The sequence below is a fragment of the Hypanus sabinus genome, chromosome X1 (assembly GCF_030144855.1).
Source record: "Hypanus sabinus isolate sHypSab1 chromosome X1, sHypSab1.hap1, whole genome shotgun sequence".
Classification (NCBI taxonomy): Eukaryota; Metazoa; Chordata; class Chondrichthyes; order Myliobatiformes; family Dasyatidae; genus Hypanus; species Hypanus sabinus.
In genome coordinates this window covers 24,024,731-24,096,819 of record NC_082738.1, presented here as the reverse complement: position 1 = coordinate 24,096,819, position 72,089 = coordinate 24,024,731, and the positions used below count along the sequence as shown (strand labels likewise).

Genomic DNA, 72,089 nt, shown 5'->3' with positions numbered 1-72,089 from the left:
GAAGGAAGAGAAGTGGGTGCAGTTACTGTTACAAGAGAGAAGGTGCTCAAAAATCTGAAAGACCTAAAGGTACATAAGTCACCCGGACCAGATGAACTTGTCATGTTTCTGGTTGGCTGTTCCCCTTTAACGCTCCTTTCTCCCTGATTATGCCCTAATTTCGGTCATTAGGTTTCCAATTGCTGCTAGTTTACTCAATTACAGTATACCTGGTTTTCATCAGAGACTGTGAAATAAGTACGATGGTGTCACTATCACAGGTTGCCAGTTTGTTGGTCTATTCTTGTGTGATACTTCGTTCCCTTGTCTGATTAAAACCATTTGTTCTAAGTTCAACTCCAGTTTCAAGATATTCCATGAAAACCCTGTCTCCATGTCAAGACTCCATATCAGAGCTCTGTGTCAAGATTCCTCCTGTTTGCTGTTCAAGGTTCACATCTATGCCAGCATCCCCAACTCAATCTCCATGCCCGTGTCCTGTGCTTGGGTTCTTCTCAGTCGCTCTGTGCAACAGAACTGCACCCTTGGGTTCTGAAAGAGGTAGCGTTAGAGATTGTACAGGCATTAGTAATGATCTTTCAAAAATCATTAGTCTCTGGCATGGTGCCTGAGGATTGGAAAATTGCAAATGTCACTCCACACTTTAAGAAAGGAGGAAGGCAGCAGAAAGGAAATTATAGACCAGCTAGCCTGACCTCAGCAGCTGTGAAGATGTTAGAGTCAATTGTTAAGGATGAGGTGATGGAGTACTTGGTGACACAGGACAAGATAGTACAAAGTCAACATGGTTTCCTTCAGGGAAAATCCTGCCTGACGAACCTGTTGGAATTCTTTGAGGAAATTACAAGTAGGATAGATAAAGGGGATGTAGTGGATATTGTATATTTGGACTTTCAGAAGACCTTTGACAAGGTGCCACACATGAGGCTGCTTACCAAGTTAAGAATCCATGGTATTACACTGCCTGATGGCCCATTTAACCAGAATCTACTGGATATATAAAAAATTAAATTAGATAAGTAGCACAAGAGGAGAGCAAACAAGAAGAAAAGTAGTGAGAAAGTGTGCATAGCTTCATTGTCCATTCAACAAAAAGCTATTCCTAAAATGTTGAGTGTGTATCTTTGGGCTTCTGTACCTCCTGCCTGATAGTAGCAATGAGAAGAGGGCATGTCCTGGGTGATGGGGTCCTTAATGATGGATGATTCCTTTTTGAGGAATCACCTTTTGAAGGTGGCCTCCATGCTGGGGAGGCTTGTGCCCATGATGGAGATGGCTGAATAGCAACTTACTGAAGCTTTTTCCAATCCTGTGCGGTGGTCCCTCCATACCAGATGGTGATGCAGCCAGTAAGATGCGCTCCATGGTACATCTGCAGGAATTTGCAAGAGTCTTTAGTAACATACCAAGTCTCCCCAAACTCCTAACGAAATATAGCTGTTGGTATGCCTTATTCATAATTGCATCAATATGTTGGGTCCAGGATAGATCTTTAGAGATGTTGACAGCCAGGAATTTGAAGATCCTCATTCTTTCCACGGCTGACCCCTCGATGAGGATGTGTTCCCTTGACTTGCCCTTCTTGAAGTCCACAATCAATTCCTTGGTCTTACTGATGTTGAGTGCAAGATTGTTGTTGTGACACCAATCAGCCAGCTGACCTACCTCACGCTGTATGTATCCTCGTCAGGAGTATTTCTGGAATTTTTTGTCAGGCATGCAAATATAAAATGGCCTATCCAACAAATGGCAATAACTTGAGTCTCAATACTAGGGATCAGCATATTTGTAAGAGGGTTGTCCATAACGGTAGAGCTGCACTCAGTATGATTGATTGCTTCTAGGAGAGGAGCAGACCATGTTGGGGAAAAAAGAACAAAATACATTCTTGGAATGATATTTGGATGTGTGCTGGCAGCTAAGTCCTCAACCATAATTCTTCTATATCTCTGTTATGTAGATTCTGTATGATCCAAACCAAGTGCAATTTCGATTAAGTAGAGTGACATTATGGCAGAACAGGGAGCTCAAGATAATTTAGTATCTCATCAGAATAAGTCAAGCATCAATTAGTCACTCTGAGGCACTGCACCTTTTAGAACCTTTAAAATTTCTCCAAAGCCCACAGCAAAATACAGAAGATGAAAAGAAGAGGCAAAGGTGACTCCACACTGGCCGTGATTGCCAATGGGACGGTTGTGGCTCCTTCCAATTTCACAAACTATTGAAAAATAAAATTTAGTGATGGATTTTAATAAGTAATATAAAAAAGTCACATTCCTCTTGGAAAATAGGAGTCTTAGTTAGGATTGGAGATTTTAGCGATCAAGGAGTACAGGTTGATTTACACATTGTTAAAAATACTGGCACAGGCTAGTAAGGCCATAAAAATGTAAACTAAGCTCTGAGAATCATTTATAGAAGTGAAAATAGGGAGTTTATGTAAAACTTGTATTGAACCTTAGTTAAACCATATGCATAGACTGCTGATCTCTATGTTATGAAAATGACATAGTGGTCATGGAATAGGTCAAAAACTCAAAGGATGATGCCGAAAATGACAGGTTTTATTTATAAATTAAGGCTGAGTGGACCAGTTGTCTTTTCCTTAAAAAAGGGAAAACAGAGGGCTGATCCATTAAAGGTCCTTCCATTTGTAAGAGGTTTCATAGGGTAATAAAGTCAGATTACTTACAGAAAACTGTAAGTAGACCAGATTGTGTCTAAAGTTAATTTATTGCATTTGTTTTAGAACCATAAAACAATCACAACAAATTATATATATATATTTTACTGTAATTCACCTTGTATTGCTGCCGTGAAGTCAACGAATTTCACGACATATGCCAATGATATTAAACCTGATTCTGATTCAGATTCTAATTGCTACATAGTCTAACCAGTCTGCACTGGGGATGTATCACCCAAATCACCAAACGTAAAGCAAATTCAGTGTGGCAATCCTGTACCATATCCCTTTATTATTGTATTTTCTCTTTCTATTCTACATTTCCTGAATGTACTTATGTATCTATGTCAAGTCAATCTGTGACAGGTGGTCTAAGATAGGACGAGCATGATCATGAGATAAAATATCTTTCGAGCATTAAACATCTGAACGTTGCATTGTTCAAACTCAGGTAACTGCAAGAAATACAATATAGAGTTATGAAGTCATAGAATCATGCAGCACAGAAACAGGCTTTTCTGGTCCAGCTCATCCATTCACCCTCATGAGGACTATATCCCTCTATGCCTTTCCTATCCAAGTACTTATATAATTCCCTTTTAAATGCCATACTTGCATCTGCCTCGACCACTTCACCACCTCCTCTGGCAGCTTATTTCATATAACCACAATCCTCTGTGTGGAAAAACTCTAATCATACAGACTTGCACTTCTGGTTTTCTCCGTATTCTTATATTTGAACTAGACTAAACTTTGTTGTGATTGTTTTATGGTTCTAAACCAATATCCTTAAATGTACTCCTCACCCTAGAAGAAAGATTTTGACAATTTACCCTATCTATGCCTTTGTAAGGTTACCCCTCAGCCTCCTAAATTCCAGTGAGAATAAGCGCAGGCAATCCCATTTGTCCTTTTAACTGTAGCCCCCATTCCAGGCAATATCGTGATGAATCCCTTCTATATGATCTCTATCGCAACCATATCTTTTCTATAGAGTGGTGACTAAAAGTGCAGTCCTCCCAAGTGCTGTCTAACCAATGTTTTATACAGATGCAGCATGACATCCCAATCAAGCAGCTATCTGATGAATGATCATGTCAAGGAGTTTGATTCTAGCTATGAAAAAATGGAAGCTGATAACATCAAGTCCTGGTAATCAAAGACTGATGCACCAAGTTTCAACCTCACCGGCTGGTAACTGAATCCATTAAATTTCAGATGCTTAGATTTTTTCCTGTTATTCTGTCCTTGGCCCAAATATCCAAAGCATGCACAACACTGAAAGCTAAGAATGGTGGTGAATTCATCAGACAGAAAGCTGGAAGGAATGTGTACTTAGAGGACTTCCTCAACTGTGACTCTTTCCTTAATATGAGCACCCTATTCTCCACCCCACACACAGCAGCCTATTCATCACTGGCCAACAAGAACTTGGGAAAACAGGATCTGAAGCAGAAAAACAGCAAGGCATCAGGAGTGATTATATCTCTGCTGAAATTCTAAAGCTTCAGTTGAAGAACTTCAAGTCAATAATGAGGAGGTAGTGGCAAGAGGTTGCTTATACCAGGATTACAGCAAGCAGAAATGGTTCCAGTTCAGTGATCTCACACAGGTGGTAAAGGTCAGTGAAGACATTGTCAAATACCACCTTCCCAACAACTACCCCACAAACCTCCTGTATTGCCACATGCAACAGCCCAAACACAATCTCTAGAAATACAGAATCCTATCCAATTCTTACACACTTACCACTATTCCAGTACTCAGATAGTTTCTGCCCACTGCCAAGTGTTCATTTTATGGTAGATGCAACACACACACACACTTACTCCTGGGAGTGCAAATAATGGACAATCTCACCTCAACACATTCTGTGGCCTAATTCCGCTCCTACAGTATGCTTTATGGCAGGGGTGGGCAAACTTTTTGACTTGTGGGCCACAAAGTGTTCTAAAATTTGACAGGGGGGCTGAACCAGGAGCAGATGGATGAAGTGTTTTGGTAATACACCTCATAAGAGAAAATAAAATATCATGGGATATGTAGAAAACATGTGCTTTAATTTCAATTGAAAATGAACAAATGCATTACAACAAAATATCTGTCTTTGAAGTCCCATGGTATTTAGCTATTTATTGAAATGACTTTTAGAACACTGAAAATTAAATGAATAAAATACAGCTTTTTTAATAGTAACAGTTATTATTTTAAAGCACTGAAAATTCTGTTATCCTTCAAGATATTATCATCATCACTCTCCTCCTGACTGTCTTTATTTCAAAAACGGTAGGAGATGCAGGTCTACTTGTCCTGCTCCTTCTTATTCAATTGGCCCCTGTGCCAAAACTCAACAACGACCAGCACAAAGACAGAACAGTGACAGCGCGCCAGTATGCGGAGCGCGTTATTTGATCGGGAGCGCATTTTTTATTTTGAGAACGTACGTGCACCTGCGCACTACTCATGTCCATCACTTAACAGAAATGACATGTAACATGTAAGGCTTATTGAAAAAAATATTTTCAAATGCATTTTTTACATAACACAACGAAGAAACATATTTTTAATTTCAGTGGGAACAGTGTTGTTGGTCTCCCTTTTTAGCCAGCGCATCAAAGTCTGGATTTAGTTTTGTTGTGGCGATTCTCAGGATGGATCTGAGGTGTCGGTCAGTTAACTTGGATCTGTGGCTGGCTTTGTTGATGTTCATGATGCTGAACGCCTGTTCACGCAAATAGGTCGAGCCGAACAAAGAGTAAAGCGCAAATGTGGAGTAATACGCTGCACCTCAACAAAGATCCAATGTATATAGAGTGCGTCATCTATTGGGAAAACGCCAGAATTGCGGGGAAAAAACGTTAACAAGGTTTATTAATATAATTTCATCAAGTTCTGCGGGCCGGATTAAAAAGCTTAACGGGCCGCATATGGCCCGCGGGCCGAAGTTTGCCCATGCCTGCTTTATGGTCTCCTAGGAAACAGCTCCTTCAGAAAAACGACTAAGCTCACTGCCACCACCCAGGTTTTATCATGTATGAAGGGCCAGTAGCATTATACTGTTTACTTTTTAACTTGTATCATAATTGAACCTTATTATTTGTTAATTTATTTGTGGTAATATTATTTTATGTATGTGTGTTATGTGTACTGTGTCATGATCCTCAGTCCGGTGGAATGTTGTTTCGTTTGGTAGAATACATGTGTATGGTTGAATGACAATAAACTGAATTTGAACACTCTTATACACACACACACACACACACACACACTCACTTCTACTATGCTCTTGCAGGAGAAAGTGGAATGCAGTCTTAACTAGGCTCATACCCAACATTTTGCTGCTCCTGGTCAAGACTGTGTTCCACTTTTTCCTGCAAGAGCACAAAAGTGTGTGCTGATGATCAGGGACTGTGTGAAGTCCATTGCCAGCAGCAGAGAGATCTTTGATATATGCTCATATCTCACCAGCTTTTTCACAGCCAATTCATTCTCCATCCAAAAACTCTCTCCTGATTTTCAAGCTGAAGATATTTTAAGTATAACCTCATATTTGCTCCCTTCCCCTCCCTGTAACTGTCCACTTTCAGATGCTCCCAAATACACACTTGGTCAGTCCCTTGTTCATAGCTGCTAGCTCAGATGTCAGCATTTGGTGCACTACCATGGCTAGTTTAAATGTGGGACCAGAATATGGCGAATTGCCAGGCTTGAGTATCTTGCCGCTTGGCCAAAGGAGGAAAGATGGCTTGTGATTCAAGTTCTCCAGAGGGGAACACCAGTTCTGCTCCAGAGGATCAAATGAGATTCTGATGGGGAAACTTACAGCTGAAGGCTAATGGCTGTACTCAGTGGGATTCATGGAATTTTGCCAGGCCTAGCTGAATGCATGTGGGAAATGTCGAGTTCATTGGGATGGGGGTGTTGCAGAGTCCAGCTCCAGTCTTGAAACAGGGTTTTGCTCAGTTGCTGGAGCCTATCTTTTCCAGCATGGAAGTGGAACTTCTGTCTTCAGGCACGCAAGCTCTTCTGAGTTTCTTGGAAGCTCAGATAACTGCCATCTTGGCTTTGGGATCCACCATTCAAAGATGCACTGTTAGTGTCAGAGCACAATCCATCCTCCAACAGATTACTAGGACTATTGAGGAATTGCCCAGGGTAAAGAAAGCATAAATCACTGTCCCTATCAGGGTGAAACATTCAACACAAGAGCCCTGCTGACTGTCAGCCAGCTCACCAAGCTCTCCTGATAACGTGTTATTTGAGACTGAAAGCCATTCATGGTCACTCTGCAGTGCCACCTGCAGTCTCCTCCTGGCAAGTACACCCATATCTAATTCTAGCTTGACAGCAGCTGCTCACAGAGCACCATGCAACGGGGTACAAGAGCAAACATGAGCAGCCAGTGTTTGCTGCCACTCGAGAAATTATAATTGGACAAAATTTTAAGTGGAATATGACAAGAAATTTGAATGAATTGAGTCTAGGTTTTAAAGTACAGGGCTGATACCTTTAACAGAATTAGTGGCAGTAGGTACTCACATCCATTTCAGCAATGTCAGATCTTGGTTTGCTGGAGCTGTGAGTCAGCATCTTCACTAGCTGCTCCATTGTGATGGCTCACACCAAAGGATCAGTGCAAATCGTGTCAAAAGATTGTGAAACAATGAATATCTGAAGTGAAAACAGAAATCCAGACAGAGATAGTTCAAGGATTCCATAAAGTGTTATTTTGTAGGATTCATAATGTTTAATCATGCATCAGCCTCTGAAAGTTAACATGTAAAAAAATGAATGCAACAGCACTTAGAATGTTAAAGTCTTGCTGCAGTCAAACCTTCAGAATTCAAGAAGATGCTCTGTAGATGAGTATGAGGGGTGATTGATAAGTTCGTGGCCTGGGGTAGAAGGAGTCAGTTTTTGAAAACCTAGCACATTTATTTTTCAACATTGTCCCCTCTTACATTTACACACTTAGTCCAGTGGTCGTGGAGCATACGGATCCCTTCTTCGTAGAAGTGGTCCACAGCAGGGCTGATTGATTAGTTTGAGGCCTAAGGTAGAAGGAGATGACTTATTAACTTCAAACTTTCTGCATTATCACTCAAAGAGTTGGACTGCACGTGCAAGTAACGAGAACGTCTTGGACCTCCAGGTGGTCCACAGCAGGGGTGATTGATAAGTTCGTGGCCCAAGGTAGGAAATGAATTATTTAGCTCTCGTTAGATGCACGTGCAGTTCAACTCTTTGAGTGAAAATGCAGAAAGTTTGAAGTTAATAACTCATCTCCTTCTAACCCAGGCCACGAACTTATCAATCACCCCTGCTATGGACCACTTCCGGAGGTCCAAGACGCCGACTTCTACAAAGAAGGGATCCGTATGCTCCACGATCGCTGGACTAGGCATGTAAATGTAGGAAAAATAAATGTGCTAGGTTTTCTAAAATTGACTCCTTCTACCTTAGGCCACAAACTTATCAATCACCCCTCGTAAATTAAAAAGAAGTGCTTCAGTTGAGGAGCCACTTGATTTCTTGACTCTTGAGTCTGACCATCATGCTTCTTACCCTATCACTCTCACCCATATTTATCCAAATTAAACACTATGTGACACTATGTGATTTATGTATCCAGCACATCTAAATCTTTTTGGAGTTGATTGCATTTTGCTACTATTTAACTCTTGTGCAAATTTTGTGGCATCTGCATGCTTAGTTGCCATACTCCCAATGCTGCCACCCACATCATTGATACTGAGCATGTACAGTTAAAAAAATCTAGGAGTATTTCCCGTCAGACGCCACCCAAAGCATGTCTCCAAGCTGTTGTACAATACAAATCAAACAACACTCTCTGTTACCATGCAGACGCTGGCCAGTCTGCACCTGGAGCTCAGTGTGCTGGCTAGATTCCCCTTCATAATGGGTAATGCAATAGGCTTGGAAAAAGTCTAGACAAGAAAGACAAGAATGATTCCTAGCTTAAAGTAAGAATTTAGTTGGGCATAAAGATCTAGGTCTGTTTATTTTCAGACAGCGTTGACTTAGGTATGACATGACAGAGGCCAATCCAACAATGAAGCTCCTGGGTAGTGCATCAATTAATAGATTATTATCCATTAATTTTAAGTTTTTGACTGCAATTTAGAACCAGTTCTAATTCCCTTGTATTCAACTTCTACTTGTAGTACTTCTACTTGTTTGATGCACTAGTTGTTTGATGAATTCATTTCACAATAATGAATAAAACTGGTAGGAAAGTACTGTACTGGTTTTGATTTGTTATCAGTTTCAATTTTAAGAAATGCTTTCAGAGCTAATTTCCAATTTAAGGGAGCTATTTCTAACTTTATTGAGCAAGGGGCTGACAAAACCTGTCCTGTCAACTTAATCACTCTTGTATGGAAATTATCTGAACTTGGAACTATCTATATTAAATGGAATTACAAACTATTTTAATAATAAAAATCTTTAATAACAAGCTGTTCATTTGGAACTTAAGCATCATCAAACTGCCTGAACAGTCATTTAAAATACTTATTTGGCAGCTCAGTCACAACCAGAGAAATGTCTTGAATCTACTGTTTCCCTTGAACTTATTGCAGTTTAAAAGGCTTTTGATAATAAAGCCACAATTATATTCTTTATTTTTTTTCTCTTGGCTACTTATAAATTTTACTGTGTGTCTCCATTGGACCGATATTTCTCCTTACTCTCCCATGTGTTAAATGAATTTCATTTCGATTTCCTGGTGAATACTTGGCATTTGCCAAGTGCCTATCTTTTAACTATTGAAACATAACGTTATTTTATTTTACAAGAATTTAAAAATAACTCAGTTATCCTAAGTATTTGATTCCATTTATGTAGTGGTTTTCACATCTTAGGACATCTGAAGGCTCTTCAAAAACCAGTACAGTGCTTTTGAAATAGAGTCATTATTACAATCTAGGATACACAGCAGTTAATTTGTGCACAGCAAGTACTCACAAGCAAGAAGGGAATCTCCAAGGTTTAGGAGCATATACTTAACAGGTTAAGACTTTAGGCTTCACTCTCATCAAAAATAACTGTATGCGTTCAAACACACAGTAAAATAATTGGCTGGCAGTTTGTGAAACCCAAACTTTGATAATGAATTTACTTAGAACTTTGAACCTTGAATCAATCAAGAACAGAGGAAGCATGCGAGTCATCCTGCCCAGGACAGAGTATAACACAAAACAGTTTGACCTAAACCTAGATGTTTTATCAGAAATTATAGGCAATCTGAAACAATCAGGTCTCATCAGGCTTGGATCAAATAACGAAGTTCCAACACACCTGGTCTTCTGCCTGTGTCTTGTGCTAATTATGCAGAATTGTGAAGTGCGTAACTATGAAGAAAGGCATCCGACAGCAAAAGAGCCTGAGGTCAAAAGAGAAAACATTGTCAGTGTATCTCAACAAGAGCCAGCAAGTTCATTTTATATGTGTGATTCTCCCTTGCAAGGAATTCTAAAAGTGGTACCTACATGTTTTTGTGCAGTTTGTAGATGATACACAGATTATACACTTTGTAGATGGTTCTCACAGGCAGAATGCACTGATGAAAAAAAGTAAATGTTTAAGATGATTGAAAGAATTCCAAATAAATAGACTGCTTTGCTTCAAAGTGCAAAGTAAATTTATTATTGAAGTACATATATGTCACCATATACAACCTTGAGATTCATTTTCTTGCAGACATACTCAATAAGTCCAATAACCAATGAAAGACCGCACCAACAGGGCAGACAACCAGTGTGCAAATGCAAAAAAAGAGAAATAATAATTATAAATAAGTAAGCAATAAATATCAAGCACATGAGATGAAAAGTCCTTAAAAGTGGGTCTATAGGTTGTGGGAACAGTTCAGTGATGGGGTGAGTGAAGTTGAGTGAAGTTATCCTCTCTGGTTCAAGAGCCTGATGGTAGTAACTGTTCCTGAACCTTCTTCCTGATGGCAGCAGCAAGAAGAGAGCATGACCTGGGTGGTGGAGGACCCTGATGATGGATGCTGCTTTCTTGTGACAATTCTCTCTGTGTAGATGTGCTCGACAGTGGAGAGGGCTTTACCTGTGACGAACTGGGCCATATCCATTACTTTCTGTTGGATTTTCCATTCAAGAGCATTGCTGTTTCTATACTAGGCAGTGATTCAGTCAATATACTCTTCACGACACATCTACAGAAGTTTGTCAACGTTTTAGATGTCATGCTGAATCTTTGCAAACTTTTAAGGAAGTAATGGCGCAGCCATACTTTCTTCGCAATTGCACTTATGCAATGGGCCCAAGACAGGTTCTCTGAAATGATAACACACAAGAATTTAAAGTTGCTGACCCTCTCCACCTCTGATCCCCTGATGAGAACCAACTCATGGACCTCTGGTTTCCTCCTCCTGAAGTCAATAGTTAGCTCTTTGGTCTTGCTGACATTGAATGAGATGTTGTTGTAGCACCACTCAGTCAGATTTTCAATCTCCCTCTTATATGCTGATTTATCACCACCATTGATTTGGCCAATGGCAGTGGTGTCATCAACAAACTTAAATGTGACATTGGAGTTGAGGTTAGCCATACAGCTGTAAGTATAAAGCGAGTAGATCAGGGGCTAAGCACACAACCTTGTGATGCACGTGTTTTTGTTGAGATTGTGGAGGTGTTGTTGCCAATCCATACTGACTGGGGTCGGCAAGTGAGGAAATCAAGGATCCGATTGCACAAGAAACAAATGGTATTGACCTGCTTAAGTATTGTCAGACCAGCACTCACTCATGTGTGGAGAGCATTCTCTAAACCTTGCCTTATAGGTAGTGGCTTTGTAATGGCTTTGGACTGTTAAGAGCTGAGTCACTTGCTACAGGTTGCTCAACTTCTAACCTATTTTTGTAACCACATTATTTATGTAACAGATTTAGGTCAGTGATGGGATCGAGATTACATCTGTGCAGATGGTGTGCAGATTGCTGACACATGCACTGCCACAAGTATTACTTGCCATTTATCATCCTGCTGTTAAAGTTTGCTGCATATAACTGGGAGCTACTTTATCTGATGAATTCTGAATAGAATTGAGACTGTCTAATCATCACTGAGCATCTCCACACTCGACCTGACCATGCATGAAAGGTTATTAGTGAACACCTGAATGAAAATGGTTGGTCTTAGGTCACAGTCCCGAGAAACTACTGTACTGATGAAAAGGGGATAAAATAATTAGTACCCAGCAAAAACAATCTTAATTTCTGGGGTTATTACTCAAGGGGAGTTTAATCCTTGATTTCCACAGAATTCAGTTTTGCTTGAGTTCTTGACTGCTACACCCAATCTTGATATCAAGTGATTACTTTTACTATACCCTGAGAGTTTAGATTATTTGATCATATTTGCATCAAGGCTGTAATGAGGTCTAGAATTGAGTGGTCCTGGTAGATGACAAATTAAGCATTAATGAATAGGCTATTGGTGAGTAAACACCAAAATGAGTACAACACAGTAAATGCAAAAATACCAAACAAGCACCCAAAATGGTAATTGAAAATGGATTGGGAGAAATTGACCATGCAACCTATTCAATATTTCAGTAATATTTGAGTAATATTGTAAATATATTGTTTAATAAATATGTTAAATTGCATTCTTTTTTGCATAATTCATTACAGGTTATATGTAAAAGTACATGAATGGCATACATCGTTTGCCACCAAATGAAGCGCCGCAGGAGAGAACGAGACATCGGGAGCGGCGGATCAGCTGTTGGAGGCTCTGTACTCAGCGAATTTCTCTCTGCTCATTTTCGAGTCACAGAACTCAAAAAAAGCAGCACAACAAACTCTTAACATGGTAAATCTGTGAGTTGTTATGTTATGTTCCCCTTCTTGCTGTGAAAGGGGACACCTCTTCTTCCCTTTATTTGGGAGAGACAGAAAGCCTGTGGCATGTTGAATTGTCAGGTGAGTGGTTATGGTCTTTATTGGGGGCCTTGCATGCTTGGTGGGTGGAGGTGCTGATGTGTTTTTGTGTAAGTGGGTGGGGGAGGGTTGTTCCTCTGCTGCTGTTTGTGCGTGGGAGGGGGGAGTAGGGCGGCTTTGGGGTTCTAATGTTTTAACTGTCATTCATTCTTTGGGGCACTCTTCTGTTTTTGTGGATGTCTGCGAAGATCAAGAATTACAGGATGTATATTGTATACATTCTCTGATATTAAATGAAACTATTGAACTGGCTATGCTATTCCTGGGTTGTTCCTTGCACTCATGCTTGGATCTCCTCAAACCCATTCTCAGAAGGAGTAACACACACAAAATGCTGGAGGAACTCAGCATGCCAGGCGGCAGGAGAAGTATGCAGGACAAACAGCTGAGACAAATTGTGTGTTCTTCAAAGAGGTTCAATATTTCACTCCTGGACAAGCAGTCTGGGTGAGGAACTGCAGGGGTGATCAAAAGTGGGTACTTGGAAAGATTAAGGACAGAAGTGGACCACTCTCCCACACAGTGGAGATTGCACCTGATGTAATCAGGAGATGACACGTCAATCGGTTGAGGAGGGAAGGGTCAATTGTTGGACAGGAAAGCTGTCCAGAGCTGTCAGTACCACGTCCTACAGTCCCAGAGTCAACTCCTCCAACCATCACAGAGAAGCCTCCAGAACCTGAGATTGTTTCACAGTCACAAGTCTCATCCACCTAGCAGAATGACTCTCCTTGTCAGGAAATATGTTATCCCACAAGAGTAAGAAATCCTCCACAGTGATTAAGTCTTTTGGTATTACTGGGACAATTTAAAATTTACTGAGCTGTGGGTGTCTATATAGGAGTTGTATTATATAATATACTATATATATAAGATGACTAGAGAACAATACATTACTTATTTGAGTTGAGATGAATTCTATATTGAATTGGAGTTCATAGCTAAGCAGAAAGAAGTGTAATGTATTCAATATTTGAGTAATATTGTAAATATATCGCTTGATGAAGCATTCTTTGATCACATAATTCATTGTGGGTTATATGTGAGAAGTATGCGAATAGCATACGTTATTACGCCATCACATCATATGTGAGCGTCTCACTAAAAAAGAAAAACTAAATAGACCATTATCCTGGCTCCTATGTTTTTCTTTTGATTAGTTCCTGGAGTTACAGAACATAACAGGCCAGATTCTTTTTTTCTGTGGACAGTAATTTATTTAATTTGTTGGGTAGATGCAGATATTGTACCTTGTAGTAGGTTGTGTAGAGATGCAATTGTTTCAAGAGTAGAAACTTTCACTGCTATAGCCAGGATGTGGTCTGGTCGCCAAAGGCTTTGTTCTATCCTGCCACTTTTTTTAGTATCAAGTGTAGTGAATCAAAATGGCTAATGCCTGCTCTCTAGGATAATTAGAACTCCCAAGTAGGCCAAGAAGTGTTAGCCATTCAGTACCTTGGTTATAAAGCTTTTCCTTTTGCATAAAATGACAGAAGAATTCAGTAAAGTCTTTATTTCTTCTGTTGGAGAACCTAGAATATGCAGGCATAATCTTAAAAAGTAGAGCTAGGCAATTCAGGAACAAAATCAGGAATTACTCTCTGAAAAAGGACTATTCTCTTTCCCAAAAAGGATGAGGAAGTTGGGAATTCAATGAATCTCCCAAGGCTGAGAGAGAGAGAGAGAGAGAGAGAGAGAGAGAGCAAGAGAGATTTTTGTTGATTACGATTAAAGATATCAATACGTAACAGGTAAATGGGTTTGAGGAATAGATCCAGCAATATCTTAGGCTAAACCTAGCCAATTACAGTTTTAAAATTCTATTTGATACTGAGCTGAACTCTTAATCCCTTAGTTTCTCCATCACTAATGCTATCAACTTTCATAACTATCTCCAGCCATCCTTTCAGTCCTTCTGCCACTGAAACACTCATCCATGGTGTTGTCAACTCCTGATCCAAACGTTACCTTCCTCTTACAGTTGATTTATAATAATTCATATTAATTCAGTTCAATTAAAACTCTGCTGCCCACGGGAAACTAGGCAGATGATCTGTTTGCACTCTCAGACGAGTGTTAAAGGTCCTTCAGTACTTGTGGAAAAAGACTAGGGGAGCCCTCCCTGGTGATATGGTCAATTCTTATTCTTCAAGAACCAACAGCAAACAGATTATCTGGTCATTTATTTTATTATTGTTTGTGTGAGTTTGCTGTGGGCATATCAGCTGTGCTGTTTTCTACTTTACAGCAAATATAATAATTCAAAAGTACACCTTCAGATGTAAAAAGATTGTGGGTTGCTGACTTGTGAAACAGATTATAGAACTGTAACTCTTTCCTTATGTATGCTATTCCCAGAGTGTCATGGACAGAAAGTATGGCCGGAGATCGGAAACATTGGGTTAATACTCCTTTAGTGCATTGTACCTAATACCGAATACCACATGAGGAAAAAAAACTGACAGGTGGAAGCATTTAAATTTCAAAATATCTGGCAGTGATACATCAATGTTTTATGGTCAATTTCCAGGAGGTGCCAGGACATCAATCCTTGGTGATAGAACATAGGACAGTGCTGCAACTGGGCAGGCCATTCAACCCATGATGTTAGGCCAATCTTGATGCCAATTTACTGTAAATGCCCTCTTCATGTGTGTCATCCATTTGCCTCTATGCCTTTCAAATTAATAAACAGCTCTATATAAAAGCCTCTTAAACTCCACCAAACTGCCTTCTTCCATTACTACCCAGGTAACCCATTCTAGGAACCTAGTTCTCTCAGCATTAAAAAAAAACCTTCCACTCCCCACCCCATAGAAAACCCATATTTGACGTTTCCACCCCATAGAAAAAAGTTCTGACTGTCTACCCTATCTATTCCTTTCATAATTCTAAAAACCTCTATCAGGTTTCCTTCCAGTCTCTGATGTACTAGGGAGGAGAATTTCCATTTGTCCAACCTTTCCTTATTGTTCATATCCTCTAATCCAGGCAATATCCTAGTAAATGTCTTCTGCACCCTTTCCACAGTTTCCTCATTCTTCCTATAATGGGTGACTAGAACTGCACACAATACTTCTGGTTAAGATGGCACTATGGAGCATGTAAGGCAGATCACTGGTAATTAAAAAGTTAAGAATTCTGACTAAAAACATCACTAAAAACACCCTTTCTGAGGTAAATTGTGTTAAATTACCACCACAAATAGTGAAGGGGCAAGCAATGGTGAGGTGAGTTCCGGGGATGAGCCAGGATGGAACGTTGCAGAATCAACATAGATGGAGTGAACCATTCAGAGAGGAGAGGTCAAGGCAGAGGAGTTCTGATACCCGTACAACTGGCTCAGATGCGAGGTTTGATCACTCTGGGCACCGAGCTGATCCGAAGAGCTTGAGAGCAGCTTTGGGCTGGGCGGTGAAACCTGGGCCTGGAGCAAGTCGCTGGTCTGGGCCCTGAGCCCTTCACAGTAGCTGAGTCCTAGTGCAAGGTGTGATCCGCTGTTTACACAAAATAAACGCCAGCCCAGATCGGAGGCGAGGCTCATTTTGCTCACTCTCCGCAATATTCGCTCCTCTCTCCAGGGCGCCAGAACCTTTCGCTGTTCCGTTGTTTGTGCAATTTAAATGCTGGCCCAGGTATACTGAAAAGAGACAGTGTCAGGATCTGAGGCGAGAGTCAATTTCACTCACCACGATGGTCTCTCCTCTCTCCATGGTGTTGAGGCTGTGAAGACTGCCCCAGCTACTGTGTTCTGGAGAAGAAGGATGTTTATGTGGGAATGCTGTTCTTGGACTGCAGTTAAGCATTCAACACCATAGTTCCATCCAGGCTCAACAAGAAGCTCAGAGACCTTGGCCTTGACCCTTCCTTGTGCAGCTGGATCCTGGACTTCCCGTCAGATTGCCGACAGGTGGGGAGAATGTGCTCCCTCACCTCTGCCCCTCAACACAGCTGCCCCTCAGGGCTGTGTACTAAGCCCCTTCCTTTACTCTCTGTGTACCCATGACTGTGTTGCCACCCACAGGTCCAATCAGCTAATTAAATTTACTGACGACACTACACTGATTGGCCTAATCTCAAATAATAAGGAGGCAGCCTACAGGGAAGAAGTCATCACCCTGACACAGCGGTGTCAAGAAAACAACCTCTCCCTCAATGTTGCAAAAACAAAGGAGCGGGTTGTGGACTGCAGGAGGAATGGAGACAAGCTAACCCCTCCTGACATCAATGGATCTGGGGTTGAGCGGGTGAACAGCTTTAAGTTCCTCGGCATCAACATCACCGAGGACCTCGAGTGGCCTGTACATACCAGCTGTGTGGTGAAAAAGGAACTTCACCTCAGACGGCTCAGCAAGTCACCCAACACTACAACAGCGGGCTCACACCAACTTTCTATCTTCTATGGGCAAGCCAGTTCCAGCTCTAAACTAGTCCTTAGCACAGTGGATGTGGCAGCATCAGTGATTCTGCTTTTGACAGTGTTAAGTAGGCCTTGGGATTTATGTTGGGAACAGCATATGAATGATCTAGTGTCTTCTGCACTCTGGCTGCCCTTTCATTGATCCTGTTGTAGCTACTATTCTATAGATTTGCTGAGTATGCCCACAGGAAAATGAATCTCAGTGTTGTATGTGGTGACATATACTGAAGGTACGCTGATAATAACGTTTACTTTGAACTTTTGAACTTTGAATTCATGGTGCCAATTTGGACAACTATTTATTTAGAAGCTTGCTCAGTCTATTAATATTAAGTTTACCTGGAATTTATTGGAGCCCAAACTGAGCACAGATGGAAGGCACTGTTAATGTACTGAGATAAAGTTGCTTAGAAGGAGGTGAAATCAGTTCCCAGAAGAAAAGAAAATGCAAGCAGATTTCTTGGCAAACAGTTAAGAGTGTTAAGATTCTGATTATATTACCCTCTTCAGAACGATCATATATCCTTAGAATATGAAGACATAATGGCTGCACAAATGTTAATCTTATCAATCTGAAGTCAAGGGCATATTTTGAAACTGTGTGGAAGGAGCTGGGACAAATTAATATTATAAACAGAAATGGGAGGTCTCTGTGTCATAAAGAATCCCTTGCATCGAGTGATATTTTGGCCCTGATTTTCAATGTAGGCAAATAGTTGTTTAAAATGTTAGAAAAGATAAATAAAAATTCTTTTGAAAAGACAATTATGACACTTATTTTGGTTAGTGGGAAATTCATTTCAATTTCCAAAGCCTTCTTTAGTCTATTCGTGCTTGGTATGATGTCAAGGTCAGTGATGTCAAAGGAGTCAGTGGAGTCTAGGAATGTGTTAGTCCCCTTCTAGCTGCCAGAGGGTGGTGGAATGAATGAAGTTCCATTCCTCTCAGATATGGGCAGTATTCCAATGTCAAGAATGTCATAATAGCTATTTGTGGCAGCTACCCAACCAGCACCCATGACTCATAACCTTCGCAGTGGTCAAGTACAAAGCATATGCAAGGTGACTGCTAGACGACATTAGAACTTAAATTGGTGTTGATTTTGATTTTGTGCCAATGTCTCCTGAGAGGATTGCAAAAATAAAATATTCTGCAGGTATGCATATTAATTTTATTCATTTAGAGTCAAGGGCATCTCTTAAAGTAGAAGCTCAGTGCCTGAAGGTATACTTGATGTTTCCAGACCCAAATCCAATAAATCATGCAGAAGAGACAAAATGGCGCTCTCTATGACACTAGGATAATTATGGAATGCACATATCAAATTCAGAGCAGTAGAAAATCTTTTGAATAAGTTACACTTCTGCGCAATGCTTCAGCCAAGCATCAGTGACTAACAATAAAAAATCAAGCAATTGCCCAAGTTATTTCCAATGCCATTGAACATAGTTTTGATCTGGAGAAGAAGGATAAGGCATGTGGACAGTGAGAAAATTGTCACACACTGAGATGCAAAAATGTAGAATGCATCCCATTTTGCATACTGATGTACAGTGTAGAGCAAAGGTGGTGGTAACAGATTTTGGTATCGATTTTGTCACCTTACAAATTACTTTGCTATCCTCATAACTACAACAATAATTAATGAGTGAAAAGAAATCCCTTTGCCATTTACAGACAGCATCTTCTGTTAGGAGGGCACACAAGAATTTAAGAATCAAGCAGCTGAAGGGAAGATTCCCAATGATGTAGCGTTTCAATTTAGAGACATGTACCAAGCTAGAAATGGAAGAACACAGGTATCTGGAGAGTCATATGATTGGAAATGTTATAGAGATAGGGAAAGGCTAGCCAAAGGAGAAAATTTGAAAGCAGGGATGAGAATTTTAAAATCAAGCGGTGAGCAGGGTTCTGATAGAGATAATGAAAAAGGGAGCAGAATTTGTGATGTGCACCAAACACTCTTCCTAAGATAGAATCAGAAGTCATTTCTTCTCACCCAATAAATGACATTGAACAAACAATACAACAAATCAGAGACAGTAGAAGGGTCAGGAGAGTTAATGGTGAGGTTCTGTCTCGCCATCACCTCAGTTGTCAGTGCACAAGTATAAACGTGAAAAAAATATTGTTATTCCAGATCCAATGCAACACAAAAAACACAATAATACTGAAAACACAATGAATATAAATATATAAGATAGCTTATATACATAGATTGAGTGTATGTCCATAAAGGGCACGGAAGTATCTGTACATAAGGTGGCTCTGACAGGAAATGATTAAGTTAGTGGGTTAGTGGGTGGAGGTGTTGATCAGCCTCAGTGCTTGGGTAAAGTAAATGTTTTTCATTCTGGTGGTCCTAGTGTGGATGCTATGTGGGACAAACAGCCCATGAACAATGCCACTTTTGCGTTGATCACCCATTGTAGAGTCTTTTTGTCTGTCGCAATGTGGTCTCAGTGCAGTGATGCAGGTTAGGATGCTCTCTACTGCACTCAGTCAAAAGACGTGAGTATAGATGTACAAAGTCCAGCTCTCTTCAGCCTCCTCAGAAAGTAGAGGCATTGGTGAGCTTTCCTGATTGTGTGGAGTGTGTTCTGGGACCAGGAGAGGTTGTGTGTGATGTGCATTCCAGGAGTTTGAAACTCAGTTTCCATTGCTGTGCCGCCAATGTACAGAGGGGTGTGAGTAGTGCGAGTTCTCCTGAAATTGATCACTATCTCCCTTGTTGCCATTGAGGAAGAGGTTTTGTCTGACACCAGCCCTTGAGTTCCTTCACCTCCCCTCTAGGTAGCCTCATTGTTGTTGGTGATGAGCCCCACCACTGTCGTGTCATCTGTGAACTTGACAATGTGATTACTCGGGTGTTTGCCCGGTCAGTAGTCGTGTGTGAGCAGAGTGTACAGCAGTGGGCTCAGCACACTGCCCTGGGGGAGGGGTGGGGGCAGCCATGTTGAGGTTGATGGAGAGGGAGGATCAGTTGTGCATCCTGACTACCTGAGATCTGTTGGTTAGGAAGTCCAACACCCCCATTTGCACAGTGGTGTACTTAGACCGAGGATTAGGAGTTTGTTCACCAAGGACTGTGGGACAATAGTATTGAATGCTGGACTGGAATCCGGAAGCAGCATTCTGATATAAGTGTCCTTGTTTTCTAGTGTGTCAGGGCTAGGTGCATATCAGATGTTATGGCATCTGTTGTAGAATGGTTCTGTCGGGTAAGCACATTGGTGAGTGTCCAGTGGGGCAGGAATGGAGTTTTTGATATGTGCCAGTATTGGCTATTCAAAGCTCTTCACGATGATAGTCGTTTAGTTCTGAAGGAGTAGAGATCTTTGGTACAGAGATGACGGTGGCTGATTTGATGAATGTGAGGACAGCAGGCTGGGTGAGTGAAGTGTTGAAGACGTCCGTGAAGACATCCGTCAGCTGTGTGCACACTCCCTGAGTACTCAGAAAGTACCTACACCCAGTGTAATGTCGTGGATAAGTCTGAGAACTCTCTTTGGCATTCACTCATCTGGATGGACCTTGGTGGACTTGGACATGTATTGCGGTTGTCCATTTAGGAAAGTTAAGATTGCCAGTAAAGGGGCCCTGGTGGTTTGTCAGCAAGTAAACAAGTTCAGTTGTCTTCACAACCCTTTTGCCCAATTTTGTCAGATAGGTGGGAGTTAAAATCACCCCTAATTTTCCATGAAAATCTGGGTCAAAAGAGAAAACTGAGGGCTGGTTTCCTTTGGATTACAATCAAAAGTTAAATAACTGTCTGCATACAACAATGAGCACAATGAATTCATCTTGCCTTTTTCCATTAAGTTTGATGTAAATTCCTTTTAAACAACCTTGATTCACTCAAAGTTCACATTTTACATATTTCTGCTTTGGGAACCTTTTCAGACAACTGTTTAGACACCTCTTACTAAGCCATTCCTGTGTGTCTGAATGATGTATAACTCAAGGGGAATTTCATACATGCACATAGAACTTCAGGATTATCAGAACATAAGAAGTTACTAAAGTTTGCCTGGCATTCTTTTCTAAAATGTTGAGCAGTTCATGGTAGGTTCTGTTTCCTGATGGGATGGTTCAGTGAGTTGCAGGCTCATCGTTGAGTGAGGACATTGTGAGTTCAAAGACCACCTATGAGACAAGCAAAATAAACTAGACTAGTACTTCCAATGTACTATTGAAGGAATCTGATTGAAAGTACCATCTTTTTGATCAGAGCTTAAACAGGGGTCCTGTTTACTTTCACAAGTAATGAGACATTGTGTGGCAATGTCTCTGAGGAAGACCAGGGCATTATTTTCCATTGCCTTAATGAATACTTATCTTTCAAACTTCATTACAAAAAAGATTATCTCACTGCTTTTTGTCAGATCATATTGTGCTGCCACATTTCCAACATTACAACAGTAGCAGTGGTGCAAGGAGTACAATATGTCTGAAAAGTGCTTGTTGATATTCTGAGGTTATTAAAAGTATTCTAGAAATTCCAGTCTTTCTTTATCTTATACCCCTCTCCCCATTATCTTATGTCTCCAAAGTTATTAATCTATCCTGACATTTATGCAACTGAAACCTGGATCAGAATGATTATGTCTTACTTAGCTGAGATACAATTTGACAAATTATAATTGTACGCAGTTCTTGCAAAAAATTTTGCCATCCTGAATTGTAGATGATGACCTCTCTGGTGGGGAGAGGTTAAAAGCACACGTTGCACTTCTTCAGAAATTGTTGAATGCTCATATTATAAATTCTGATTCATTTTAAACAAATTTGCTCTGAAATTATTATATTTTAATTTATAAAAATATACTTGGGCATATGCACGTTAACAAAATGACCAGACAGAAGTTTACTGTCAGCAGTCACTTTAACCCTTTACTGAGACAGTCTCTATAGTGACCCTTCCCAGAACCTCTTCAAGCATACACACTCCTCATCCTCAAAGAGAACTTAAATGAGGATTTGAAATTAAAACAGTCCAGGCTCATTTCTGGCGAAGTGGGAGACATCCATTTCATGCTAGAAGTACTCCCACAGAAAATTCCAAATGTGGTTTCACTAACAATCTGCAAGGATTACAGCAAGAATAAAAGATGCCTCACTGTTTTACAAGGGAAGAATCTAGTGGATCTCAAATGATCTTTAAAATGATGAAGCTAGAAATGCTACAATTCCACTAAGAAAGCAACTGGAATTATTCAGAAGATATCCAGGTTGTGAGGTTTCCATTATGACTGCTATAAGAATACAGGGAAGTAAAATTTTTCAGGATATCACAAATAGAAGTTGGATATATATACGTTAATAGTACTTTCTGGAAGTTTGGGTTCATTAAGCTTTTCCAAAACCAGCACAGTTCTGAACAGTGGAACTAAAAACATCTACAAAGGGTGTTTCTGAACTTATCAGGTAACCTGTTAACTAGCATAAGTATGACATGTTGATTTCATTCACCACCTATCTTAGCCCAGTGATAGTGAGGCCATTTGTGTCAGAATCAGGTTTAATATCACCGGCATATTGTCATGAGATCTGTTGTTTTGTGGCCAGCAGTACATTGCAATATATAACAAGAAAACTATAAATTATAATAAGAAAAAAAAAAATATATATATATAAAATGAAATAATTAAATTAAATAAGTATTGCAAAAGAGAGATGGAAAAAAGAAAAAAAATAGTGAATTAGAGTACATAGGTTCATTGTTCCTTCAGAAATCTGATGGCAGTGGGGAAGAAACTGTTCCTAAAATATTCAGTGTGTACTTTCAGGCTCACAGTACCTCCTCCTTGGCAGCAATGAGAACGGGGAATGACCTGGGTGATGGGGTCCTTATTGACAGATGCCGACTTTTTAAGGCATTGCCTTTTGAAATGTTCTTGGTGCTGGGGAGGCTCATAACCATGATGGAGCTAGCTGAGTTTACAACTTTCTGCAGCTCTTTCCAATCCTGTGCCGTTGTCCCTCCATACCAGATGGTGATGTAGCCAGTTAGAATGCTCTCCATGGTACATCTGTAGCGATTTGTGAGTGTATTTGATGACATACCAAATCTTCTCAAACTCCAAATGAAATATAGCCACAGTAATACCTTCATTGTATCGACATGTTGAAACCAGATCCTCAGAGATATTGACACCCAGGAACTTGATATTGCTCACTTATTTCACTTTTGATCCCTCTGTGAGGACTGGCGTGTGTTCCCTCTACTTCCCCTTCCTGAAGTCCACAATCAATTCCTTGGTCTTACTGATGTTGAGTGCAAAATTGTTGTTGTGACACCACTCAACCAGCTGACCTATCTTACTCCTGTACACCTCCTTGTCATTATCTGAAATTCTCCTAATAGTAGTTGCATCATCGATAAATTTAAAGATGGCACTTGAGCTGTACCTAGCCACACAGTCATGGGTGAAGAAAGGGTAGAGCAGTGGGCTAAGAACACATCCCTGAGGTGCACCAGCATTGATTGTCAGTAAGGAGTTGGTGTTATTTTTGATTTGCACAGACTGTGGTCTCTTGGTGGGGAAATCAAGGATCCAGTTGCAGAGAGAGGTACAGAGGCCCAGGTTCTGGAGCTTATTGGTTAGAACTGAGGGTATGATGGTGTTGGACACTGAGCTGTAATCAATAAACAGCAGCCTAATGTAGGCATTGCTGTTGTCCAGCTGATCCAAGTCCGAGTGGAGAGCTAGTGAGAAATCATCCATTGTAGACCTATTGTGCTGATGGGCAAATTGCTGTGGGTCCAGGTCCTTGCTAAGGCAGGAGTTGATTCTGGCCATAACCAACCTCTCAAAGTGCTTTATCACAGTACTTAAGAGAGCAACTGGGTGATAGTTGCTGAGACAGCTCACCCTGGTCTTCCTTTGAAGCAGGTGAAAACTTCCAACTGTAGCAGTGAGAGATTGAAGATGTCCTTGAACACTCCAGCCAGTTGGTTGGCACAGTTTTTCAGAGCCCTACGAGGTACACCATCAGGGTCTGACACCCTTGTGAAGGTTCACCCTCATGAAAGATGTTCTGTCAGGGTCACCAGATGCTGCAAAGATTCACACAGGTGTAGTTTTATTCTCCCTTTCAAATTGTGCATAAAAGGCAGTTAGTTCATCTGGGAGTGAAATATCACAGTCATTTATGATGTTGGGTTTCACCTTGTAGGAAGTAATGGCCTGCAGTCCCTGCCAGAGCTGACTGCATCCGATTCTGTCTCTAGCTTCAATTCAAATGTTTTTTTTTTGCTTCCAAAATAACACCTGGACTTCTTGTGTAGCTCAGGATCACTGGTCTTGAATACCACAGATCTAGCCTTCAGTAGACTATGAATCTACTGGATCATCCACAGTTTTTGGTTTGGTCATGTCCGGTATGTCCTCAAAGGCACACACTCATCCACATATGGTCTTGATGAAGTTAGTGATAACTATGGCGTACTTATTCAGGTTCAAAGATGAACCCTTGAATATTGTCCAGTCCACCAACTCAAGGCAAACCTGGCTCCTTCTCTTCCTCCCTTGAACACACCTTCTTGGTCCTCACCACTGATGCTGTGGTCTTTAGTCTCTGCCTATCTGCCAGAAGTAGAAGTATCACCAGGTGATCGGACTTTCCAAAGTGTGGGTGTGGGATGGCATGGTAAGCATTCTTGATGATGCTATAATAGTGATCGAGTGTATTGGCTCCTCTGGTTCCACAGCTGATATGTTGGTGGCAGTTGTTCATAGATTTCTTCAAGCTGGCCTGATTGAAATCTCTCACAATGATCGGGAAGGCATCAAGAGGTGCTGATCATGGTGCTTAGATCTTCCAGTGCCTGTTTGCCATTGGCCTGAGATGGAATGTACAATGCTACCAGAATGATAGTGGAAAACTCCCTCAGCAGATAAAACGGATGACACTTAAGCGCTAGATGTTCCAGGTTAGGTGAGCAGGACTGGGACAGAACCACCATGTCTATGCACCACAATGAGTTAATCATGAAGCACACTCCTTCTCCTCTACCTTTAAAAGACTCAACTGGCCTGCCTTTATGGCTAATGGTGAAGCCATGTTTCTGTGAAGCAAAATACACAGCAGTTCCTGAAGTCCCTCTGGTTTTGCAATCTTGCTCTGAGGTCTTCAATTTTATTTTTCAGAGACTGTACATTCATCAGCAGGATAGTTGGGAGTGGGGGCCCAAGGCCTCTGCACTTCAATTGTACCTGTACCCCAATGCACCTTCCATTTTCTTAAAGGGGAACTGTACTCACAACTTGTTTATGGACAGTTCAGAAATCAGTAGCAGTATACATTCCACCCACGGCAAACATCAAGCTGGCATTGGTAGAGCTGAGCACCGTGATCAGCAATCACAAGACAGAGCATCCTGATGCCTTCCTGATCATCATGAGAGAATTCAATCAGGCTAGCTGAGTGAAGTCTCTGACAAACTGCCGCCAATATGGGACCAGAGGAGCTAACAAACTTAGTTACTGTTACACCACCATCAAAAATATTTACCATTCCATCATATGCCTCCTATTTAGCAGGTCTTCTAAACTGAGGACCACAGCACCCGTTGTGAGGACTGCAAAGGTATGGTCAAGGGAAGTTGAGTGTTTACAGGTCCGCTTTGAATCAGTAAACTGGACTATATTCATTTAGTTTTGGAGGTTCATCTTCAAATCTGCATGAATGTGCCATGGCTGTCACCTACTTCATGTGTACATTAGACAACATACTGAGTCTTCCCAAAACAGAAGCTCACCAACTCCATCAAGACATGCACGGATGAATGTGTGCCTTTGACAACATACCGAGTCTTACAAAACCAGAAGCCCTGACCGAACCAGAAGATTCACAGTCTGCTGAGGGCTAGATCTGTGGTGTTCAAGACTGGCAATCCGTGACAAAACATCCAGGTACAAACATGAGAAGATCTGCAGATGCTGGAAATCCAAGCCACACACACAAAATGCTGGAAGAACTCAGCAGGCCAGGCAGCATCTATGAAAAAGTGTAAACAATCAATGTTTCGGGCTGAGGCCCTTCATCAGGACTGAAGGAGAAAAGATGAGAAGTCAGAGTAAGAAGGTACAGGGAGGAGAGGAAGAAGTACAAGGTGGTAGGTGATAGATGAAACTGGAAGAGGGGGAGGGGAGGTGAAGAGCTGGGAAGCTGATAGATGAAAGAGATAAAGGACTGGAGAAGGGGAATCTGACAGGAGAGGGTAAAAGAACATGGAAGAAAGGGAAGGGGAGGAGCACCAGAGGGAGGTCATGGCAGGTAAGGAGATGAGGTAAGAGAGGGAAACAGGAATGGGAATGGTGAAGGGGGGCAATTACCAGAAGTTTGAGAAATTAATGTTCATGCCATCAGTTTGGAGGCTACCCAGGCAAAATATAAAGTGTTACTCTTTCAACCTGAGTGTGGCCTCATCATGGGAGTAGAGGAGGCCATGGACTAACTTGTCAGAATGGGAATGGGAAGTAGAATTGAAGTGGGTGGCCACTGAGAGATCCTGTTTTTTCTGGCAGATAGAGCGTAGGTGCTGGGAAAAGCAGTCTCCCAATCTACGTTGGGTCTCACCGATATACAGGCCACAGCAATGGGGGGGGGGGAGTGCAGATAGAGTAGATGACCCCAAAAGGCAAAGTCCTGGAAGGTCTGTTTGGGGCCCTGAATGGTAGTGAGGGTGGAGGTGTAAAGGTAGGTATAGCAGTTGTTCTGCTTGCAAGGATAAGTACCAGGAGGGATGAATGGACAAGGGAGTCATGTAGGGAGTGATTCCTGAAGAAAGCAGAAAGTGGGGGGTGGGGGAGGGAAAGAAGTGCTTGCTGGTGGGATCCTGTTGGAGATGGCAAAAGTTATGGAGAATTATGTGTTGGACGCAGAGTGGTAAGTGTGGACAAGAGGATGGGGTGAGGGCAGACATGTGTGAAATGGAAGAGATGTGGTTAAGGGCAACATTGATGGTGGACAAAGGGAAGCCCCTTTCTTTGAAGAAGGAGGAAAGCTCATCAGTTCTAGAATGAAAAGCCTCATCCTCAGAGCAGATGCGGCGGAGGCCAAGGAACTGAGAGAAGGGGATGACATTTTTACAAATGACAGGGTGGGAAGAGGTATAGTCAAGGCAGCTATGAGAATCAGTGGCTTTGTAAAAGATATCAGTAAATAAACTGCCTCCAGAGATAGAGACAGAGAGATCAAGAAAGGGGATGGAAGTGTCAAAATGGACCATGTAAATTTGAGGGCAAGGTGGATGTTGGAGGCAAAATTGATGAAAATGACAAGCTCAAAGTGGGTGCAGGAAGCAGCACCAATACAGTTGTCAATGTAGCAGAGGAAAAGTTGGGGAGTAATACTGGTGTAGGCTTGGAACATAGACTGTTCCAAGTAGCCAACAAAAGGGCAGGCATAGCTGGGAACCATGCAAGTGCCCATGGCTGCACCTTTTGTTTGAAAGAAGTGGGAGGAGCTGGAGGAGAAATTATTGAGAGTGAGGACCAGTCCCGCCAGATTGAGAATAGTGGCGGTGGAGGGGAATTGGTTGGGTCTGGTGCTCAGAAAGAAACAGAGAGCTTTAAAGTCCTGCTGGTAGGGGATGGAGGTGTATAGGGACTGGGCGTTCATAGTGAGAATGAGACAATCGGGGCCAGGGATCTTGAAGTAATTGAAAAGATCTAGAGCATGTAAAGTGTCACAGATAGAGGTAGGAAGGGACTGAACCAGGGGGGTTTAAAACAGAGACAAGGTCTGCAGACGCAAGTTTGGTGGGGCAGGAACGGGCAGAAACAATGGGCCTACCTGGACAAGCTGGTTTGTGGGTTTTGGGTAGGAGGTAGAAACAGGACATGTGAGGTAAGGGAACTATGAAGATGGTGGCAGTGGATGAGAGATCTCCAGAGTTAATAAGGTCAGTGTTGGTGCGGGTGACAAGGGTCTGATGCTCCTTAGTGGGGTCCTGGTCTAGGGGCAGGTAAGAAGAGGTGTCAGACAGTTAACACTAGTCCTTAGCAAGGTAGACGTCAGTCCACCAGATTACTACAGCACCTGCTTTATCTGCAGGTTTGATAGTGAGGCTAGGATTGGTGCAGAGAGAGTGGAGAGCAGAATGTTCGGAAGGAGTGAGGTTGGAATTGGAGAGAGGAGTGGTGAAGTCTATACGGTAGATGTCCCATCAGCAGTTCGCAATGAAAAAGTCCAGAACAGGCAGAAGACCAGGGCGGGGTGTCCAGAAAGAGGAGAAGGGGTCATCGGTACAGGGTGGAGAGTCCTTGCCAAAGGCAGACTCGGAGACGGAGGTGGCGTTAGAAGAGTTCAGCTTTGTGGCAGGCGCGGAACTCGTGGAGTGTGGGCGCGGGGGACAAAGGTGAGTCCCTTACTGAGGACCTGCCTCAGAGAGGGGAAGGTCGGAAGGAATGGTGAAAACCCGGCACGGATGAGAGCTGGGATCAGGGGGTGGGGGGGGGGAGAGGGTTGGTAGTGTCTGAGGAGAGGGGAGATGGGATTTTCAGGGAAGATAGGGTGAGAGGCAGATGAAGTCTGCAAGGACCCAAGAGCTTGTGGCAGGACCTGAGAGAGACAGGATTGTAGAATGGCTGCGGGGGGAGCGGGGATGGCGGTTCTAGCGGCCGCGCGTGAAGAGCCTGGAGTGCTGTTGGTCAACGTCCAGGCTGGAGCCGGAGTTGGAGGTTGCACAATCAGCACTTGAAGGTGTCTGAGGTCGCTGGGGCCCGCATTGATGGCGGTGGAGTCCAGGAGCTGAATCTGCTGTGGATTGTAAGAATTGCTGAAGTCGGCAGTGGGGATCGCGGTCTGCGGACGTCCAGGCCTGCCGGCGTTGGAAAGAACAGGTTCTGTGGTCTGTAGATGGGCTATCTTCCGATTCTTGCAGGAATCTGAGAAAGGCAAAGAACCGGCGATTGAAAGTGTGGACCCGACTGGAGGTGAAGTAGCAGACAGGTCCAGGTACAAAATACATGACCATTGTGAAAGCAAAAAAGCAACTCTGCATGAAGTTAGGGACACAAGCAGATACTTGTAGCAGGGTTTGCATGCTGTTACTTCCGATAAGGCAAACCTAACAGTATAAAGGCAGTGATGCTCAATACCTTTTGAGTGTATTTTGAAAGGGAGAATAACGTGAATCCCCACAGTATCTGGTGATTCTGTGATCACCGTCTCAGAGGCCAATGTCAGAATACCCTTCTAGGGTGTGAAAGGCATCAGGCCCTGATGGTGTACATGGCACAGTATGAAAAACCCGTGACAACCAATTGGCAGAGTGTTCAAGGGCATCTTCAACTGTTGTGGTCAGAAGTTCCCACCTACTTCAAAAGAGCACCAATTGTACCAGTGCCCAAAGAGAGCAGGGTGAGCTGCCTCAATAACTGTCACCCTGTAGCACTCACATCTACTGTCATGGAGTGCTTTGAGAGCCTGGACATGGCTAAAGTTAACTCCTGCCTGAGCAAGGAACTGGACCTGCCGCAATTTACCTACCGCCGCAACAGATCTACAGTGGATGCAAGATCACTGGCTCTCCAGTTAACTTTGGAGCACCTGGACACCAGCAATGCCTAGGTCAGGCTGCTCAGTGTTCAACAAGCTTCGCAACCTGGGCCTCTGTACCTCCCTCTACAACTGGATCCATGACTTCCTTGTCGGGAGAGCACAGTGAGTGTGGATTGGAAAAGACATCTCCTCCTCACTGACGATCAACAAAGCCGCACCTCAGGGATGCATGCTTAGCCCACAGCTCTACTCCATGACTGTGTGGCCAGGCACAGCTCAAACATCATGTATAAGTTCGCCGATGATACCACTATTGTTGGCAGATCCTCAGATGATGATGAGGCACAGGAATGAGATCGGCTGGTTGAGTGAACTCAGCACAGAGTGGGCATTGAACCAGGGCACATCCTGCGTTTTACATCTGGGTCACACCACGTTCTTCATCGGTCAAGTTAGCCAGGAGGGAAAGGCAAAATTGCACATAAAAATCAATTAACATCAGAGTCCAAAATAAAAACAATTTTCATTATGTCTGTAACTCCACTTCTAAAATTCCTTTAAAATTGGGCAATAGTGGAAAGAAGAATGCTCACGAATTTTGGTCAACTGCCATAGTATTTAGTGCTTCTAAGCTTACTGGGAGGCATTACAGTTTTTCACTGAAAATGAAAACCCCAACAATAAATGTCAGGATTGAACCTGGGTCATTAGCTCTACTTGCTGCGCATCTAACCCACTCTGCAGAACAGCCTCAGATTGTTGCCAGTACTTGAATGTTTCAAAAAAACACAATGAGATTTCAGATTTTTCTTCACTGTAGGCCCTTTGTCACGGGGCAGCTTTGTTTTTAGAGATATAATGAGCCATATTTTGAGCTGGTGATCTGTGCTTCATACCCATCAGAAGACCACAGAGAACACAAGAAAATGCTTGGAACGTATCTTCCTTTGCACCATTACTTATCAGTAGGAGTCAAGAAAAATGAGAAAGCCCAAGCAAACCACACATTTTATAAGAAAAGCACAAAGTTAACTTTAAATAAGAAAATAGCTTTGCAGTTATAAAGCAATTTTCATAGCTCAGAACATCCCACAGCTTTTTGCTATTGAGGCATTCTGAAATACAGTCACAAGTATTCAAATTTGCAAAGTCTCACAAACAGCAAATTGGTAGTGATGATGTTTATACTGATTTATGCTGATATTGGGTACTTAATGGACTGGTGCAGACACAATGGACTGAAGGATCTTTTACTGTGCTGTATGACTCTATGACTCCAAGAAATAATTTGACCATCCATTCTTGACATTCAGTGACAACATCTTTGCCATATCCTGGGTGTGCGAGGGAAAGGGCAGCAAGTTAGGTCAGAACTCCAAGGAAGATTTCAAGCACACCCAATACAACTTTTCTGCCTCTAGAGGAGTAGTTTGCTTTGTACAAACATCACTTCCTGTTTGTAAGCTGTTCTTTACATCATTTTCTGCATAGGTTAATTTGGAATTTGACTTGAAGCAAACATGGTGGAAAGACATCCATCTCCATACACTCTATTTGTCCTTGAAACAGCAATATCTGCGAGTCTTAAGCTTTCTTAATATTGGTAAACATTCAGTAGATGTACATTGAAGGAAGTATTATATCTATCGTTTATCATTGTTAAGCTATTGTCGCACCCCAAGTTCACTATAGTCCACGGCATAGCTATAGAATGTTGCATGTGTGTATTACCTTGTTTAATGCTGGACATGAGAATAATCAATAATATTAGTATGTTCAGGTGCATGGCAATTCTGTATTGAATATAATATGTGTTTTAGTTAACTTTCTGCAGTTTCACAAAGTTTTGTCATTAAAAACTCTGAAGAAAGCTTTTGGCCCAGGTGATCGTTGAGAAGGTGTTTAACTCCCTGCCAAGCTTTGTATGTAATGCACTGCAAGGGCAATAGGAAAACATTACACTGCACAAGATTATCAGACTGGATTATACACTCAGGTCTCCAGAAAGAAATATTAACCCCCAATCTCTGACTGAGAAACGTGAATGTCATGAACCACTCAACTGACACATAATTGGCATTCTGAACATCTATTTTTAAAAGAATTATTCATTTTTCAGAATCTTCCTCAGCCTGCATTTATTGCCCATCCCTAATTGTCCTTGAGAAGGTGGGGTGAGCTTGCAGTCTTTTTGAGGAAGACAGGAATTATATTTCCATGTTAGAATGATATACAGCAGAGGGGAACTTGCAAGTGGTAGCATTGCCATGTACCTGAGACCCTGTTCCTTCTTGGTGGAAGGTGTTCGGCAAGTAACTACAACGTAATTTGTGGATACTACACCCTTCAGCCACTGTGCATTAGAAGTAGACTGAATTAGTGTTAAGGCTAGCGAATGAGGCACCAGTCAAATGGGCTGCTTTGTCCTGGATTGTGCCGAGCTTCTTGAATGTTATCAGAGCTGCACTCAGCCATGCACGTGGAGAGATTTTCATCACTGTTCTACTTGGTGATAAGGACCTGGGGTATCAGAAATTGAATAATTTTCCACAGAATACCTAGCCTCTGACCATTTCACTCATCCACAATATTAACGTGGTGGTTTCAGCTGAGTTTTGGCCCACTGCCCTTTCCCTCACACACTCAGGATTTGGGTGATGGGCTTGTCAATGACGTTATCACTGAATGTCAAAAAGGAGTGGTTAAACTATCTCTTGGAGTTTTAGAGTCAAACAGTGCAGAAAAAGCCTTCAGTCCACTGTGTCTGTACCAGTCCATCAAGCACCCTGGAATGTGAATCCCATTTTGCCTCTTGCAGTCCCATTAACTTCACTACTCACCAAATTTCCTTCCATGTAATTGCATTAGGAGTAATTACAAAGGCCAATAAACCCATCAACCAGCACTCTTTGAGATATGGGAGGAAATCCACTTGGTCACAAGAAGGATGCACAGAATCCACACAGACAGCACCCAACACCCAAGGGCAGGATTGTATCCAAAACTCCAGCGCCAATGAGGCAGCCGTGCTAAATGCTGCAACCTCCCCCCGCACACCGTGGTTCAGGCTGTGCTGATAAGTGGCATAACATTTGTGCCACCAAAGTGCCAGGCAAAGACCGTTTTGTTGGTGAAAATCTTGTCTGGCATCCTCATGGCACAAGTGTTACCTGCCACTTTGCAGATTCAGTGTTAGATTTATTTATCACGTGTCCATCGGAACATAAAGTGAAATGTGTAGTTTTATGTTAACAGCTGCGGTGCCGCCGCACGGTTCAGTGAAAATATTAGGTGGGTTGCTTGGTGGTGCAGCTTGTTGAGCTGGAAGGGCCTGTTCTGCACTATCTCTCTAAGTAACATTTAAAAATTAACATGCCTATAATTCTCAGCAGAGCAACATAGGACACAATAAAACAGAGCATACCAAGCAACAACAGGGAAACAAACCTCATTTCTCCACATACACAGTCCTCCAAAACCCAGGACAGGCTGTCTTCAGCCTCCTACCTCCAGCGGACTCATGGGTTCACAGACACTAGGCCCCAACTTCTCCAGCAGACTTTCAGATTTACAGACTTGGTCTTTGGGCTTCAATCCAGACTTTTGAGGACAATACAGAACAGCCCATGCTTGAATATTATCTAGGACTTTCTGTGTGCAAACATGGGCTGCTTCAATTTCCAAGGAGGTGTAAACGGAGTTGATTATAGTGCAATTATTGTCAAACATCCTCACTTTTGTCATTGATAAGCAACTGAAGATGATTGGGCCTGGTGATGTTCCAGGGCTGGGACAGATCCTAGGGAGCGTGTAATGTTGCACTGTTTGACTCACCTAATAGCAGCACTTAAAGATCCAGACTACTTTCATGATTTTGTAATTTGGGTGCTGAACAAGGGCCTACAGGTATCTGCTGATTAACAGAGGGAGCAGGGATCGGAATCTAGCTATTCTCCACAGAAGTAAACTTAAATTTTAAAGGGGCTGCAATAGGCCCCTGGCGATGGAGAATGGGTGGACAACAGAAATTACCCACATAATGGTCATCGGATGTGAAAATTTTTGTGAAGATTCATTAATACACAACATGGTAACAGAAAAGGTAATTTAAAATGTTCCGTGCTACCATCAGCAGTCACTTTAAAGTCTACTGATGCCCAGGGCCATTTGGCAGACCTGTGTGAGATCTGACAAAGTGAGTAGGACTTAAATGTAAATATTTTCAAAGGGCTGTTTCCTGTTTTGACCTACTTAAAAGATATGGTGGACATGCTTCAGGTGGCCAGTGGCCAGTGCCCAATTACTTTTAAAGCAAAGTTTTGTATCTCTGGTGTAATTCTTCAAGATGAAAATAGTAAGTCAGCATGAGTGGAGATAGAAATCTATGGAGAGTTAATGTTTCAGGACAGTGACTATGAGACCACAAGACCATAAGACAGAGCAGAAATAGAACATTCAACCAATCGAGTCTGCTCTGCCATTCCATTATGGCTGGTTTATTATCCCTCTCAACCGCATTCCCTTGTCTTCTCTCCGTAACCTTTGACTCTCTGACTAATCAAAAGCCTATCAACCTCTGCTTTAAATATACCCAATGGCCTGGCCTCCACAGCCTTCTGAGGCAATGAATTCCACAGATTCATCACCCTCTTGTTAAAGAAATTCCTCCTCCTCTCTGTTCTAAAGGGATGTTCTTGTATTCTGAGGCTGTGCCCTCTAATCCTAGACTCCCCCCACTAAAGGAAACATCCGCTCCTCATCTACTCTATCTAGAGCTTTCAATATCCGATAGGTTCCAATGAGATCTTCCCCTCATTCTTCTAAACTCCAGTGAGTACAGGCCCAAAACCATTCAACACTCCTCATACGTTACCCCTTTCATTGCTGGAATCACTCTCAGGAACCTCCTTTGGACCCTTTCCTTTCTTAGATAATCAATCTCTGCCTTAAATGCACCCAATGACTTGGCCTCCACAGCCACATGTGGCAACAAATTCCACAGATTTACCACCCTCTGACTAAAGTAATTTCTTCGCATCTCTGCTCTAAATGGATGTCCTTCAATCCTGAAGTCATGCCCTCTTGTCCTAGACTCTCCTACCATGGGAAATAACTTTGCCATATCTAATCTGTTCAGGCCTTTTAACATTCGGAATATTTCTATGAGATCCCCCCCCCCCTCACTCTCCTGAACTCCAGGGAATACAGCCCAAGAGCTGCCAGTCGTTTCTCATACGGTAACCCTTTCATTCCTGGAATAATTCTCGTGAATCTTCTCTGAACCCTCTCCAATGTCAGTATATCCTTTCTAAAATAAGGGGCCCAAAACTGCACACAATACTCCAAGTGTGGTCTCATGAGTCCCTTATAGAGCCTCAACATCACAGCCCTGCTCTTATATTCTATACCTCTAGAAATGAATGCCAACATTGCATTCACCTTCTTCGCCACCGACTCAACCTGGAGGTTAACCCTTAGGGTATCCTGCACAAGGACTCCCAAATCCCTTTGCATCTCTGCATTTTGAATTCTCTCCCCATCTAAAAAATAGTCTGCCCATTTATTTCTTCCACCAAAGTACATGACCATGCACTTTCTAACATTGTATTTCATTTGCCACTTCTTTGTCCATTCCCCTAAACTATCTAAGTCTCTCTGCAGGCTCTCTGTTTCCTCAACACTACCCGCTCCTCCACCTATCTTTGTATCATCGTTAATTTTAGCCACAAATCCATTAATCCTGTAGTCCAAATCATTGATTTACATCGTAAAAAGCAGCGGTCCAAACACCGACCCCTGTGGAACTCCACTGGTAACTGACAGCCAACCAAAATAGAATCCCTTTATTCCCACTCTCTGTTTTCTGCTGACCGGCCAATACTCCACTCAATGCCAGTAACTTCCCTGTAATTCCATGGGCTCTCACCTTGCTAAGCAGCCTCATGGGTGACACGTCGTCAAAGGCCTTCTGAAAATCCAAGTACACCACATCTACTACATCTCCTTTGTCTACCCTGCTTGTAATTTCCTCAAAGAATTGCAGTAGGTTTGTCAGGCAGGATTTTCCTTTCAGGAAACCATGCTGGCTTTGGCCTATCTTGTCATGTGTCTCCAGGTGCTCTGTAATCTCATCCCTAACAATTGATTCCAACAACTTCCCAACCACTGATGTCAGGTTAAAAGGTCTATAGTTTCCTTTCTGCTGCCTCCCACCCTTCCTAAATAGCGGAGTAACATTTGCAATTTTCCAGTCATCCGGTACAATGCAAAAATCTATCGATTCTTGAAAGATCATTGTTAATGCCTCCGCAATCTCTCCAGCTGCTTCCTTCAGAACCCAGGGGTGCATTCCATCAGGTCCAGGAGATTTATCCACCCTCAGACCATTAAGTTTCCTGAGCACCTTCTCAATCATAATTTCAACTGCATATACTTCACTTCCCTGACACCTTTGAATGTCCAGTATACTGCAGATGTCTTCCATTGTGAAGACTGAACTGATGCAAAATACGGATTCAGTTCTTCTGCCATTTCTGCATCTCTCATTACAATATCTCTAGCATCATTTTCTATTGGTCCTATATCTACGTTCCACTCTCTCTTACCCTTTATATACTTTCAAAAGCTTTTAGTATCTTCTTTGATATTAGTCGCCAGCTTCCTTTCATAATTCATCTTTTCCTTCCTAATGACCTTCTTAGTTTTCCTCTGAAAGTTTTTAAAAGCTTCCCAATCCTCTATCTTCCCACTAGCTTTGGCTTCCTTGTATGTCCCCTCTTTTGCTTTTACTTTGGCTTTGACTTCACTTATCAGCCACGGTAGAGTCCTTCTTCCAGATAGAGGACAGTCAATGAGGTAAGTAAAACGAAAAAAGTAGTAGAGCCCTGAGAGGCATTACACAGATCTTTATGAAGATCCAACAAAACAAGACAACTTTGGAAATTGGATCATTCAACCCCAAACTTTTATACATCATGCAATTCAAATTTCAGTGAAAAATCATTTGCTAAGTTAAAGCTACAAGCTGCACTATCTGTGATTTTCCTTTTAGGTCCTCTATGTGCCTGATGAATTAAAGTACAGGGGAACCCAGTCATGCACAGTATCAAACAGCAGTGCTCAGCTTCTGGAGTTTTGATGCACTTTTGCATGGTGTATAACATTGCGGACAACACATGTAGAAACATTCCTTGTGAGATCTGTTTTGGTTGAAGATAAAGGGCATTTGCCTCACCATGTCCCAGAGCCTGGAGTTCAATGGGAACCCATTTCAAGTAATACTCTTAATATAATTATCTGTTACAATAACTTTCCTTCAGGTCCGCCAGTTGCAACTTCCATCTCCCCCCACCTTGCTATCTCTGCCTGACGCTCCACACTGTAACAACCTGCTACCTGACCCCTACAGCAGCATCCACCACACAAGCTGATCTATCACTCAACAACCATTTCTACATCATCAATTTACTGACCAAAGCATGTGCCCTGTAAGCTGAACCTACCTAATTTCTCTTGTGCATCTGTAATACTACAAAGCAAAGGTCTCTCAGAAGCCTATTCAGTAATGATCTGGGCTTCAGGTGCTGTTGGATTTTGCTATGGCAGGCTCTCAAACAAAATATTCATCGACTCATTCTGCATATGCCAATGCAGCTGCCATTCAATCTTATAATAGCTTAACATCAAAGTCTTTATTTCAGGAATTTGACTCGTTAATAACTTTTCATCACAGCTGAATATTCACACCTGACCAAATTACTATGGCTACAAAGTTCCTCAATAATGCAACATCAATGGTAATCCAATCGTATTACAAATCTTGTTGCTGGACTGTATGTACACTTTTATTCACACAAACAAAAGTATTTAATCAATACGACATTCAGAGCCTAGTTTATAAACACAGTTCCAGCCTAACTTCTTTCACCTTCCTTAGCAGTCAGGGCTGTTAGAAGCAGTCCTCCAAGCTCTCAATGTTAAAAGAATGGCCTCTACTTCAGAATGTGAAATTATAGCCTTGATTTTCTACAGGTCTTACCAATAGGAATGTACAGTGGAGGACAGGTTCAAGGTAGATACCTGATAAATGTTACACTTCATTGGAATAAGCAGAGGACAAAAACAGACATTTGGCTGAAACCCAACAAATTCCTGCCAGGCGGTTTTTTAAAATTCATTTATTTTGCAGGATCTGGGCATTGCTGGAACAACAGCATTTAATTTGCATTCTAAATTGTCCTTGAGAAGGTGGGGCTGAGCTGCCTTCTTAAATTACTGCAGTTTTTCTAGTCAATGTGTTCCCACAGTGCTGCTGGGGAGGGAGTTCCAGGACTTTGTCCCAATGATAGTGAAGGAACAGATATATTTCCAATTCAGGTTGGTGCGTGTCTTAGAGGGGAACCTGCAGGTGGTGGTGTTCCAAAGTGCCCGCTGCCCTTGTCCTCTTGGTGGTAGGGGTTACAGGTTTGGGAGGTGCTGTTAGAGTTGACTGCACAAGTTATTGCGGTGCATTTTGTTGACGGTACACACTGAAATCTCTGTGCATGGGTGGTGGAGGGAACAAATAGGCACTGTAGGTGATGCATATCAAAGTGGCTGCTTTGTCCTAGGTATTGTTGAGTCTGAATGTTGTGCCATTTAACTCTTACAGGCAGTATTCTGTCATATTGCTGATATGCATTGAGATGATGGAAGTGCTTTAGTGTGTGAATGATCACTGCAGTATACCCTTTATAGATCTGACCTGACCTGCTCATCTCAGGTCATCACCTGATCATCTCAGATCTAGGTGATTTCATGATCAGTGACGACACTCCACACCGCTCCCATCCCCAGGGTGTTGATGGCTGAGACATGGAATATGAAGGGTATGTAGTTTGGTGACCCTTTCTTGTTGGAGTTGGTTATTACTTGACACTTCTGCAGCAGAAATGTTACTTCCATTTCTTAGCTCTTGCCTGGATGTTGTTCAGGCTTTGCTACCTGCAGACACGGACCTGCTTCAGATTCTGGGTAGATGAGAATGGAATTGGCATTGTGCAATCATGAGTGAGTGTCTCTCTGGCCTTCAAATGGAAGGAAGGGCATTGATGAAGTAGCTGAACATCGTTGGGTCTAGCATGCCTCATACAAAGGAAGATGGTCGTGATTGTTGCAGGTCAATCATTCCAGTCCTAGGACATCACTGCAGGAGATCCCCAGGGCAGGTATAAATCCAGCCACAGGAATGTTTTATCATTAATGCTCATTGACTTAAATTTTACTCGGGCCCCTTGATGTCACACACAGGCAAATGCTGCCTTGATGTCCGTAAGACTATAAGACATAGGAGCAGAATTACACCACTTGGCCCATTAAGTCTGCTCTGCCATTCTATCATGGCTGATTTATTGTCCCTCTCAACCCCATTCTCCTGCCTTCTCCCCATAACCTTTGACTCTCTGACTAATCAAAAAACTATCAACCTTCACTTTAAATGTACTCAATGACTTGGCCTCCACAGCCATCCATGTCAATGAATTCCACTTTCAGGTGAAATAAATCCCTCTTCATCTCTGTTCCAAATGAATGTTGCTGTATTCTGAGGCGGTGCCCTCTGGTCCTAACTGCCCCACTATAGGAAACATTCTCTCCACATCGACTCTATATAGGCCTTTCAATATACGATAGGTTTCAATGAGATTCCCCCCTCATTCTTCAAAACTCCAGCAACTACAAGCCCAGAGCCATCTAGCATTCCTCATCTGTTAACCTTTTAATTCCTGTAAATACAACGTTGGAAAGTGTATGGTCATGCACTTTGGTGGAAGAAATAAACGGGCAAACTATTTTTTAGATGGGGAAAGAATTCAAAAGGCAGAGATACAAAGGAACTTGGGAGTCCTTGTGCAGGATACCCTAAAGGTTAACCTCCAGGTTCAGTCTGTGGTGAAGAAAGTGAATGTTGGCATTCATTTCTAGAGGTATAGAATATAAGAGCAGGGATATGATGTTGAGGCTCTATAAGGCACTCGTGAGACCACATGGATTATTGTGTGCAGTTTTGGGCCCCTTATTTTATAAAGGATATACTAACATTGGAGAGGGTTCAGAGAAGATTCACAAGAATGATTCCAGGAATGCATCCCTGGAGTTCAGGAGAATGAGGGGGGATCTCATAGAAATATTCCAAATGTTAAAAGGCCTAAACAGATTAGATATGGCAAAGTTATTTCCCATGGTAGAGGAGTCTAGGAAAAGAGGGCACAACTTCAGGATTGAAGGACGTCCACTTAGAACAGAGATACGGAGAAATTACTTTAGGCAGAGTGTGATAAATCTGTGGAATTTGTTGCCACGAATGGCTGTGGAGGCCAAGTCATTGAGTGCATTTTAGGCAGAGATTGATAGGTTCTTAATTTTTCGGAGAAGGACTTCTGAGAATTGGAGCAAGAGTGAGGCGGAAGCCATTTTGAATTTTACCGGTTTTCATCGGAGTTGAGAGAGGCGGGACTGCGCAGGCGTGTGACGTCGGGCAGTGAAGTGCGGGAGACTTAAAAGGAACGCAGCCCGATATAGCGGGCAGTGTCGTTGCGGGCAGTGGAGTGAGCCGAGAGTAGAATGGAGACCTAAGGGCTTTGGCTCAACGGGCTTCGTCGGAACTGGGTGAGGCGAGGAAGACCGGAGCTGCAGAGCTCTCACAGCTAGTTGCTTGGTAAGTAGCCCTGCTTCCTTTTACGCTTATAACTTTAAAAGTATTGTTAAATAGTGTGATAGTTAGCTGTATTGGGGCAAAGGGTTCTTGCATAACTAATACTAGTACATTAAATTAACTAGATAGCATGGAGCAGGTGATGTGTTACCTCTGCGAGATGTGGGAACCGGTAGACCCCATTGAGGGACACGGCGACTACATTTGCAGCAAGTGTTTGTTGCTCGAGGAACTCCAGCTTCATATTGATGAGCTGCAGTCTGAGCTTCAGACACTGCGACACACCAGGGAGGGGGAGAGTTACCTGGACTCTGTGTACCAGGAGATAGCCACACCTAATAGATTAACTAATGTAGATTGCAGTCAAGCACAGGATGGTGTGGCTATGAGTGAGGAAAGTAGGGGAATCCAAGAGGTAGGGCTGGAGGAGATGCAAGCCTTGCTCTTCTCCAACGGATTCGAGGCTTTAACTCCCTGTGAGGGCAGGAGCGGGGACTGTGGGGAGGATGAGCAACCTGCCCATAGCACAGTGGAGTGGGGGGCCATTCCAGAGGGGGGAGTCAATAGAAATGTTGTAGTAATAGGGGACAGTATCGTCAGGGGGATAGATAGGGTTCTCTGCAACCGAGAGCGAGAGTCCCGAAGGCTATGTTGCCTGCCTGGTGCCAGGGTTAAGGACATCTCTTCTGGGCTGGAGAGAAACTTGCAGTGGGAGGGCGAGGATCCAGTTGTCTTAGTACATGTCGGTACTAATGACATAGATAGGACAAGGAAGAAGGTTCTGTTACAGGAATATGAGCAGCTAGGGGTCAAATTAAAAAAACAGAACCTCAAGGGTAATAATCTCTGGATTATTACCTGAGCCACAAGCAAATTTGGCTAGGTTAAATAAAATTAGGGAGTTAAACGCGTGGCTCAAAGACTGGTGTGGGAGAAGTGGGTTTTGCTTCTTGGGACACTGGCACCAGTACTGGGACAGGAGAGAACTGTTCCGGAGGGACGGGCTTCACCTGAACCGGGCTGGGGTTAGTGTCCTGGCGAATCATATAACTAGGGCTGCAGAGAGGTCTTTAAACTAACTAGTGGGTGGGGGGGGGGGGAGGATTCTAGAGAGCAAATAATTAAAAAGACAATGGAGAAGGTAATGGATGTAGGTAAAAGTGGAGGAATAAAAAGACAAGAGTGTGTCAGGAGGGGAAAGAATGTACGGAGATAAGTGTAAAGTTGTACATAAGGAAAAGGTTGGAAATAAGGGTCAAACATATTTGAAAGTCCTTTATTTGAATGCACGTAGTATTAGGAATAAAATTGATGAGTTGACGGTACAAATAATTATGTATGGTTATGATATTGTGGCAATTATGGAAACTTGGCTGCAGGGTGACCAGGACTGGGAATTAAACATACAAGGGTATTCGACAATTAGGAGAGACAGGCAAGAAGGAAAAGGAGGTGGGGTGGCTATGTTAATAAAGCAAGAAATCACTGCGATAAAGCGAAATGATATTGGCTCAAAGGATCAGGATAACAAAACAATTTGCGTAGAAATAAGAAATAGTAAAGGGAAAAAAGCAGTGGAGGGAGTAGTCTATAGGCCTCCAAACAGCTGTAACTCAGTTGGTCGAAGCATAAATCAGGAAATAGTTGGGGCTTGAAATAAGGGAACAGCTATAATTATGGGGGATTTTAACTTTCATATTGACTGGACTAATCAAGTCGGACACGGCAGCCTTGAAGAAGAGTTTATTGAGTGTATTTGGGATGGGTTCCTTGAACAATACGTTACTGAGCCGACAAGGGGGCAAGCAGTCTTAGATCTGGTCCTGTGTAATGAGACAGGACTAATAAAAAATGTCCTAGTAAAGGATCCGCTTGGAATGAGTGACCATAACATGGTCGAATTCCATATTCAATTAGAGGATGAGAGGGTTGGATCTCAAACAAGCATACTGAGCTTAAATAAAGGAGACTATGATGGTAAGAGAGCGAAATTGCTTAAGATGGATTGGGAAAATAGATTAAAGGGTAGATCGGTACTTGATCAGTGGTGTATATTTAAGGAGTTATTTTACAACTATCAAGAAAAATATATTCCACTGAAGAAAAAAGGGTGTAAAAGAAAAAAATAGTTATCCGTGGCTAAGTAAAGAAATAAAGCAAAGTATACGACTAAAAAGAAAGTTATATAAGGTAGCTAAATCTAGTGGGAAGATTGAAGATCGAGAAGCTTTTAAAGATCAGCAGCAAATAACAAAAAGATTGATTAAGAAGGGGAAGATAAATTATGAAAGTAAATTGGCGAAAAACATAAAAGCAGATAGTAAGAGTTTTTATAGTTACATAAAAAGAAAAAGGGTGGCTAAAGTAAATGTTGGTCCCCTAGAAGATGAGACCGGGAAATTAATGGTAGGGGACATGGAGATGGCGGAAACGCTGAACAAATATTTTGTATCAGTTTTTACAGTAGAGGACACTCAAAATATCCCAACACTGGATAAACAGGGGGCTCTAGGGGGAGAGAAGCTAACTATGATTCAAATCACCAAGGAAATGGTACTTGATAAGTTAATGGGACTGAAGGTGGATAAATCCCCTGGACCGGATGGCTTGCATCCTAGGGTCTTAAGGGAAGTGGCGGTCGGGATTGTGGATGCATAAGTGATAATTTTTCAAAACTCGCTGGACTCGGCAATGGTCCCGGCAGATTGGAAAAATGCTAATGTAACTCCTTTATTTAAAAAGGGCAATAGACAGAAGGCTGGGAATTATAGGCCAGTTAGCCTAACATCTGTGGTTGGCAAAATGTTGGAATCGATAATTAAGGAAACAATAACAGGGCATTTGGATAAACATAGCTTAATAGGACAAAGTCAGCATGGCTTTACAAAAGGGAAGTCATGTTTGACAAATTTGTTGGAGTTCTTTGAGGACATAACATATAGGGTAGATAAAGGGGAACCAGTGGATGTGGTGTATTTGGACTTCCAAAAGGCATTTGACAAGCTGCCACACCAAAGATTATTACTTAAAGTAAAAAATCATGGGATTGGGGATAATATTCTGGCATGGGTGGAGGATTGGCTTTCTAACAGAAAACAGAGAGTTGGGATAAATGGTTTATTCTCAGACTGGCATTTAGGGACTAGTGGTGTTCTGTAGGGGGTTGGTGTTGGGACCCCAACTCTTTACGATCTATATTAATGATTTGGAGAAAGGGACTAAGTGCAACGTTTCAAAGTTTGCTGATGGACAAAGATGGGAGGGAAAGTAACGAGTGCGGAGGACATTGAAACCCTGCAGGGGGACATAGATAGGCTGAGTGATTGGGCAGACATTTGGCAGATGAAATATAATACTGACAAGTGTGAGGTCTTGCACTTTGGCAGGAAAAATAATAGAGCAAGTTATTATCTAAATGGAGAGAAACTGGAAAGTGCTTCTGTGCAAAGGGATCTGGGGGTCCTGGTGCAGGAATCACAAAAAGTTAGTATGCAAGTGCAGCAGGTGGTCAAGAAGGCCAATGGAATGCTGGTTTTTATTGCTAGGGGGATGGAGTATAAGAACAGGGAGGTCTTACTGCAGTTGTACCGGGTATTGGTGAGACCACACCTGGAGTACTGCGTGCAGTTCTGGTGTCCATATTTAAGAAAGGACATACTGGCTCTCGAGGCAGTGCAGAGAAGGTTCACTAGGTTAATTCCGGGGATGGGTGGGTTGATGTATGATGAGAGGTTGAGTAGATTGGGACTCTACTCATTGGAGTTCCGAAGAATGGGAGGCGATCTTATTGAAACATATAAGATTGTGAAGGGGCTTGATCGGGTGGATGCGGGGAGAATGTTCCAAATGATGGGTGAAACTAGGACTAGGGGGCATAATCTTAAAATAAGGGGATGCCGTTCCAGGACTGAGATGAGGAGAAATTTCTTCACTCAGAGGGTAGTGGGGCTGTGGAATTTACTGCCCCAGAGAGCTGTGGAAACTACTACACTCAATAAATTCAAAACGGAGATTGACATTTTCCTGGATAAAAATGGCATTAGGGGATACGGTGAGCGAGCAGGTAAGTGGACATGAGGCTAGGTTTAGATCAGCCATGTGATCTCCTGGACCAGTTTTCGATAGCCTGGATGGGTCGGAGAGGAATTTTCCAGATTTTTTCTCCTCAATTGGCAAATCGTTTTTTTTTCCCCCGGGTGATCACATGGGTTTGGGCGGGATGAATAATAAAATAAAATGGGTGGCATGGTGCCCTGTTGGTTGGCACCGTGGGATTCGGTGAAAACTAGAGTTAAGATTGGATCAGCCAAGATCTTGTTGAATGGCGGAGCAGGCTTGAGGGGCCGATTGGCCTACTCCTGCTCCTATCTCTTATGTTCTTATGTTCTTAATTAGCCAGGGCATCAAAGGGTCTGGGGAGAAGGCAGGGGAGTGGGGATGACTAGAAGAATTGGATCAGCCCATGATTGAATGGCGGAGCAGACTCAATGGGCCGAATGGCCTACTTCTGCTCCTATATCTTATGGTCTTATGGAATCATTCTTGTGAACCTCCTCTGGACCTTCTCTAATACCAGCACATCTTTTCTAAGATAAGGGGTCCAAAGCTGTTCACAATATTCCAAGTGTAATCTGACCAACGCCTTATAAAGCCTCAGCATTTATCCTTGTTCTTATATTCTAGTCCTTTCAAAATTAATGCTAACATTTGCCTTCCTTACCACTGACACATCCTGCAAGTTAACCTTTAGGGAATCCTGCATGAGGTCTCAGAAGTCCCTTTGCACCTCTAATTTTTGAATTTTCTTCTTGTTTAGAAAATAGTCTAATTTTATTCCTTCTACCAAAGTGCATGACCATACACTTCCCTCTGCTAGACCCATCTGCAACTTTTTTGCCCGTTCCCCAAACTGTCTCAGTCATTCTGCAGACTCCCTGCTTCCTCAATATGACCTGGCCCTCCGCCTGTCTTTGCATCATCTGTAAATTTGGCCACAAAGCCATCAATTCCGTTAACAAAATCATTGACATATACCATGAAAAGAAGCAGTCCCAATACCGACCTCTGCAGAACACTACTAGTCACTGACAGCCAATTAGAATAGGCCCTTTTTATTCCCACTGCTGTTAATCAGCCAATCTTCTACCCATGCTAGTATAATTTCTATAATACCATGAGCTCTTATCATGTTAAACAGCCTTATGTGCAACATCTTGTCAAAGGTCTTCTGAAAATCCAAATAAATAACATCCACTGACTCTCCTTTGTCTATCCTGCTTGTTATTTCCTCAAAGAATTCCAACAGATTTGTCAGGCAAGGATTCCTCTAAAGGAAACCATGCTGAATTTGGCAGACTTTATCATGTGCCTCCAATTACCCTGAAACCTCATCCTAAATAATGGATTCCAACATCTTCCCAACCACTGAAGTCAGGCTAACTGATTATTTCCTTTCTTCATCCTTCCTCCTTTCCTAAAGAGTGGAGTGACATTTGCAATTTTCCAGTCCTCTGGAACCATTCCAGAATCTAATGATTCTCGAAAGGTCATTACTAATGCCTCCACAATCTCTTCAGCCACCTCTTTCAGAAAACTGGGATGTAGTCCATCTGGTCCAGTTGACTGGTCAACCTTCACTTTTAGCTTCTCAGGCACCACCTCCTTAGTAATGGCAACTACACTCACATTTGCTCTTGAATTTCTCTTGAATTGCTGGCATACTGCTAGTGTCTTCCACAGTAAAGATTGCAGCAAAATACTTAGATTCACCCACCATTTCTTTGTCCCCCTTTATTGCCCCTTCATCATCATTTTCCAGTGATCCAATATCCAGTCTTGCCTCTCTTTTACTCTTTATATATCTGAAAAAAGACTTTTGGTATCCTCTTGTATATTATTGGCTAGCTTCCTTCATATTTAATCTTTTCTCTCCTTATGACTATTTTTAGTTTACTTCTGTTGATTTTAAAAGCTTCCCAATCCTCTAACATCCCACTAATTTTTGCTCTATCATATACCCTCTTTTGCTTTTATGCTATCTTTGATTTCCCTTGTCAACCACGATTGCCTCATTCTCCCTTTAGAATACTTCCTCATCTTTGGAAAGTTTCTTTCCTGCGCCTTCTGAATTTCCCCCAGAAACTCCAGCCATTGCTGTTCTGCCATCATCCCTGATGGTGTCCCCTTCCAATCAACTTCGACCAGTTCCTCTCTCATGTCTCTGTAATTCCCTTTACTCCACTGAAATACTGGTACATCTGACTTTAGATTCTCCCTCTCAATCTGCAGGGTGAATTCTATCATATTATGATCACTGTCTCTTAAGGCTTCCTTTACCTTAAACTTCCTAATTAAATCTGGTTCATTATACAACACTCAATCCAGAATTGCCATTCCCCTCGTGGACTCAACCACAAAGTGCTCTGAAAAGCCATCTCATAGGCACTTCACAATTTCTGTCTCTTGGGATCCACCACCAACCTGATTTTCACAATCTACCTGCATATTGAAATCCCCCATGACTATTGTAACATTGCCCTTTTTACATGCCTTTTCTATGTAATTTATATCCCACATCCTGGCTACTGTTTGGGGGCTTGTATATAACTCCCAATCAGGGTCTTTTTACCCTTGCAGTTTCTTAACTCTACCCACAAAGATTCTACATCTTCCAGTCCTATGTCACCACTTTCTAACAATTCGATTTCATTTTTTACCAAAAGAGCCACCCCACCCTTTCTGCTTACCTACCTGTCCTTTTGATACAAGGTGTATCCTTGGATGTAAATCTCCCAACTATGATCTTCTGTCAGCCATGTCTCAATGATTCCCAGAATGTCATACCTGCCAATCTTGAACTGCATTACAAGATCATCTACCTTTTTCTATTTATGGTGTGCATTCAAATATAACACCTTCAGTCCTATATTCATCACCCTTTTCTATTTTCCCCCATGTTACACTTCAAAGCATTTACTTGTGTTCATTTCCATAGAAAAAGTAAAAAAAAAAGAAAAACAAAAAGTGATCACAATTCTATCTCCTTTACCAGAGCATTGGAGAGGGATAGGAACAGACAAGTTATGGAAATGTTTAATTGGGGTAAGGGGAAAGATAAGGTTATCAGGCAGGAAATTGGAAACAGATGTTCTCAGGTAAACGTATGGAAGAAATGTGGCAAATGTTCCAGGGATATTTGCATGGGGTTCTGCATAGATACGTTCCAATGAGACAGGGAAGATGGTAGCGTACAAGAACTGTGGTGTACAAAGGCTGTTGTAGATCTAGTCAAGAAGAAAAGAAAAGCTTATGAAAGGTTAAAAAAAAACTAGGTAATGACAGAGATCTAGAAGATTATAAGGCTAGCAGGAAAGAGCTTAAGAATGAAATTAGGAGAGCCAGATGGGGCCTTGAGAAGGCCTTGGTGGATAGGATTAAGGAAAACCCCAAGGCATTCTACATGTATGTGAAGAGCAAGAGGGTAAGACGTGAGAGAATAGGACCAATCAAGTGTGACAGTGGAAAAGTGTTTATGGAACCGGAGGAGATGGCAGAAGTACTTAATGAATACTTTGCTTCAGTATTCACTACGGGAAAGGATCTTGGTGATTGTAGGGATGACTTGCAGCAAAATTAAAAGCTTGAGCATGTAGATATTAAGGAAGAGGAAGTGCTGGAGCTTTTGGAAAGCATCAAATTGGATAAGTCACCGGGACCGGACGGGATGTACCCCAGGCTACTGTGGGAAGCGATACAGTAGATTGCTGAGCCTCTGGTGATGATTTTTGCATAATCAATGAGGATAGGAGAGGTTCTAGAGGATTGGAGGGTTGTGGATATTGTTCCCTTACTCAAGAAAGGGAATAAGGATAGCCCAGGCATTACAGAGTCCTGAGAGGCAGGATTTATGAACATTTGGAGAGGCATAATATGATTAAAAATAGTCAGCATGGCTTTGTAAAAGGCAGGTCATGCCTAACGAGCCTGATTGAATTTTTTGAGGATGTGACTAAACACATTGATGAAGGTAGAGCAGTAGATGTAGTGTACATGGATTTTAGCAAGGCATTTGATAGGGTACCCCATGCAAGATTTATTGAGAAAGTAAGGAGGCATGGGATCCAAGGGGACATTGCTTTGTGGATCCAGAACTGACTTGCCCACAGAAGGCAAAGAGTGGTTGTAGATGGGTCATATTCTGCATGGAGGCTGGTGACCAGTGGTATGCCTTGGGGATCTGTTCTGGGACCTCTACTCTTTGTGATTTTTATAAATGACCTGGATGAGGAAGTGGAGGAATGGGTTAGGAAGTTTGCTGATGACACAAATGTTGGGGGTGTTGTGGATAGTGTGGAGGGCTGTCAAAGGTTACAGCAGGACATAGATAGGATGCAAAACTGGGCTGAGAAGTGGCAGATGGAGTTCAACCCAGATAAGTGTGAGGTGGTTCATTTTGGTAGGTCAAGTATGATGGCAGAATATAGCATTAATGACAGAACTCTTGGCAGTGTGGAGGATCAGAGAGATCCTGGGGTCCGAGTCCATAGGACACTCAAAGCTGCTACACAGGTTGACTCTGTGGTTAAGAAGGCATATGGTGCATTGGCCTTCATCAATCGTGGAATTGATCTTAAGAGCCAAGAGGTAATGTTGCAGATATATAGGATCCTGGTCAGACCCCACTTGGAGTATTGTGCTCAATTCTGGTCACCTCACTACAGGAAGGACATGGAAACCATAGAAAGGGGACAGAGGAGATTTACAAGGATGTTGCCTGGATTAGGGAGCATGCCCTATGAGAATAGGTTGAGTGAACTCAGCCTTTTCTCCTTGGAGCGATAGAGGATGAGAAGTGACCTGATAGAAGAGTATAAGATGATGACAGGCATTGATCATGTGGATAGTCAGAGGCTTATTCCCCGGACTAAAATGGCTAGCATGAAAGGGCATGGTTTTAAGGTGCTTTGAATTAGGTACAGAGGAGATGTCAGGGGTAAGTTTTTCACTCAGAGAGTGGTGAGTGTGTGGAATGGGCTGCCGGCGGTGGTGGTGGAGGCGGAAATGATAGGGTCTTTTAAGGGACTCCTGGATGGATACATGGAGCTTAGAAAAATAGAGGGCTATGGGTAAGCCTAGGTAGCTCTAAGGTAAGGCCACATCGGCACAGCTTTGTAGGCCGAAGGGCCTGTATTGTGCTGTAGGTTTTCTATGTTTCTATGTTCTACCTGATTGTCTATAATTTTGCCCTGTCCTTCCTCACAGTCTCACTGCACACTGCATCTAGTTTTATACCAATTGCCCCATCCTCAGCCCTATCACTCTGGTTCTCATTTCACTGTCCAATTAGTTTTAACCCTCCCCAGCAGCTCTAGTAAACCTGCCTGCAAGGATATCAGTTACCTTTGGGCTCAGGTATAACTCATCCTTTTTGTACAGGTCCTACCTTCCCCAGAGGAGATCCCAATGTTCCAGAAATCTGAAACTCTGCCCCCAGCACCAATTCCTCAGCCACTCATCCATCTGCCAAATCATCCTTTTCCTGCCCTGACTAGCATGTGGTACTGAGAGTTATCCAGAGATTACTACCATGGAGATTCTGCTCCTCAGCTTCATCCTTAAATACTCACACTCACTTCACAGGACCTCGTCTCCTTTATACTTATGTCACTGGTGCCAATGTTCACCACAGCATCTGGCTGCACAACCTCACTCTTGAGAATTTTCTGCAGCCAGTCTGAGACATCTTGGACTCTGGCACCTGGGAGGCAGCACACCATCCTGGCTTCTCTTTCAAGGCCACAGAATCTGCTGCCCACCCCCCAACTATCAAATCTCTAATTACTACCACTCTACTTGACTTGACCCTTCCCTGCTGAGCCTCAGATCCAGCCACTGTCCCACTGGTCTGGCTGCTGCTGCCGTGCCCTGATAGATCATCCCACCAGCAGTATCCAAAGGGGTATACTTGTTGCTGAGGGGAATAGCCACAGGGGAACCCTGCACTGACTGTTTACTTCCCTTACTTCTCCTGGTGGTCACACATCTACTATCTGAAGCTTGCATTCTAGGTGTGACCATCTCAGTAAAAGTCACATCATGAGGTTTTCAGCCTCCTGGATGGTCCTGTGTATATTCAGGTCCAGCTTCAGCTCCAATTCCTTAACCTTGTCAGTCAGGACCTGAAATTGGGTGCACTTCCTGAAGATTTAATCATCAGGGAGACTGTCAAGTATCTTGAAATCCCACATCTCACAGAAGGAACATTCCACTGCTTGAACTACCATCCTGCCTACACTTGTTAGACCTCTAACATCTCGAACTTAAGTTCTAGCCTTTGCCTGTTCTTGCCCAAGCCTGTTGAGCCAAAGCCTGACCACTCTAACACTGTCCACTCCCACAATAACTTTTCAACTTACACCTCACTTCTTTTTACTGCCCCCTGCCAAATGCCTTAAATATTTGAACATTGCAGCCTGCCAAAGTGTTCCAAAAAGCCCTGAGCTCATTTTAAACCTTACACAGCCTCATCAATGAATTACCCCCTGTGATGATTGCAGCCCACTGAAAAGGTGATGTGGGAGTGACTGACTTTGCAAGAACACCCTAGGGTTTGTCACTCTCACCTCACCTCTGGAATTCAGCTGATTGATCAATGTTTCAACCAAGGTTGTGATGAGCTAAGTGGTCTGGGCAAAGTCCAAACTATGCATGATTGAGTGTATTATTGGCAAGGTAAGTCCCACTAGGTAACACTGTTGACAACGACTTCCTTTGCTGATGATAGAGGTTAGACCAATTAGGTCTACTGATTAGATCAGTGGCTAAACTGGATTTGTGCTTTTTTTTTGTATATAGGATTCACCTGGATAATTTTCCACTTTGTCAGGTAGATGTCAGTGTTGTAACTGTACTGGGACAACTTGACTAGAGACAAAGCTGGTTATGGAGCACAAATCTTAAGTACAACAGCTGGGATGTTGTTTAGTTACATAGCCTTTACTTATCTAGTGTTCTCAGTTGTTTCTTGGTCTTGACTTTGAGTAAGAGACAATAGACAATAGGTGCAGGAGTAGGCCATTTGGCCCATCAAACCAGTACTGCCATTCACTGTGATCATGGCTGAACATCCACAATCAGTACCCCATTCCTGCCTTCTCCCCATATCCCTTGACTCTGCTATCTTTAAGAGCTATATCTAACTCTTTCTTGAAAGCATCCAGAGAATTGGCCTCCACTGCCTTCTGAGGCAGAGCATTCCATAGATCCACAACTCTGTGGGTGAAAAAGTTTTTCCTCAACTCCGTTCTAAATGGCCTACCCCTTATTCTTAAACTGTGGCCCCTGATTCTGGACTTCCCCAACATTGGGAACATGTTTCCTGCCTCTAGTGTGTCCAATCCCTTAATAATCTTATATGTTTCAAAGGTTACAGGGAGAAGGCAGGAGAATGGGGTTAAGAAGGATAATTAATCAGACATAATGGAATGGCAGTACCAAATGGCCTAATCCTGCTTCTATATTTTATGGTCTTATCATCTAGAGTGAATTGATTTGGCTGAAGACTGGCTTCTCAAAGTAAAAGTAAATTTTTTATCAAAGTACATATATGTCACCCTACACTACCTTCAGATTTATTTTCTTGCAGGCGTTTACAGGAATATAAAGAAATACAATAGAATTTATGAAAAACTATACACAAATAAAGACAGATGAATAAAAGCTCGTGTAAAAGAAGACAAATTGTGCAAATAAAAAATAAATAATAGTAAGAACATAGGTTGTAGAGACCTTGAAATTGAGTCGGTGAAGTTGGCAACCTTTGAAAGCCACTCAGCACCCTGGCTGAATATTGTGGTGTCTGCTTCAGCATTGTCCTTAATACTTACCGGGTGGGCTCCATCATCATGGATGATGAGGTTATCCTTTGAGCTTCTACGTCCCATTAATTGTCCACCATCATTCACAACTGGATGTGGATTGACTGCTAATTTTTTGATCTGATCCAGTGGTGGTGGGATTGCTTAACTTGATTGCTTTTTTTTTTGCTGTTTAGCATACATGTAGTCCTATGTTGCAGCAACATCAGATTGGCATATCACTTTTAGGCACAGTTGGTACACCCAGCACTGCGTTCTGAATAGCACATTGAACCAGAGTGGATCCCCTGGCTTGACATTAATGGTAGGATAAAGGTTACATATTGTGGCAGTTTATATTTCTGCTGCTGACAGTGGTCCACAGTGCCTCATGAATGCTTAGTTTTCAGCTGCCAGATCTGTTCTGAGTTTGTCCTATTTAGCTCAATTGGCAAAGAAAACACAATGGAAAGAATCCTCAAAGAAAAGCAGGACTTTGTCTCCACAAAGATGATGGTGAGCTGCATCTGGCCATCACCAAGATGGTTTATCCCTCATGCTGGTTCACTCACTACCTGCTGCAGTCTGAAAACTTTGTCCTTTAAGGACTGGGCCAGTTTAATCGGGTGGTGCTACCAAACCACACTTGTTGATGGAAACTGAAGTCCCCTTGTAATCACATTCTGTGTCTCTGCTACTTCAGAATCAGAATCAGAATCAGACTTTAATCGCCAAGTACCTGTGCACATACGAGGAATTTACTTCCAGCAGATGTTGTCTCTCTGCTCATAACAATAATAATGATAAATATAAATGAAAATATAGATTATAGTGCTTTCAGTGCTTTTTCCAAGTGATGCTCAACATGGAGGAGATTCATCAGCTGAGGGAAAGTTGGTGGTGGGAAATGAGAGGAGGTTTTCTTGCCCATGTTTGACCCTATTATCATGCGACATAATGGCGTATAGGGTCACAAGATAGGATGATCGAAGGCAATAGACTTAGTCCTCAGCAATCATTTTCACTTCAGAATGAGTTTCAATGTAAAAATTACAAACACCAATAATTACCTAAAGTTTAAATTAAAAACAAATGTAATGACTATTTAAAATGAGACTATTTGTTCTGGTGTTCTGTCCTACCAATGGAATGGGAGATACCCAGGAAAGTGATGGAGAAATGTGGCACATAGTCTGCAAAGTAAGGTCCTGTGAATATACCTGTATCAGCCTGTTGTTTGACACCTCTCTAGTCTCCAGGAGTTTTAATTCCGTAGTTCCTTCTGGCATAGAAAGAGGCCAAGTCTGTGCTAGCTATCTGAGCAATCCTCTTCCCCCATTTATTTCCCCATAACCTATTCTCCCCACATTTCTATCAACTCATCCCCAATGCTACCACTCATCACACAGTAGGGACCAACCCACACAACTTTGGAATGTTGGAGGAAACCAGAGCACCCAGAGGGGAATCATATGGTCACAGGGAGAACATGCAAACTCCATGTAGAGAGCACTGAGATCAGGATTGAAGCTGCATCACCTGGTCACTCAGAGGTATAGTGATGAGGATCTTATGAGGCTAATTGGGCTGGGAGTGACCTTGCATTGCTAACCAGGTGGTCTCTCTGATTTTATTCTTATCTGTTTTTTTTTTGAAATAGTGGTAATAGTACAAGCGAGCAGCTTGCAAAGTCATTTCAGAAATCATTTAAGAGTCTGGAGTCACACATAGGCCAGACTGGGTAAAAATAATAGATTTCCTTCCATATTAGTTAACCAGATGTATTTTTATGTCCTTTACTGGTTTTATGGTTATTATTACTGACTAATGTGTTTTTAATTACTAACTGGGTAAAATTGCCATATATTTCATGATGAAGCCATTATTTCGACAAGTGATAAAGACTGGCAAATTAGGAGTAGATTTGTAACATAAATCAGAGTCACCAACTCAAAAACATAAATTCGGATCATAAAGATTTTCAAAAACTGAGCAAAATTCCAATCCCAGAGGAGAAAGCCCCAGCATCCACATTCATTTCCTTCAGAGGAGCAAGAACGTTGTATAACAAGAAAGGGAAATATATGAAAACAGTGGTCTGACATTTTATACATTCTTGTTACATTAACAAGAAGACATTGTCAGAGGAGGAGAGAGCAGAAATGATAGTGTTTGTACTGTTGCTCTATGAGGCATTGGTTTAATTTCATTTGGAACCTTGAATACCGCACTTGTCAGCTGATCGTAGGAGGGATACTAACTTCCTTTAGTGAAAGTGTAGGGCAACACAAATAGTTCAGGGTATCAGAGAATCAAATATAGCAGTTTTTTGATGAGAACAGTTAAGTTTTCAAAACTATTAACAGAATTGCATAAATATATTGTTGGTAAATTTTTAACCCAATGAAAAATACAAAGGGTGCTTTTTGTCTTCCTAGAAACCTGACAGCTTAATTTACAACCCATTTGATTTTGATTTCTGCATGGAAGTCAGGGAAGTTCTGAAAAAGGCTTGGACTGTTTACAGTTCCAATAATGCTAGAAAAAAACCCTACCTCTTATCTCTGATCCAATAACACAGAATACAAGTTAAACATGTTTGTCAAAAGAGAGAAGGGAAGTCAGGCAGAACTTTATTAACCAAAGGGCAAATGAGATATGAGTAAGTTACCACAGAAGGGAATCATAATGATCAGTATAAACAAGTTCAAATGGAAGTAATCAGACTATCTGGATAAAGAAGGAGGAAGAGCATGTGTCAACAATTGGAGTAGATGGGGCTGAGTTCACCTCAGAGCCATAATCTATTCAGAAAATAGCACCTTTTCCTAAAATTCTTATGTGTTTAAGATAAAAGATGGAATAATGCAGTGTAAGAATCCAGAGAACAAGTTGAAATAGATTTACAGAGAATTTGAGGGGACAGAAGTGCACTTCACCACTCTTGTTTGTATTGTGGCAGCTGAACTTTGAAATTTAAGCTGCTTTCCATATTTAGATTATACTTTGAGGTGTGGTAACATCACTTAACTAAAAGCTACAAAAGAGAAATATAGAGCAAAACTATGAAAGGGTTCAAGCTTCAAATGGCATGTGCTATTTACATTTCATGTATTAGAATTAGTCAAAGCTCATAAGAGATGTAAGTACAGGATGTGAATGTACTCTGTCGAGTACTTCTGGAATTCTTGCAGTACTGTTTTTTGCTTAAAGTTTGCACACTGCGACCTTTTTTTGAAAGTTGTGAGGAATTTTGTAAGGGTGGCATGATAATCCATTCCAAAGTTGAATGTCTAACCAACAAATGTAACCAGAAAGAAAGGAATAAGACAGAATAGGAACAAAATAAGTAGTTCATCAAAAATAAATGTGGACCATTTATAAAATATTATCAGCTCATCACACCAATGGATTTCTGACAGCCTATTAACTACAAGTCACCTGCCAGGCAAGAGAAAGATAGTTTTCCTGCTTGATGGGTGGTGGGACAGAGCATTCCAAAATACAGTAGTTCATTACATCTGAAATCTAAGATATTTCCAAAAGGCAGAATGAGGCAGTATAAATGTATTACTGTTCTTTCATAAGCTGACCTTTGTGAATGCAAAATTGTACAAGGCACATTGAGTACGTTTGAAATTTCCATATGCATTTTCATTGCACGTATCTTTGTACTGTGTATGTTAATTCAGGAAATCTTTCCCCTTATCTCTAAATTGGTCTACAGTCCATCCTTTCAGCTGGTGAGGTAGTATAACAGTGGCTGTGGGTCGATCCTCTGTCATAATAGAGGCTGGGTGGCATGGTAGCTTAGCAGTTAGCACAACATTTTACAGGACCGGCTGTAAGATCAGGGTTCAATTCCCACTGCTATCTGTTAGGAGCTTGTACATTCTCCCCGTGACCGTGGGGGTTTCCTCCGGGTGCTCCGGTTTCCTCACACAGTCCAAAGATGTATGAGTTAGGATTAGTGAGTTGTGGGCATGCTATGTTGGTGCTGGAAACATGGCAACACTTTCAGGCTGCCCAGCACAGTCCTTACTGATTTAATTTGATGCAAACAACGGATTTCACTGTGCGTTTCAATGTACGTGTTTCAAATAAACCGTCTTTAGAGATTGCAAGTAAGCACATTGTAGTAATAACAGCAAAGGTGACAAATCTGATGAAATCAATTTTCTTTTTTCTTCACCATTTTCCTTGCAGCATAATTTTCAAGGCAGTTTTTCATTCTTAAAAATAATGGAGAGTTTTACAATCTAGTTCCCATGCCTTATTTTATGCAAAAAGCATAAAGTGAAAGAAGTATCTATTCCATTGCAACACCCAGTGCTATCTGGTTTCTGACATACAGCCCATAATCCTGCATATTCAAGAAGAAAAACTTAAGAACACACAAATTGAAATAGCTCCCATGAAATCTGCTCCTTCCATATCCCATGGCTTCTGTCATGGACTCCACATGTCCATATAATTGCCACCCACAGACTGTGGTCCCTTTTACCCCATCACAGATTCTACTCACCCATTTAGTCTCCATTCAAAGTCCATGCACACTCACATCTGTGATAAACTCTACCCACTCAATTTATTCCTTTCACAGCTTATGCCCACTCTATCCAATCATGATTTTATACACTCATTCAGTGCTCTATTGTTACCTAGAAATCAGTGCTTTCTTTTCTGTGGCCCATGACTGAAAATCATTTTAACTGTGAGTGAATTGCATTTGTAACTATTTCTGAGTTAAGTCACGTCAATCACAAAATGTGACCGAATGCTTTCAGCCAGGATTTAGGGTTACTGATTCTTACTCATGCACACATCCAATGATATTAATCCTGGAACGTTGTTGATTGGGGCTCAGTGGCACACAAATTGAGTGCACTTAGACAGTCAAAAAAAAATTCACAATCCGCTGCATTCTGCATTGAGGTTTTATTTAAAGGGTCACTCAGCTAACAACAGATTTGAGAAGACAGCTTCAAACCCCCCTGGAGCCTGATTCCATACCAAGGACCTCCAGCCACATATGCAACTTGAACTGTTCTCACTTTGAGCGTCCTGGTCACTGCTAATCTGTACCCTACAGTTTGCTCCACACCACAATACTGGAAATTATGATTCTTTATATTCTAGGAGAAGTGACCAAGAACAGTTTCAGGAAGAAGACAGTCCGAGGTCCAGGCTGTCACAGAGTGTGTTTGAGTCCATAGTGTTTCCCCGGATGCACGCTGAGCTCTTTATGAATAGAAAGGCTGCGACTCGCTCAACGTCCATGTGCTTGCTGATAATGGGATATAGACAGGTTATGTGAACATGCAAATACAATATAATATTTTTAAAGCTGAGGCAGTGAAAAATAGAAAGGTGTTTTGTTTTCAATGGTGAAAGATTGAAAGGTGTCAGTGCTTGGAGGAACCTGGATTTCCTTGTACGTAAATCATTGAAAGCTAACATGCAGGTATAGCACGCTATTTGGAAGGCAAACAAAGCATTTTTTTATTTTTATTTTTTAATTTGTTTTTTGAGATATGGCATGGAATAGGCCCTTCGAGCAGTGCTGTCCAGGAATCCCCCATTTAAACATAGCTAAATCACGGGACAATTTACAGTGACCAATTAATCTGGCAACTGGTACATCTTTGGACTGTGAGAGGAAACCCATGTGGTCAAGGGGAGAACGTACAAATTCCTTACAGATAGTGGCGGAAACTGAACTCAGGTCACTGGTACTGTAAAGTGTTATGCTAACCAATACACTACAGTGTCACCTGTTGTCGAGCATCTTCGCTCCATCCGTCACAAAAGGTCAGTTTTTCCAGTGGCAACCCATTTTAATTTTACTTCCCATTTTAATTTTACTTCCCATTCTCACACCCACATGTGTGTCCATGATCTCCTCTACTGCCACACTGAGGTCACACTCAGGTTGGAGGAGCAACACCTCATATTCCGTCTGGGTACCCTCCGACCTGAAGGTATGAACATCGATTTCTCCAACTTCCAGTAATTTCTCTCCCCTCCCCTTCTCTCTTTTTCCATTCCCCATTCTGGCTTACCACCTGCCCCTTCTCCCCACCTGCCCATCACCTCCCTCTGGTGCCCTTCTTCCTTCCCTTTCTCCGATGGTGCACTGTCCCCTCCTATCAGATTCCTTCTTCATCCCTTTAACTCTTCCACCTATCACCTCACAAGTTCTCACTTCATCCCCCCTCTTCCTCATTTGATTTCACCTATCACCTACCACCTTATACTCCTTCCCCACCTCTTATGCTGCCTTCTAACCCCTTCCTTTCCAGTCCTGATGTTGAAAAGTTTTGGCCCTAAACATCGACTGTTTATTCCTTTCAATGGACACTGCCTGACCCGTTATGTTGCTCCAACATTTTTTGTGTGCTACTCTGGATCTCCAGCATCTACAGAATTTCTGATGTTTATCAATATTGACCATTATTGCTGAGGATTTCAGTCCAGGAGTGGAGATGACTTTGAGGAGCTTCGAGGAGCATTCTGGCTTGATAAAGATGAAAAGCCATTTATCTGAGATGTTTGCTTTTGTTGTATGCTTGATTCCTGGGCTTGTGGGCATATCCTTCGAGGAACATTAAGCAGACTCAGCCTGTATTGTCCAGAGTTCAGAAGATTGAGAGATGATCTCATTGAAGTGCACAAAATTCTTATGAGGCTCAACAGGGTCGACGCAGAGATGAAGTTTCCCCAGTTTGGATTGTCTAGAAAGAAGGGATCACGGTCTCAAAATATAGGGTTATCCAGGATGGAGAAAGTGGGTGGTGAATTTTCGGAATATTGTCCCCAAGAAAGCTGTGGGAGCTCTGTTAATGAGTATATTTGAGAAAAAAAGATCGATTTTTCGATATAAAGGGAATCGAGGTTTGTGGAGTTAGCACAGGAAAGTGATGCTGAGATAAAAAGATCAGCAATTTTTATTGAATGGTAGAACAGGTATAAGGGGCCAAATGGTCTTGGAAATTTACATTCTTAAGGATAGGAATTCCCTGAGGGATGGATCCTGAGAGACCAGGGTTATCCGCAGTAAGCAGTGAAGCATAATTCTTTAATATTTGAAAGCATTTCAGAATAAACAATATGGATTTTGAAGCTTTCCACTCACTGTCTGCATCAATAAAGAGTGAGAAAGTATTGAGCAATGGCTCCATTTTAGATGATAGTATTGATAGTCAATGCCTTTGTTCTGAAAATAATGCCACCGTGGAATGGAAATCCATACCCTGTTGTCTGGGAGTATATCATTAAGGCGCGTAATGACGACATTAGTGTCTGTATAGACTCAGCCACCATATTATGCACTCTTACACAGATCTGAAGCATTGTTGAATTAGGAATAAAGTTGTACTAATCAATAATTTGCATCAAGATTACAGTAGTGATGTGGATTATTTCTATGTATAATGCTTTTAAAGTACCTATCTCTGTGCATGAGATTTGTTCCTCCTTGAACTACTCCATCATTATGGGGTGTTGGTTCCAAGTCTGGGATTATCTGCTGTGGTGCAGACCACACACCAAGTTCTCAACCCATCACAGAGTCAGCTGACAGACCTTAAATTTCAGATGTCTGGTCTCTGATTTCTGCAGCATTCTCCAAAACAGCTCTCAGCTTTATCTGAGTAGAACTCTGTTCATGAGTGGAAATGCTTGGAGATGAGACTTGTGTTCCTGCTCCTGGAAGACAGTGAACTGTTTGTGGGCATCATCTCACCATTCCTGCAGCTGAACAACCTGTTGGTGGTTATTTTTCACCTGTGCTTGCTGGACAGTTGTTAACGTTGGCATCAGTCTATTCCAGATCAGCTTTTGAGTGGCAGCACTCTGCCTACGGAGAACAATCAGCTCATAGTTGGTGGTGCTTTGTTCAATAGATTCATCAAATCGTTGGCATGTGGCATTATGCTATTTCTGAAAAACAGCGTAAGACAGCATAGAGGCCTCTGCCTATGTCTCCAGTGGCAGTTGTCATCTCGCTCAGTAGCCACTGTATGAAGGAAATGACGCCAACCCCTCACAGAAGAGTGCAGTTCACTTCCAGAATGGAAATAACGCTCTTCTGGTTGTGTGGAACTCTGTGAGTGCAAGTATAATGGCTCCATACTCCTTGCTTTGCTATACATTCATTCAGTCAGGTTTGACATAATGCCAGCCATCTCACTTAGGTTCCACACAAACCTATTCATGAAAGCCTCCCAACTATAGTCATCCTCTGAGGCCTCTGAGTCATTACTCTATTAAACACGTACATCAGATTGCCTGCATATGGATGAGGGACTTTAAATATGTGTATAGACTAGAGAAGACGAGGCTGTTCTTCTTGGAAACAGAGATGATTGTGAGGAGACACGATAACAGCAATTAAAATCATGAATGAATTGAAAAGAGAATTATTACCATTGACTGAGGGATCAAGCCAAGGTGTAGAGAGTAAGTCAGTGAAAGAAGCAAAGGAGACATGATGAAATTTCTCCATTTTTATTTGGATAGCAATATAGAATAGAATGAGGGTATGAAGATTTAGGAGGGGAGTAGAAACAGGGCCTGACCACCAAACAAGCACATCTTTGCCACCCCTTTCCTTTAAGTATTCCACAAGGAATGATCATTCATGACATCTTTACAAAACTATAATACGTTACCTGTACACACACTCACTACATTTCCCTGACCCTCTATGAACAAAGAATAGAAAAGGTAAAGGTGATACCAGGAAAAGGAGTCTAGACTGACCAGGCGCTCCTCTTGATCTCAATGTAATCTCCATGCTTCTGACATGGGATCGCCACTTCTGTGATGGTTGGTCTCCACAGAGATGTCGCTGTCTGTACTCCTGAAATCCTCTATTCTTATCTGTTTCTTATCAGATCAATCAGTTATGTTTCAATTTTGTTGGCACAAGCTTCTCTGACTGATCTGTGTCAGCTTCTCATTGGATCTGGCCCACGGCTACAAGTAGTATTGCTTTATGGTTTTTTCTCTAGATCTTAGGTAACTTCCTTTGTTCTTACCAACTCAGACCAGTTCAGCCAGGTCAACCAAACACTGGGTTTAGGCTAATTCATATCACAGGCTCTTCTTCAAGTCTGGCATTTTTACATAACTGAATAAATATCTTCTTATCTGGAAATGGTCTTAGATTTAGCAGTTCATCAGCAGGCAACTCATTCAGTTCATGTTCTAATTGAGCCATCCCTGAGCAAGAACCAGCTCACAAAATGGTAGCTGCTAGAACATTCTCACAAAATGGTGGCCTCCATTCCTTTGACCACATGGCAAGAAGAAAGACATTTGCTTTGTCTCCTTTTATGGCATTTGCCTCATTCCTGTATGCTCGTTTGCAGATTTTTGTTCTTTCTGGCCAACAAAACCAAAGTTTTTTCCCCAAAGACTATTCTAAATTATTGGTATTCTGTTACTGGACAAAGGAACCTCTGAGGTCTGGGCACAATCAAGAGCAGCGACATAGAAACATAGAAAATAGGTGCAGGAGTAGGCCATTCAGCCCTTCGAGCCTGCACCGCCATTCAGTATGATCATGACTGATCATCCAACTCAGAACCCTGTACCTGCTTTCTCTCCATGCTCCCTGATCCCTTTAGCCACAAGGGCCATATCTAACTTCCTCTTAAATATAGCCAATGAACCGGCCTCAACTGTTTCCTGTGGCAGAGAATTCCACAGATTCACCACTCTCTGTGTGAAGAAGTTTCTCCTCATCTCGGTCCTAAAAGGCTTCCCCTTTATCCTTAAACTGTAACCCCTCGTTCTGGACTTCCCCAACATGTGTCTGCATTCAACATTTATGCCTTTCATAAAACCATCCTCCTTTTGATCAAATTCAAACACAGTTATCAGCACATATACAGCCCCATTCCCATAAAGATAGTTAGATTGCATTCATATCTGCTCTTTTTTTGTGCTTAGTCTTTGGAACCTTCGTTTGTCATCGCCACAATCAGAACCAACAGAGATGGTGGAAGAGGGCGAGCAACAAGAGGAAATTTTGGATGGAGCAAATAATGATAATTTCCACCAACACCCCATAACATCATCTTGGGTACTGACACTGAGGAACGAACAAGGTAGGTTAGAAGTATAGTGACGTGGGGAGAAACACTGGGCACTTGTCAGAGAATCACATAATGGTTATAGCATCAGTATCAGATCAATGCAGTCAGTTACACCCCCACCCTCTCCACAGTCCTGCTTATTCTTTCCTTTCAGATACTTATCCAGCTCTCTTATGAACAATACTATTGAATCTGCCTCCCCTACTCCCCCAACCCGAATCCCTCGAGTAAAAAAAAACCTCATTTATTTGCTGAATAGATTGCACAGGTTACCAGTGGCTTTTAAATAAGCCCCAAAGAAAACATGGCTCTGCCTGTAGCTGGCAAAAAGCAGCTCATCGCTTTGCTGACTTCACGCTTTCAAAGCCTGCCTCCCTGCATCCCCACTCTTGGTCTTCCTGTTCAGTGTTCAGTTCAGTAAATTCATGATAAGGGGCTTTTAGATAGATTGTTTTCTCTATTTGAGAAGTTAGAGAGGAATATCAATTTCAAGCTGCCATTTAGTATGAGGACAGATGTTAGTAAAATTCCTTTATTGGGTGTGTTGTTGTCAAGCCCTCTGTAGCAGGGAGTGGTTGAGAAAGAAATCATTTCCTCTATTAAGTGGACATTTGATAAATACCCGAAGCAGAGGAGGAACAGAACACTGAATGTGACTCTGCAATAGTTTTGGATGGCTCTGGCAATAAACTGGTCAGCAGTCATGGATTCCTGTGCGGTAAACATTGTTCTGTGGATCTTAAATAACTGACTGATGAGTTCCAAGCTGTTGGCCTCAGCAGATCTGGTAAATTACTTTTAGTGATGTCATTAGTAGTCTGAGTGAGACCCCTGCATCAGCAATCACCAATCTTTAGAAAAATGTATTTCAGTTTGACTCTTCAGTGGTGAAATTCATAAAAAAAAACAGTTTCTGTTGTTACAATGAATGACCTGAACCAATTGACAGTGTCTCTTAAACATTAGTTCTGGATTAAACAATTAACAATACTGTAAGTCTCCCATAATCTGCTATCCGACTATTCTGATGGTTTGAAATTTGGCTTACCAGGTGCTGAGTCCTGCACTCCTTTTCACACACCAGGGTCCTGGTTACCATACTTCCTTGAAATTCAACTGGTTGAACACACACAAAATGCTGGAGGAACTCAGCAGGTCATATAGCAGCTATGGAAGGGAATGGACAGCTGATGTTTCAAGCCAACACTCTTCATCAGGACAAGAAAGGAAGAGCAGAGATGCCAGAATAAAGCACGTCGGGGAAGGACAGAAGTATAAGATGGCAGTTAATAGCAGAATCCAGGTGAGAGGGCAAAGGTAGAGACAAAGGGCTGAAGAAGAAGGAATCTGGTAGGACGGACGGGACAGTAGGCCAGGACAGTAGACAGTCGAATAAAGGGAAAGAGGTAGTTTACCAGAGGGAGGTGATGACTGGTTGTGAGGCAGGGGAAGAAAAGGGGTGATGGGGCTAAGGGAATGAGGGAAAACAAGGGAGTGGGGGAAGGAAAAGAGAAAAGGGAGTGGTTACCAACAGTTAGAGAAATCACTGTTGCTGCTGTCAGTTTGGAGACTACCAAGGTGGAATGTGAGGCATTGTTCCTCCAACCTAGGTCTGGCCTCAACGTGACAGTAGCTGTGTCAGTGTTGACCTGCCCATCACCTACTTCTTGTTCCCCATCTCCTTCCCTTTCTCCCATGGTCCACTGTCGTCTCCTACCAGATTCCTTCTTCAGCCCTTTGTCTCTTCCACCTATCACCCCCTAGCTTCTCACATCATTCCCTATCATTCCTCACCCAACTACCTTCTTCCTCTCACCCAGATTCAGTTATCACCTGCCAGCTAGAGCTCCTCACCTCTCCATATCTTTTTATTCTGGCTTCTGCTCTCTTCCTTTACAGTCCCGATAAGAGTCACGGCCCAAAATGTCGCCTGTTCATTTCCCTTCAAAGACGCTATTTGACCTGCTGAGTTCCTCCACCATTTTGTGCATGTCGCACAAGATTTCCAACATCTGCAGAATATTGTGGCTGACCTGGTTCAGCTTCCTTGAAATTTTCCAGGGCCTTGTTTCCTTTGCTGTCTTTAAACTTACAGAATATACTGAAAAATTATCCTACCATGGAATATCAAGGAATAACATCCAATATCTGCCTAGTCCAACATCACTAGGTCACAGGCATGCTAGATTTTACTGTATTGAACAGATTGTCAGGCATTAGTCAGCCTATGAATATCTTCCACGAGTTCTATTCATATTCAGTCCTATCTATGGCTGAATGTGCAAAAGTGAGTGCAAATGATGGTTAGTGTATTTTGGCATTGGAGATGAATTTCTTCTCCACAATAACTATTTTAATCCTCTTCTTTCTGTAATTATATGTTAGTCTACAGGCAAAAGACTGAGTGCAGTCCTCAGGCAAAGGTGGGATTGAGTGGTGGTGGTTAATTCAGGCAGTATGCTGAAATAATTTAACTAATGCAGGGGTAAATTTCAGAGGGAAAAATTATTTTAAAACAATGACAAACAACACTTCATAGGAACAAAACAGTTAATGTTTTGTTTAAAGGTAAACTTTTGTTTGGTGAGTTATCACTCTCAGGAAAGAAGTGATCTACCCCTGGTTGCTATATTAAACAGGTTTTGGGAAATAGTCGTGCACAGGATTGTAATGTGACCTGTTAATGATATCAGTCATCTGTGACAAGCATTCTTCTCATGTTGAGCTTAGTTCCTGTTTTAGGATTTCTCATTAAAAAGCTGTTTGGCAGCATTCAATGTCATGTTCATTCTTATTACCTGGAATTCCTTGATGTCTATTATATGCCCAGGTCATTAACCCTTTACATCTATAAGCTGAAACATTATTACACATTATACACCTGTCTACACAGGATAAGCTTTTGTATCAGATGACCTACCACCCCTGTTCAGAATTATTTATCCAAAACACTGCTGGAAGAAATGTGTAGTGAATGAAGACTCCAGTAACCCAAGCCAGTGTGATCTAATACAGGACAATTCCAAAATTTGGGTTTACATTTGATTACCATTATCAATCACACTACTTAAGGCATTAGAATGTATCCATGAGCTGTGTTTTCGGGAATTGCACCAACAGATCCTAATTAAAGTCATAAACACAAGAGTTTCTGCAGATCAAGTTCAAGTTCAGTTCATTGTCATTCAGCTGTGCACATGTATACTGCCAAACAAAACAACATTCCTCTGGGCCAAGGTGCACAACACATTACATATAACTCACCCACACAAACACCACCTCACTAGCTCTCTGCTCAGCCTTGGATCACCTGGACAATAGCAGGCTGCTGTTTATTGATTACAGCCCAGTGTTCAACACCACCATCCCCTCAGTACTAAGCAACAAGCTCCCTCATCAGGAGACCACAGTCTCAGCATGATGAAGCTTCAGGTGTTGCTGCCAACTCGGGTCTTTCTGTCAAGAAGTCCAAGATCCAGTTACAGAGAGGGGTAATGAGTCCCAAAGAGGGCAGTTTACCCACTGGCCTCTGAGAGATGATTGTGTTAAATGCCAAGTTGAAGTTGATGAACATCATTTTCTAGTGGGACAGGATAGAATGGAAGGCCAAGGCTATGACATTATCAGTGGGCTGGTTCGAGAAGTAAGTGAAATGGAAAGGTGGGATTTTATATGACCCTGTCAGTACCTCCAGTTGAACTTTGTCTTTTTGTGTGTTTTCCCCCTAGCCGTCAGTCTGTGGTTTTGTATTGCCATGTGCTTTTGTTTGTTTTCATGCCCAATGTGCTCCTGTCCCCGCTCCTATTCTACTCCGGCCCCTGTGTTACTGAGTACTCCGCCTCTCACCTGTTTCTCATTATTACCTGTATCGCTGCCACTTCTGTCTCACTGTGCTCCACCTATCAGCTGCCTCTCTGTGTATTGCTCAGTGTATTTCAGTCCTGTGTTTTCATCTGTTTTACCAGATTCTACCAGTGAATTTTCCTGAGCCTTTACAGAATTCATATCTGTACTCTGTCCATCTGAATATTGACTCTGCCTGTTTCCTGATTCTGGTTTTTGGATTTCTCTGGCTGTTTTGATCTCTGCCTGAACTTTGATGCTGACTTTGCTTGCAACTTGGGATTTGTTACTCAATTAATATCACTGTGTGTACAGTACTGGGTCTGCAATTGGATCCCTGCTCTACTGCCCTGACAGTACAATCTAGCCAGAATGGATCCAGCAGACCCCAGTCGTCTGAAAGCTGCCCTGGAACAGGGAGTGATGCTGGGGAAACACCAGAGGCAGCTGGACTCCGTGTTCAGGGCAGTGGAGTCACTTTCTGCCAGTGATCTTGTGGCCCAGACTCAGCTACTCCAACTGTCCCAGAGTGCCCATCAACATTCTGCAACTGCATCTTCCACCCTGCCCTCCACGTCCTCGCATGCTCCTCCCATCCAAGAGTCCCGTCTGCCTCCTCCAGAAAAATACTCAGGTGAGCCTGGTACCGGCTGCTCTTTTCTTTCCCAGTGCACCCTCGTTTTTGAATTGCAACCAATAATATTTCCAACTGATCGAGCCAAGGTAGCCTACATCATCACCCAAATGTCCGGTTGGGCGAGAGAATGGGGAGCAGCTGTCTTGGAGGCAGGCTCCCCCTTCTGCATCAATTTTCAGGTATTTTCTGAGGAGATGAGAAAGGTGTTTGATCGCTCTAAACATAGGAGAGAGGCTGCCCATGAAATGCTGCACATGCACCGGGGCGCAGATCTGTGTCAAATTATGCCATAGAGTTCTGGACCCTAGCCACCTCCAGCGGCTGGAACTCGGAGGCACAGTACGACACCTTCCTGAATGGCCTCTCCGAAGATATCAAAGATGAGCTGGTCACCCAGTACCTTCCTGCCACCTTTGAAGTCCTGGTGGATTTGGCCATCCATATTGATGTTTGCCTTCAGCTGTGCCGCAGAGGGAAGGGTTCCAGTGAGTCCCTGGGGGCACTGGGTGAGTTCCAAGCTCCTCGTCAGTCTACATTGCCCTGCTGTTTGCCCCCATCTACAATTCCGGTTCCAGAGCCTGCAGGTTAACTGTACCCGCCTGAGGCAGACTGAAAGATAAAGGAGAATTGGCACCCATTCCTGTCTGTACTGTGGCCAACCAGACCATTTCATCTCCACCTGCCCAGTAAAAGCCAAACACTCACCAGCAGGACAAGGAGTACTGGTGAGCGTGACCCCTGTCCAGCCCTCCTCGATGCCACTCACTCTCATACCTGCTTCTCTGGAGTGGGGTGTCCAATGGCGAGCAGTCTCCGTCTTGGTCGATTCTGGGGTGGAGGGGTGTTTTGTCGATTCTGGCTTGGCTGCCCAGTGGTGATTACCCATATCTGCTCTCCATTCACCATTGATGGCCAATGCCTTGAACGATCAGAGACTGGCTAATATTACCCATGACACGGCCCTAGTGAGTCTCAGTTTATCCAGCAACCATCATGAACAGTTAACCCTTTATGTTCTTGACTCTCCTCACGCTCCCATTGTCCTGGGCCATTTCTGGTTAGTTAAACACGACCCCCACATTGACTGGCTCAGTCAAGATTGTAGGCTGGAGCCCATTCTGTCACTCCCACTACCTCTGCCAAGTTCACATCCCTTTGTCTCCAAGCCCAGATCCCCCCTGAGGAATTTCTGGACTTAAGTGCCATCCCTCCTGAATACATGGACCTCAAGGCTGTGTTTAACAAGTCCCAGGCCATTTCCCTACTACCTCATCGTTCATATGATTGTGCCATTGACCTCTTTGTGGGCATATCTCCCCCAGGGGACTGTCTGTGTTCCTTGTCCATACCTGAAACAGAAGCCATGAGTAATTACATTCATGAGTCCCTGGCTGCACGCATCATCCAGCCGTCTTCCTCCCCTGCTGGTGCCAGTTTTTTCTTTGTTGAAAAGAAGGACAGCTCCTTGCGTCCATGCATTGATTACCGGGGACTGAATGAAGTCACTGTTAAGGACTGTTACCCTCTTCTGCTCATGACCTCGCCATTTTAACTACTGCAAGGAGCCTCAGTTTTCACCAAGCTTGATCTCCATAATGCCTACCATCTTGTCCACATCCGCGAAGGGGACAAGTGGAAGACAGCCTTCAACACCACTTCAGGCCATTATGAGTATCTGGTCATGCCATTTGGTCTCACCAATGCCCCTGCCATCTTCCACGCCCTGGTAAATGACGTCCTCAGGGACATGCTGAACCAATTTGTTTTTGTGTATTTCTATGACATTTTGATTTTTTTCTAAGTCCCTTGCTGAACACACAGGTTACATCTGCAGAGTTCTCCAGCGCCTTCTGGAGAACCAGCTCTTTGTGAAGGCTGAGAAATGTGAGTTTCATCACAATACCATCTCCTTCCTGGGGTATGTAATTTCAGGTGGTCCCATTCAGGTGGAGCAACAGAAGGCCAAGGCGGAGGTCGAATGGCTCCAACCTTCGACTCATTGGGAGTTGCAACGCTTCTTGGGCTTTGCTAACCTCTATCGCCACTTCATCAGAAATTACAGTACACTGGCTGCACCACTCACTGCTCTTACCTCATCCGCTGTCAGACCCTCCTGGTCCCCTGCTGCTGAAAAAGCATTCTCTGACCTGAGGGAACGTTTCACCTCTGCCCCCATCCTGATTCAAGCCGACACCGACCGGCAGTTCAGTGTGGAGGTGGATGCGTCTGGCGTTGGCGTAGGAGCTGTTCTCTCTCAGCGCTCGGCCAAGGATGAGAAGGTACACCCCTGCACCACCTTCTTTCACTTTCTCACTCCCACAGAGTAGAATGATGATGTCGGAAACCGGGAGCTGCTGGCTGCGAAGCTAGCTCTGGAGGAGTGGAGGCATTGGCTGGAGGGAGCCAAGGTGCCATTCTTAGTCTGGACTGATCACAAGAATCTGGAATATATCCGCACAGCCAAACATCTCAACTCCCATCAAGCTCGTTGGTCCCTGTTTCTCTCAACATTCAATTTTACTCTGTCCTTCTGCTCCGGTTCCAAGAATGGAAACCTTGATGCCTTCTCTGGAAGATTTCCCTCCTCTGAGACCCCTGAGGTACCCGAAGTCATCCTCCCTGCTCACCGTCTTGTGGGTGCAGTGCAATGGGACATTGAAGCCATGGTGTAAGCTGCTCAACAGAGCGAGGCAGCCCCTAGTCAATGCCCCACTAACCGTGTTCATGTTCCCAGCTCTGTCCGCTCACAGTGGGGTCATTCTTCCCAGTTATCCTGCCACCCTGGAACCAAGCGAACTCAGGCCTTCATCAATCAGCAGTTCTGGAGGCCCTGCATGGGAGATGACATCCATAACTTTGTCTCAGCCTGCTTGGTCTGTGCTCAAGGCAAGAACTCTGTTCTTGTCTGTTACAACCCCTGTCTATCCTCAAGAGACCCTGGTCCCACATCGCCCTGGATTTTGTCACGGTCTTCCCCCATCAGATGGTAACACCACCATTCTCACAGTAGTTGATCATTTCTCCAAGTCTGTACACTTCATTCCTTTACCTAAACTCCCCTTGGCCAAGGAAGCAGCCAAATTACTAGTACTGCATGTTTTTAAATTACATAGTTTACCTGTAGATGTTATGTCAGACAGGGGCTCGCAATTCACATCCAACTTCTGGATGGCATTCTGTAATCTGCTGGGTGCCTCTGTGAGTCTGTCTTCAGGATTCCACCCACAGACCAATGGCCAGACCAATGGCCAAGACCAATGGCCAGCAGCTAGGGACTGTATTGCAGTGTCTGGTCTCCCAAAACCCCTCCGCGTTGGAGTCAGCAGCTACCCTGAGCTGAGTATGCTATAAACTCTCATCTGTCCTGTTACGTACCCCGTAACTGGGTCACTTACCAGCAAAGATAGAGAGGTCCGTTGAAGTCTGATGGTACTATTTTTATAAGTTTTTATTTATAAAGGGCACAAAAATAAGATTAATACCAACATTCAGATAATATACGTAATCAATACTCAATCTAAAAGCGCGGGTATAATAATAATCATCAATAAGAAATAGCTCGATCGTTTGTCTAGGGGATAATATATTGTCCAATGGAGATATAAAAGTCACTCAGTTCCTGCAGGCTTCAGCCTTTGGGGACCGCTGGGTTTTCACTTGTTGGAGAGAGAGAGATTTGTGAGAAAAGAAACTTGCCCGGGTCTTTTATGAAGCAAATCCGTTGAATCGGGAAAGTTGGTTCCCCGTTGTTAGTTCAAGAAAATCGTTTCTGTGGTGCCCGCCACCAGCCCCCGGGCAAGGGAACCAAACGCACGTGGCTTCCTTCAAATGGCTTCCCGCTACTACGGGATCGTTAGCATTTCTTCTGGTGCGTCTGAAGGGGTTGTTCCCCCAGACCCTCTTTTATACTTCCTCACGGGGTCTCAGATGTCAATCAGGTTGGGGTGATGCAATCCCTCTCTCAACCAGCCCACTTTGCCCGAGGGCTTGCACGTAGCATAGTCCCCAATCCACAAACGTTGTCTCCAGGAGACAATGGCCAGGTCTCTCTCTCTCATTTCCTGGGTCCTCTGAGCCAACCCAATAATGCTCTTGCGATTCTCACAAAGGAGGGGGCTCCCCCGCCCCTTCGGCCCCTCACAGCTGTGGTGCATTCATAACAGTCCTCATCCACCAGTCTGTCCCCTTTCGAGTGCTGCCTCGGCTACCAACCTCCATTGTTTCCTGCCCAGGAGGAGGAGGTCAGCATTCCATCTGCCGAGGCATTCATCCGCCATTGTTAGCGGACGTGGAGGTGCACTCACTCTGCCCTTCTCCGTGCCTCTGCTAGGATCAAGCATCAAGCTGACCGCCATCACTCCAAGGCCCCGCGTTAACGCCAGGGACAGCATGTGTGGCTTTCAACCTGAGACCTGCCCCTCAAGGTGGATTCCTGCAAGCTCACCCCCCCCGCTTCATTGGCCCCTTTCCCATTGCTACAGTCATCAGTCCTGCTGCCGTCCATCTCAAGCTCCCCTCCACTCTCCGCCACATTCATCCTACCTTCCATGTTTCCCAGATCAAGCCTTTCATGAGCCACCGCCCCCCCCCCCATGTCCTGTCCCCAAACCCCTCTCCCACGGCTCATCGATGGGTCAGAGGCCTTCATTGTGCGCCAACTGCTGGACGTTCGTCACCGGGGCCATGGCCTCCAATACCTTGTGGACTGGGAGGGCTACAGTCCTGAGCAGAGGTGCTGGGTCCCCACCAATAATATCCTGGACCCCTCTCTCATCGGGGACTTTCATCACCAGCACCCAGCTCTACCTGCCGTGATGCCAGGAGGCGCCCATAAAGGCCGGGGGTGGGAGTACTTTTAGTACCTCCAATTTAACTTTGTCTTTTTGTGTGTTTCCCCCTTGCCTCAGTCTGTGGTTTTGTATTGCCATGTGCTCCTGCTCTACTCCGGCCCCTGTATCACTGAGTACTCCGCCTCTCACCTGTTTCTCATTATTACCTGTATCGCTGCCACTTCTGTCTCACTGTGCTCCACCTATCATCTGCCTCTCTGTGTATTGCTCAGTGTATTTTAGTCCTGTGTTTTCACCTGTTTGTTGTCAGATTGTGTCAGTGAATTTTCCTGAGGCTTTCCAGCATTTGTGTCTATCTGAATATCAACTCTGCCTGTTTTCCAATTCTGGTTTTTGGATTTCTCTGGATGCTTTGATCTCTGCCTGAACTTTGACACTGACTTTGTTTGCACCTTGGGATTTGTCACTCAATTAATATCACTGTGTGTACAGTACCGGGTCTGCGATTGGATCCCTGCTCTACTGCCCTGACAGACCCATTAACAGCTGGTCAAAGCA

The 72,089-nt window shown here is 42.8% G+C and overlaps 2 long non-coding RNA genes across 2 annotated transcripts; one reads left to right on the top strand and one right to left on the bottom strand.

The window, feature by feature from the left end:
• Window positions 1-4,844: 4,844 nt before the first annotated feature.
• On the bottom strand, window positions 4,845-10,110 carry LOC132384461 (uncharacterized). Its single transcript, XR_009508906.1, has 3 exons — window positions 10,010-10,110; window positions 7,229-7,360; window positions 4,845-5,511 (listed from the first exon to the last, which is right to left on the bottom strand). It is a non-coding gene; the product is annotated as an uncharacterized LOC132384461 (long non-coding RNA).
• Window positions 10,111-37,922: 27,812 nt separating this feature from the next.
• Window positions 37,923-64,970, top strand: LOC132384705 (uncharacterized). Its single transcript, XR_009508991.1, has 3 exons — window positions 37,923-40,306; window positions 62,116-62,273; window positions 63,313-64,970. It is a non-coding gene; the product is annotated as an uncharacterized LOC132384705 (long non-coding RNA).
• The last annotated feature ends 7,119 nt before the right edge of the window (window positions 64,971-72,089 follow it).